Genomic DNA, 72,089 nt, shown 5'->3' with positions numbered 1-72,089 from the left:
GGCTGCGGTTAGGGTTAGGCTGCAGTTACTGTAGGTTTGGCTGCAGTTAGGTTGAGGTTAGGATTAGGCTGTGGTTAGGGTTATGCTGCAGTTAGAGTAAAATTAAGATTAGGATGTGGTTAGGATGAGGTTAGGATTAGGCTGTGGTTAGAGTTAGGCTGCAGTTAGAATGAGGTTAAGATTAGGCTGCAGTTAGGGTTAGGCTGTAGGTAGATTAGGGATAGGCTGTAGTTAGAGTAGGGTATGGATTAGGCTGCAGTTAGGGTAGAGTTAGAATTAGGCTGTGGTTAGGCTGCAGTTAGAGTAGAGTTAGGATTAGGCTGTAGTTAGGATTAGGCTGCAGTAAGGGTAGAGTTAGGATTAGGCTGCAGTCAGGGTTAGGTTACAGTCAGGTTAGGTTGCAGTTAGGGTGAATTTATGATTAGGTTGTGGTTAGGCTGTAGTTAGGTACAAACCAGAAATCCAGAGCCTCTCACAGTCCTGTTGTTTCCATCTTAAAAATATTTCCAAGAGTAGACCCTTTTTCACCCAGGATAACACCAAAACCCTCATGCACTCACTGGTCATATCCAGATTGGGCTACTGTAACCTCCTCCTATCTTGCCTCCCCAACTCCCATCTCTCTCCTCTCCGGTCTGTCCTCAATGCTGCTGCTCAACTCATCTTCCTCTCCAAATGCTCTACATCTGCCTCCCCTCTCCTACAAGCCCTCCACTGGTCCCCCTTCCCTTTTAGAACCCAATTCAAGGTTCTCACACTCGCTTACAAAGCCCTCACCCATTCCTCTCCCATTTAAATCTCTGACCTCATCTCCCTCCACTCTCCTGTCCACCCCCTTTGCTCAACTAATGCATGCCACCACTCATGCCAACTGATTACTTCCTCCCACTCTTGCCTCCAAGATTTTGCCCATGCTGCTCCCGACCTTTGTAACTCTCTCCCTCTCCCTATCAGACTCTCCACCTCTTTACAATCCTTCAAACGGGCTTTCAAGACCCACTGCTTCATCAAAGCCTTCCAGCTTCCATCCTAACTTGCTCCAACATGCTCCTTCCTCCCTGTTCACCCCATCTGTGTCACACCTGTTTGTCTGCCCCTCCCCTTTAGAATGTGAGCTCTTAAAAGCAGGGCCCTCTACCCTCTTGTGCTTCTCCTTACTTATACTTTCATCTACTTCTTACCCCCCACCAGGACACCTAACACTTGGTTGCTTATGCTCTGTTGCATATTTAGGTGTTACGGTCACTAATGTACAGTAGCAATGTATATTATCCATGTCCTTGTCCTATATTGTAATGTAAGTCACTTGTCAAATTATTTGTTTATGTACTTTTTAAGGCGCTGCGGAACACTTGTGGTGCCATATAAATAAAGGATAATAAATAATAATTGGCCCACCTGTCAGGGCTCGTTATACTGTAGTGCCATCTCCATCCACCGCTATTGTATTCAGGGCCTGATTCAGACCCGCTTGCAAGCGTTATGCACTCGCAAGCTGGTCAATGGTGGGGCATTGCGTATGTGCCTGCCATTTGTGGGCGGCCCTACTGACATCGCTCGTGATGTCAGTAGTGAGCTTCCTGCTCTATTAGAGCAGGAAGCTCACTGGGGCTTGCGGGAACGAGACCCTACCGCAAGGGTCTCATCGCAAGCCCGATGGTCGTGATGGTCACGACCATCACCTAGCCGCTCGCAAAAGCTGTGGGTGGTCACCCACAGCTTAGCGAGCGGCCAGGAGGACGGGTCAAATAAAAAAGCGGCCGCCCTGATTCAGGCCCTCAGTTCTGTAGTTTTAATTAATGGCACACTGGCAAACCAGTAGTTAAGCTGTGTATTGCATGCCATAGATCCTCTCATGTTTCACCGCGCCAACCCATGGAATTTTCATGCCGCGACTAAGATGCAGCAGCGATGCTAACAGTATCCATCTCTGAATCAGGCCCTAAGTGCATTAACTACAGTCATCTTGTGTGCATATTATTGTGATGCAAAACAGACGGGTATGTGTACATCTCTGAATGAGGCCCTTAGTAAAACCTCTTTACATAGTTAAGTGTACAGAATCCTTCATCTCTATCCTTTCATAGAGGATATTTTTTTTAGTTCTTGTGGAACATTTCATGTTCCTTAAAACTTAATTTTCTATAACTTCTACTTCCTTATTATTATATTGTGCACATGACAAATCAGTGTAGCCTAAAGTAAAAATGACATTTTAGAAAAGAATCTGATAAAACAACAGTATTTTGGCAGCGGTTTTTCAGTGTTGGAGTCTGACTTCTGTTACATAACTAAAATAAATAATTTTTACATCTTTTAGGGTCTGTTTTCATTAACAATTAAAAAGAAAAACTCTTAATAAAAAAGAATACAACTGTGCCTTGTAGCAGCAGCTATCAACTTAATAAAAAACTCCTAGTTTTTTGTTTATTTTAATACACATTTTCAGTTGAAACATATATCATAGTTTATCTTATACTGAAGGACAACACCCAGAATACTGTATAGAACTAAAATATAGAGGGACTAGTTATTAGCATGCAGAGTAATCTGTAACAACACTCTGGCCTCATAACCTACAGTATTGGCAGAGTATAGAATTAACACGATGCTAAAGATCTGGGCACTGAGCCTATGACCTGTCAGCAGAGTGTGAGGTGCGAGCAGACATGTTGGGTAGAGTCAGGACCGGCGCTACCATTAAGTCACCCACACACTTAACGATTCACTCCATGAGCGATATCGTTAAGTGTTTGCCAAGCTCGATGTCGTTAACGACAATGTGAGAATGGACTGACCCAGGAGACTCACCAGCCGCAAAGCTCTTACTGTACACTGCAAATACACTGTATGATCACCGGTATAGTAGGGGGGCAATAGTGCTACCATCTGCCAGTGTATTTACTACTATCACGCCTGATGCACTACAACACCCAGAAACACCCTGACTCCAGTCTGCTCTTTATGCATTGGGTTCCATTCATTGACTCAGGAAATGTGCAGCCTAAGTGCAGTAGCACACATCAGTCGTTAGACCTGTCTAGCGGAGCTCTGGCGGATCCTAATGACTGCTGGGTCAGCTTACTGTACCGTGCAGGGTACTGGGTAGGAAGCAGTGCAGGAGCGAACGCCTTATATAATTAGTAACTTTACAACAGCTGCAAATCCATTAGTAATGAATCCTTTTTTTAAAGTAATTGTATTTATGAATCTGGTGTTCCGCTGTCTTCGTCTTCAAAGAGCTGATGCCTTAATACCAGAAACTTTATATATTAAACTTTATTAATTACAAATATGATTTTAATAGGCTGTAACAGGGAGTGAAGTGTCAGTAAGGTCCACAAAAAATCAAGTTAATTGTGCATTTAAAAGTGTGCTCTCTAGGGCTTCTTATTTCAGCATATGCACGATCCCTGTGGGGTTACTGTATTTCAGCACAACCTACAACATCATGGAAAACTGGAATATTTAATTTAATTAGAGGACTAAGGGCTCTATTTATTAACATTATTTTTACTAAAATAAAGTGAAAAAAGGTGTTTTCACACCCTTTTCACATTATTTTAGTTTCACCTGTAGTTACTATAGGGCAATTCAAGTAGAATTAGTAAAATTCTACTCCAACCCCTAAGTATCACTTATTTTTAGAAAAGCAGATTGGGTCCCAGTGCAGTATGGGAGATCACCTGATCGGGAAGCCCGGAGGAGATCACCAGAGGCCAGGAGGATGCAGGTAAGTGTAATGAAGGGAGGGGGGGTCACGGGGGTCCGCGATCGCGGGGGGCGGGGCTTAGCATCAGTGGGGGGTAGCAGCGACGGTGGGTCGGCGCATGCGCGGGCTCTTAGTCGCGGTATTTTTTCCGAAAATACCGTGACTAGAGTGCGGATGGGATCCGCAGGGACAGAGCTTTATCGCAAGCTCTATCCCTGCAAGGGATTTATAGTAAATCCCTGTGATATTGCCTGAATTCGCAATGCGAATTCACTCGGTAATATCACACTACAATCCACATTCAATATGCGGATTGTAGTAAATAGAGCCCTTTGTGTGGCCATTGAAGTGGAGATTAGCAGGAAAGAGATGTTCTCTTCCTGCTTCCTTGTACAATTCAGCGCACCCTTGGCTCATGCCCACCAATACCACCACATGTGAGGCAGTACACAAAATCTGAGCATGTGCGAACTGAAACATGTGCAGTACTGAAAGAAATACATTAAAAAATCTTTCACATTTGCAAAATAGATGATAAAACTCTTTACTGGGACAGCTCTTTATCACATGGACTGTCCTGGCATATGTTTTCCTGTAAATATAATGAATATTAAAATTTAGAATAGACATTTGTTGTAACCCCATAGTTATGGGATGTGGTTTGCGTAAATCAGCCACCAGTGGCAGCAGTTCTTGCTAATGTTAAAAAGAAAGCCAGAAAAGCAACGTCTTGGGTGTGGAATTATTTTAATCTAAATTCTAGCAACAGTTGTGAAGGCATCTGTTCCATTTGTAAAGCCAAAGTTAGCAGAGGAAAGGACTTTAACCATCTAGGCACCTCCACCCTGTTACGTCATTTGCAGCGAGTTCATACAATTTGTTTAGCAAAATTATAATTTGTAATCCGTAATCTGTAAATTTGTAATTTGTAATAATTTGGGATCCGCAGGGACAGAGCTTTATCACAAATCCCTGTGATATTGCCTGAATTCGCAATGCGAATTCACTTGGTAATATCACACTACAATCCGCATTCAATATGCGGATTGTAGTAAATAGAGCCCTAAGAGATATTCCAGGAACTCAGAATTTATAATGTTCCTCTAAAAATAAGCAAGCACTTTTTAGGCAAGGTTTACATTTTCCAATTAGGTAGGACCGCCTACATTTCTCAGGGAAATATGTTTACTGTAAACCCCTAAAATAGAATGTTATCTTCCCAAGAGGCAAACACCTGATGACTTTTCATTACTGGGAATAAATACAATGTTTCTTAACTGTATGTTTCTCAGACTTGCGGCCCCTTACGCCCAAATAGGCAGAAAAAACATCACAGAAACTGCAATTTCTGGGTTTGACTGTACATAACTTGTAAAGTAAAGTAATCAAAATAAAACACATTACTGTTATTACTAACAACACAATTCCAATACTTAACATGGGTAGAGGGTAGAAAAAGATTTTAAACCTCTCATATGATGGTCAGGTCTGGATTAAGGTTTGTGGTGGCCCCAGGGCAACTAACTTGTGGGAGTCCTACTAATAAAATTGTCAAAAGTATATATTGGCCATGTTATTAAAATTACTGAAAAGTATAATGTGTAAATACTTTCAGCACTGCAAAGATGTTGAACACACTGTAGTGCACACAGGACCTGATTCACATTTGGGAATAGAGTATAATAAAGCAACTAGCTGTGGGCCTGATTCAGCAAGGAACGCATGGATGCAGATGCACGCACCCATCCGCTGCGAGAATATGCTAATCAATGCACACGCACGGAGACCACCAGAGCCAGCCCTAGGCATAGGCATTATAAGCAAATGCCTAGGGGCGACTCAGAATGCTAGGGGCATTCCAGGGCTGAGCTCTGCCTGTCCGTGTTCCCCCCCCGCCGCTGCTGCCGCTGCCTGCCGCTAGCCGCTGCTCCCACCTACCCCAGAGCCGGCGCAGCTACCCAGTGACTCTCTCCCCCAGAGCGCTGCTGCGATCGGAGCTCTCCAATTGGGCAGCGCAGCGGATGTCCAGGCCGGTCATGTGACCCGGATCCGCATTCGCCCGGCCCTTAGTCAGAATGAGCTTCTGCATAGAAGCTCATTCTGACAGTCTACAGGACTGCAGTGGCGGATCCAGGGGGGGCGATAAGGGTGATCGCCCACTGTAATACACAGAACTAGCCCCGCCCACACACTAATCCTGCAGGCAACGGCGCAGGTCCGGGCAGTGCAGAGGCTGGGGTGACCTGAGCTGTGGAGGAACCTCCCACCCGTCGCCACCACTGACATCCTCTCTTACTACTGCTGCCTGTGCCTGCTTCTCCGATGGACAGCCTGCTGCTGCTGTTCAGAGGCTGAGAGAACTAAGGGGACAGGCACAGGCAGCTGTGGCCCACGCATACACAGTCTGCCTGTCCTGACTCACAAGTCTGAGCCTTAGCATGGCTCTATGTGGAGGAGGGCGGAGGGCGGCTGCGCTGTGGCAGTCAGTGCACATGGCTACAATCAAGGAGCCATTCAGGGGATCCTGGCGGCGACTGCTCTGTGAGAGGAAAGGAGAAGACTGTAACTGCTTCCTCTGAGTCTGCACTACACGCCAAGCAGACACATGGAGGATGCCACAGCAGCCCACCCCAAGCTCACAGTCTGAGGCTGACAGTAAGTAAGATGAATATTGATTGAAATTTTTTATTTGATTTTTTTTTAATGTGGCAGTATGTGTTTTTTTTCTTATATGTTAGCTTATAGATGTTTGTTTTTATCTCATGTGGGAGCCTGTTCTGTGTGTTTTTATCTCATGTGGGGGCTTGTTCTGTGTGTTTTTATCTCATGTGGGGGCCTGTGTGTGTGTTTTTATCTCATGTGGGGGCCTGTGTGTGTTTTTATCTCATGTGGGGGCCTGTTCTGTGTGTTTTTATCTCATGTGGGGGCCTGTGTGTGTGTTTTTATCTCATGTGGGGGCTTGTTCTGTGTGTTTTTAGCTCATGTGGGGACCTGTGTGTGTGTTTTTATCTCATGTGGGGGCCTGTGTGTGTGTTTTTATCTCATGTGGGGGCCTGTGTGTGTGTTTTTATCTCATGTGGGGGCCTTCTTGCACCAGCCATGCACACAGTCAGGGGGAGGGGAGCAGCAGACATGAACACAGTCAGCGAATGGGTGGGTAGGTGTATTGCTTTGGCCACATCCTTTACAGCTATTAAGGGCCCTGGTCATATTTAAAGTGTTTATGTATGCCCCGTATGCAGGTGTGTTATCCAGCGGTAGAGACAAGTGTGCCCTCAGATTGCTGGGGAAAGGGATGCATCGTTATACGTCTGTCATAGTGATCTGTGTCTCCAATGTAGCGCTCCCACCCTGGCTCACTGTGTTTGTGTGCTCAGTAACTTTGGTGAGAGCACAGGCTGATCTCTGATGTGTCCTCACAAAGATAAAGATTGCAGTAATTGTAAAGCTTGCTCCCCAGGGTGATGAGCATAAACTATATTAAGACAAGGCATAATGACAAGGGAAGAAGAGTGTGAAATATGAAATGAAAGGGGAAAAAGGGATAGAAGAAGCAAAAAGATAAATAAAGACAGGAATGGATACACAAAGCTAGGTCGTAAGGTTATTGCCTCAAAAATGGGAGGAGACAGGATTGGAGGTGGGAGGAGGATTAAGTAGAGAGGGGAGGAGTCATGATTCATTCTTAAACCGCCCCCACCCCTAAAAGAAAAGTCTAGATCCGCCACTGTACAGGAGGAGCCAAGATGGCTACGGGAGGGCATGCTGCACATGCCCTGTCGCTGCCACACCTCCCATGGGCCTTTGCGGAGCAGAGCAGTGAGTAGCAGCTCACTATATATGGATATATATAATGTGTTATTTTTGGCGTCCGCCTATAAACGATAAGATTGGTGGTGGGATTATATGCTAGGGGGCACCAGTCAAAATTTTGCCTAGGGCACCAAATTGGCTAGGGCCGGCTCTGGAGACCGCAGCACAAGATGCAGACGCCCAGCCCCATATTAAGCCGCCCATCTCACTTTACTCACAGCCTGATCAGCACGCAAGATAGTGTAAATATCAGTAACACCGAGAACCATCGGACCAATTAGCATAATAGTGGGTGACCTGACCTGCCGCAGGATTTTGGGCGCTTCCTGTTTACAGCTTACGATATGGCTGCGTATGCCGCCACACTGCCTTAATTATGCACGCCCCTATAACGGCGTTATAACACCTGCATTTTCCTGACTACCCCCTGTCATCACCCACAAATGCCACTTCTTGTCAATCAATATCGGAAGGGTCTGCGTACACACTGCATGTAGTGCGATGCATACGCATGCGCAATGCGAAAACATGGGCCAGGTGCGTGCGTTCTCTCCTGTGCGTTCCTTGCTGAATCAGGCCCTGTGTACCTGGACAAACAATGCTGCAATGCGAGGGGTGCAAATACATAAATATTTTTGCATGTGGGGTAAATACTGTCTGCTATTGCATGTAGCCCACAAATGGTGGGCAGATTTATTTTTACAGTGCAATTTAGATTTAAGTTTGGACACACATCTCCCAAATCTAAATCTACCTGCACATTATTCTACCCCACCTATAGTGCAGCATGGTTTTACCAAGATGCACAGCAGGGACGTGCGGTCACTTGAGGCAGAGCCTTCCCTGTCATACTCCTAAGATTTGATATAAAATTATTAGAATAATACAAAAAAGATATTTATAACTTATAAACATTATCTTTGTTTATTGTAATCATATTTATAGTAGGGGTGAGCGGGTTCGGATTTCTGAAATCCGAACCCCCCCGAGCCCCCCCGATCCGAGTCCGATCCGAGTCAGGCTCGACTTTTCCCGCCTGACTCGGATCTGACATCGAGGCAAAACGTCATCATCCCGCCTTCCGAGTCTCGCGGGTTTTGGATCCTATATAAGGTACCCGCGTCGGCGCCATTTTCTCACTCGGCTGTGGACAGTGAAGAGGGAGGGTGGGAGTTAGTGCTGTGTAGTGTAGTGTAGTGTAGTGCTGCTGTTGTCCACTACTTCAAAGTCCATAGGGGCTGGCTGTGTTGTGCTGTGCTGCTGTTGTTAATAGGGGCTGTGTCCACTACTTCAAAGTCCATAGGGGCTGGCTGGACTGTGTTGTGCAGTCAGTTCCAAAGTCCTGTGCAGTGTCCCAGTCCTAAAGGGGTGCTGTAGTGTTGTCCAGGGGGTGCTCTGTCCATCAGGGGTGCTCCCCCCAAGTGCTAAAAAAATAATATATTTTCTGTGTTTGTGAATTGTGTGCGCAGTAGCCGCACGTGCATCAACAAAGTAGTGCCAAGCGTGCGCCTGTGTCATAAGTAAAGGGCCGGCTGGCTTGACCGTTAAGGGTGCTGTAACCCCCGAAAGTACACTCCAGTCCAAACCAAAAAAAAAATTATTTTCTGTGTTTGTGAATTGTGTGCGCAGTAGCCGCACGTGCATCAACAAAGTAGTGCCAAGCGTGCGCCTGTGTCATAAGTAAAGGGCCGGCTGGCTTGACCGTTAAGGGTGCTGTAACCCCCGAAAGTACACTCCAGTCCAAACCTAAAAAAAAATTATTTTCTGTGTTTGTGAATTGTGTGCGCAGTAGCCGCACGTGCATCAACAAAGTAGTGCCAAGCGTGCGCCTGTGTCATAAGTAAAGGGCCGGCTGGCTTGACCGTTAAAGGGTGCTGTAACCCCCGAAAGTACACTCCAGTCCAAACCAATAAAAAATTATTTTCTGTGTTTGTGAATTGTGTGCGCAGTAGCCGCACGTGCATCAACAAAGTAGTGCCAAGCGTGCGCCTGTGTCATAAGTAAAGGGCCGGCTGGCTTGACCGTTAAGGGTGCTGTAACCCCCGAAAGTACACTCCAGTCCAAACCTAAAAAAAAATTATTTTCTGTGTTTGTGAATTGTGTGCGCAGTAGCCGCACGTGCATCAACAAAGTAGTGCCAAGAGTGCCCCTGTGTCATAAGTAAAGGGCCGGCTGGCTTGACCGTTAAAGGGTGCTGTAACCCCCGAAAGTACACTCCAGTCCAAACCAAAAAAAAATTATTTTCTGTGTTTGTGAATTGTGTGCGCAGTAGCCGCACGTGCATCAACAAAGTAGTGCCAAGCGTGCGCCTGTGTCATAAGTAAAGGGCCGGCTGGCTTGACCGTTAAAGGGTGCTGTAACCCCTGAAAGTACACTCCAGTCCAAACCAAAAAAAAAATATTTTCTGTGTTTGTGAATTGTGTGCGCAGTAGCCGCACGTGCATCAACAAAGTAGTGTCAAGCGTTCGCCTGTGTCATAAGTAAAGGGCCGGCTGGCTTGACCGTTAAGGGTGCTGTAACCCCCGAAAGTACACTCCAGTCCAAACCAAAAAAAAAATTATTTTCTGTGTTTGTGAATTGTGTGCGCAGTAGCCGCACGTGCATCAACAAAGTAGTGCCAAGCGTGCGCCTGTGTCATAAGTAAAGGGCCGGCTGGCTTGACCGTTAAGGGTGCTGTAACCCCCGAAAGTACACTCCAGTCCAAACCAAAAAAAAAATTATTTTCTGTGTTTGTGAATTGTGTGCGCAGTAGCCGCACGTGCATCAACAAAGTAGTGCCAAGCGTGCGCCTGTGTCATAAGTAAAGGGCCGGCTGGCTTGACCGTTAAGGGTGCTGTAACCCCCGAAAGTACACTCCAGTCCAAACCTAAAAAAAAATTATTTTCTGTGTTTGTGAATTGTGTGCGCAGTAGCCGCACGTGCATCAACAAAGTAGTGCCAAGCGTGCGCCTGTGTCATAAGTAAAGGGCCGGCTGGCTTGACCGTTAAAGGGTGCTGTAACCCCCGAAAGTACACTCCAGTCCAAACCAAAAAAAAATTATTTTCTGTGTTTGTGAATTGTGTGCGCAGTAGCCGCACGTGCATCAACAAAGTAGTGCCAAGCGTGCGCCTGTGTCATAAGTAAAGGGCCGGCTGGCTTGACCGTTAAAGGGTGCTGTAACCCCCAAAGTACACTCCAGTCCAAACCAAAAAAAAATTATTTTCTGTGTTTGTGAATTGTGTGCGCAGTAGCCGCACGTGCATCAACAAAGTAGTGCCAAGAGTGCGCCTGTGTCATAAGTAAAGGGCCGGCTGGCTTGACCGTTAAAGGGTGCTGTAACCCACAAAGTACACTCCAGTCCGAACCAAAAAAAATTTTATTTTCTGTGTTTAGCCGCACGTATATATCAAATCGATATAACATAAATGGAGGACCAAACTTTCTCCGATAAAAATAAAATAGAGAAAGATCAAGAACCACTTCCTCCTAGTGCTGAAGCTGCTGCCACTAGTCATGACATAGACGATAACATGCCATCAACGTCGTCTGCCAAGGCCGATGCCCAATGTCATAGTAGAGGGCACATACAATCCCAAATGGCAAAGTTCAGGAAAATGACCTTGAAAAAGACATTTAAATCAGCTGAAGAGAAACGTAAACTTGCCAATATGCCATTTACGACACGGAGTGGCAAGGAACGGCTAAGGTCGATCCCTAGTATGTTCATGACTAGTGGTTCAGCTTCACATGACGATGGAAGCACTCCTCCCACTAAAAAAATCAAAAGAGTTAAGCTGGCAAAAGCACAGCGAAGAACTGTGCTTTCTAAGAAGATATCACAAATCCCCAAAGAGAGTCCAAGTGTGGTGGTGGTTGCGATGCCTGACCTTCCCAGCACTGGACGGGAAGAGGTGGCTCTTTCCACCATTTGCACGCCCCCTGCAAGTGCTGAAAGGAGCACCCACAGTCCACTTGCTGATATGCAAATTGAAGATGTCACTGTTGAAGTACAACAGGATGAGGATACTGGTGTAGCTGGCGCTGAGGAGGAAGTTGGCGAGGAGGATTCTGATGGTGATGTGGTTTGTTTAAATCAGGCTCCGGGGGAGACAGTTGTTGTCCGTGGGATGAAAAAGCCCATCACGGTCATGCCTGGGCAGAAGACCAAACATTCCACCTCTTTGGTCTGGCAATATTTCTATCCAAATCCGGACAACAACTGTCTTGCCATATGTACCATATGTAAAGGTGAAATAAGTAGGGGTAGGGACGTCAACCACCTAGGAACATCCTCCCTTATACGGCACCTGCAGCGCGTTCATAAAAAGTTACTGTCAAGTTCAGAAACTTTGGCTCAGACCGTAAGCAGTCCAGGGACACCTAAATCCCGTTGTCCTGTTGTATCCAAGCGCCTGCAAACCACACCGTCAACTCCCTCCTCGTCAATTTCCTCCTTAGTCAGGATCGGAAGTAGTCCTGCAGGCCATATCACTGGCATGACTGACTCTCCTATCCGGGATTCCTCCGGAGGATCCTGCATTGCTACGCCTACTGCTGCCGCTGCTGCTGTTGCTGCTGCTGCTGGGAGTCGTTCATCATCCCAGAGAGGAAGTAGGAACACCACTACTTTTACTAAACAATTGACCCTCCAACAGTCCTTAGCGAGGAGGATGAAGTACGACAGCAGTCATCCTGAAGCAAAACGTATAACTGAGGCCTTGACTGCTATGTTGGTGTTAGACGTGCGTCCGGTATCCGCCATTAGTGCAGTGGGATTTAGACAATTGATGGAGGTAGTGTGTCCCCGGTTCCAAATCCCGTCTAGATTCCACTTCACTAGGCAGGCGATACCGAGACTGTACAGAAACGTCAGAAAAAGTGTCCTCAGTGTCCTGAAAAATGCCGTTGTACACAATGTCCACTTAACCACGGACATGTGGACAAGTGGAACAGGGCAGACTAAGGACTATATGACTGTGACAGCCCACTGGGTAGATGTATCACCTTACGCAGCAACAGCAGCAGCGTCACCAGTAGCAGCATCTCAGAAACGCCAGCTCGTTACAAGGCAGGCTACGCTGTGTATCACCGGTTTCAGTAAGAGGCACACCGCCGACAACCTCTTAGAGAAACTGAGGGAAATCATCGCCCAGTGGCTTACCCCACTTAGACTCTCCTGGGGATTTGTGATATCTGACAACGCCACCAATATTGTGCGGGCATTACATCTGGACAAATTCCAGCACGTCCCATGTTTTGCTCACACAATAAACTTGGTGGTGCAGAATTTTCTGAAAAGCGACAGGGGCGTGCAGGAGACGCTTTGGGTGGCCCGAAAAATTTCTGGCCACTTTCGCCATTCAGCGACTGCGTGCCGAAGACTGGAGCGCCAGCAAACACTCTTGAACCTGCCCCGCCATCACCTGAAGCAAGAGGTTGTGACGCGGTGGAACTCAACCCTCTATATGCTTCAGAGGATGGAGGAGCAGCAAAAGGCCATACAAGCCTATACATCCACCTATGACATAGGCAAAGGAGGGGGTATGCACCTGACTCAAGCGCAGTGGAGAATGATTTCCGTGTTGTGCAAGGTTCTTCAGCCCTTCGAACTTGCCACACGTGAAGTCAGTTCAGACACTGCCAGCTTGAGTCAGGTCATTCCCCTCATCAGGCTTTTGCAGAAGCAGCTGGAGAAAGTGAAGGAGGAGCTAAGACGGAGCGATTCCGCTCGGCATGTGGGACTTGTGGATGAAGCCCTTCATTCGCTTTGCCAGGATTCCAGGGTGGTCAATCTGTTGAAATCAGACCACTACATTTTGGCCACCGTGCTCGATCCTAGGTTTAAAGCCTATGTGGTGTCTCTCTTTCCGGCCGACACAAGCCTGCAGAGGTGCAAAGACCTGCTGGTGAACACACTGTCAGCTGAAGCGGAACGTGACACGTCAACGGCTCCTTCTTCATTTTCTCCCGCAACTGGGGCTGCCAGGAAAAAACTTAGGTATCCTAAGCAACCCGCTGGCGGTGATGCAGGGCAGGCAGGACCAAGTTTGGACATCTGGTCCGGACTGAAGGACCTGGCAACAATTTCTGACATGTCTACTGTCACTGCATATGATACTGTCACCATTGACAGAATGGTGGAGGATTACATCGGTGACAGCATCCAAGTAGGCATGTCAGACAGTCCATACCTGTACTGGCAGGAAAAAGAGGCAATTTGGAGGCCCCTGTACAAACTGGCTCTATTTTACCTGAGTTGCCCCCCCTCCAGTGTGTACTCCGAAAGAGTGTTTAGTGCAGCCGGGAACCTTGTCAGCGAAAGGCGTAGGAGGTTGCTTCCACAGAATGTGGAGAAGATGATGTTCATCAAAATGAATTATCAGCTCTTCCAGGGAGACCAGCCTCCAGAACGTACAGAGGGACCTGTGGTGGTGGATTCAAGTGGGGACGAGTTAATACTTTGTGAGGATGAGGATGTACACACTGAAGAGGGTGAGGAATCGGTGGATGAGGAGGATGAGGATGACATCTTGCCTCCGTAGAGCCAGTTTGTGCAGGGACACATTAATTGCCAGCTTGTTTTGTGGGGGCCCAAACGAACCAATCATTTCAGCCACAGTTGTGTGGCAGACCCTGGCGCTGAAATGATTGATTTGTTAAAGTGTGCATGTCCTGTTTATACAACATAAGGGTGGGTGGGAGGGCCCAAGGACAATTCCATCTTGCACCTCTTTTTTTCTTTGCATTATGTACAGTTTGGGGCCTAGTTTTTCTAACTGCCATCCTGTCTGCCACTGCAGTGTCACTCCTAGATGGGTCACGTGTTTGTGCCGCCCACTCGTGTCGCTTAGCATAGTCATCCAGCTACCTCGGTGCAACCTTTTGGACATAAAAACACTATTGTGAGGTGTGAGGTGTTCAGAATAGACTGGAAATGAGTGGAAATTAAGGTTATTGAGGTTAATAATAGCATAGGAGCAGAAAAACCTACAAATTCTGTGATTTTAGCTGTTTTTATGCTTTTTTTCAAAAAAATACAGATCCAAAACACAAAACCCAGAACCCAAAACACGGAAGGGTGGTTTTGGCAAAACCAATCCAGATCCAAAACACGAAGAAAGATCCAGATCCAAAACCAAAACACAAAACACGAAAAGTGGCCGGTGCACACCCCTAATTTATAGTTAACACTCACCAGCTTTGTGGAGCTCCCTGGGACTGCAGGGAGATGAGAGATGAGGCAGCAACAGCTCAGCCGCGCTTCTGTATATTCAGACACTGCTTGCAGAGCTGGGTGTGGGGCAGTAAGCTGCACAGAAAGATAACTAATAAAGGCATGCCAATGAGTATGAAGGGCGTGCCTGGAGCACTGAGTGCACTGCAGTGTTTAGAGATAGGTGCTCAGTCAGCAGCAGAAAGAGAAGACAAAGTGATGCAAGTAGAAGAATTAATATACACTGAAGCTTAGTGTAGTGAGGGGAGAGTTACAGTGAGTAGGGGATGAGACAGGGTCCCAGCATTCAGACTCATCTCCATGTGTGCCTCCCCAGCCATTGACCTCACTGCACGACACTGATCCACAGTTATTGCTCTTTCATTCTCAAATCTGAATCAAACCCACAGTTCACATTTTGAGACACATAACTCCCTGTTCACATTATGCCACAGGGCCACCACACTGGTCATGTATCTAAAGGTACCCCTTGCCCCCATCCTCCCATGTGTGGGGGTCAAAGTGCAACCTCTCCAGATGGTCTGTTGTTAATCTAACACTGATGATGGTTCTATTGCATACACCTATAAAATGTATCTCAAACAACCTTTTTACTTCTGTTTGAAGCGCACCTGCAGCTCTCATCCAGTTGTAGAGATATCGCATGGTGCCTCAGGTGATACTAGTCACTTAGGGCAGCTTCTAATTTTCTTTTATTAGTATATTGTCCCTAACTGGCCTAGCCTATAGGCCCCGCTAACAACTGTCTAGTAAAAATGGCATAATTGGAGAGTTCCAACTGTGCAGCTGCTTTTATAATACTTGCAATAATTTGATGAATGTCATGGTCTGGTCGTCATGCCTGAGGGATGGTTTGGGCTGGAACAAGCATGGGAGGCTGAAGAGAAGACTTGGGAGCTGTGATTAAAACTGGATGGCTTGAGCCAGGACTTCCTCATGTAATGCTGTGAAGAGGTAGAGGAGCTGCAGAGGATGATGGTCCCAAAGGCAAGAAAAAGAATAGAATGTCTTTATTAAACTGGAGTTAGAACTAAAGAAGATAATATTGAATGAATGAGGAGAATTGGATTGGAACCAATGATGCTGGATTGAGAGCTGGATCGGTTTGAGACCGATGATGATGATGATTTGAAGAACTTGATGTATTTGAATCCGATATTGAACAATTGATTAACTTGATCAGTTTGAAACCAATGTTGATGAATTGAAGAAGTTATCTGATAAGAGTCTGATGTTGATGAATTGAGAAACTTTATTCATATGAGTCTGATGTTGATGAATTGAGGAACTTAATGGACTGGAGTCCACTGTTGGAAGCATTAGATGAGACCGATGGTTTAAGGTATCGGCTGGAACCGATGGTGGCTGTAAGAACAAGTCTCAGTGGTAAAAACCAGACTGGTGTGCAAGATGGTATAGGAGACTTGTTTACCAGATAAAGGAACTGGATATAATAGACTGGAATCATTCAGATACAGAATACCTGGGAGCTCAACACTGAGCTGTAACTTCAGCAAGAAGCGACGTTGTACTGGCAACAGAGGCCAGTTTGGAAATGGAATTTATAGGGTAGGATCCCCAGGGGTTGGATGCAGTGATCAGCTTTTCTGGGAGCAATGCTCTAAATGAAGGAAGAGCGTCTGTCCAACATGGCTGCACCCATACTGTTGTTTAGGAGAGAACTCTGGCATGCAGCCTGAGTGCCATCATGCTGGGAAGACACACTTTGAGCAAGAGGCTGCGGAGAGCCATCTCCATGCTCAGTTAAAGGACACTGAGCGGACGGGGCAGGAGCAGCACAGACAGACCTCAGCACCAGCCGGGAGCGATGTGCAACGTGAGTGGACCTCTGTGCTATCCTGGACAGGAACCGGAGCTGTAAGAAAGTGTTTTTAATAGTCCGAAGCATGACACTGGTTTAGTGAAGTCCACAATGCTTCTTACATGGCTAATAGTCTTGGCTCAGTGTTCAGGGTTATGATAGAATGCAAAGAGGGTGATTTAAAGACAATCGCTTTCTTCTATCTCCTCTGCAAATAGGACACCAGAGATCAGTCATCTGTACAGATCCAACATATCCAGATACAAAAATGTAATGAAGCCTACTGTCATGAGGCTGTATTCTATACATGGCTCAAAACCCATTTCATACATACACTGTTAACCCAGGTTCTACAGGTCTTAGTGGCTGTTCTGGCACAGTTTCTATATAAATGAGAGAAACCATATCTTAATGGTGTTATGTTTCTTTGTGTGGCCATTGAAGTGGAGATTAGCAGGAAAGAGATGTTCTCTTCCTGCTTCCTTGTACAATTCAGCGCACCCTTGGCTCATGCCCACCGGTACCGCCACATGTGAGGCGGTACACAAAATCTGAGCATGTGCGAACTGAAACATGTGCAGTACTGACAGAAATACATTAAAAAATCTTTCACATTTGCAAAATACATGATAAAACTCTTTACTGGGACAGCTCTTTATCACATGGACTGTCCTGGCATATGTTTTCCTGTAAATATAATGAATATTAAAATTTAGAATAGACATTTGTTGTAATAACCCCATAGTTATGGGATGTGGTTTGCGTAAATCAGCCACCAGTGGCAGCAGTTCTTGCTAATGTTAAAAAGAAAGCCAGAAAAGCAACGTCTTGGGTGTGGAATTATTTTAATCGAAATTCTAACAACAGTTGTGAAGGCATCTGTTCCATTTGTAAAGCCAAAGTTAGCAGAGGAAGGGACGTTAACCATCTAGGCACCTCCTCCCTGTTACATCATTTGCAGCGAGTTCATGCAATTTGTTTTACAAAATTATAATTTGTAAATTAATAACAAGCAGTCCAGTATCAGCTACCAGCAGTTTGGACTAGCACATGCAATCTCCACCACCAACACCCTCATCATCAACCTCCTCCTTAATAATTGAAGTGTCAGTCCTAGTGGCTAAAGTGCTTGGTTTGTTAAACTGTGCATGTCCTTTTTAATATCCCACATAAGAGTGGGTGGGAGGGACAATTCCATCTTGCACCTCTTTCCTTTACATTTGGCACAATTTGGGGCATTGCCGACTGACATTATTATAGTTTATTAAACTGCCATCCTGTCTGCCACTGCTGTGTGGCAATGTTTCATAGATGTCCTATATTTTTTTAAACTGCCGTGCGTTTGTGCTGCTGCTCTGTTGCTTACTTTAGCCAGCCAGCTCACTACAGCCTTTGGCCTGTATTGGTGAAAAATAGTGAAATCAATATTATGAGTTAATGCCTAGAAATGCTTGAAAATGATTGTTATTAAGGTTAATAATACTATAGGAACAAAAATAGGCCCAAATAATGTGGTTTTAGCTGTTTATATAATTTTTTGGAAAAAATACAGATCCAAAAACAAAACCTAAAAACAAAACACCAAGGAAAAAAATCCAAAACCAGATTCAGATCCAGATCCAAAACCAAAACCAAAACACGGGGGTCGGCGCACATCTCAGGGACATGTGTAATAAGCGTGGATACATAGAGGGGAATTAAGTAACCTGTTATTTACTTGCCGACCTCTTTGATCTCCTGTCTGAGAGATATCAGAGGTGAGATACAAGTGACACAACACATATTATTAGCTGGTATGACTATGCTGCATACCGGATTCTGTATAACAGACTCACTATAACTGGACTGAATCCAACAAGCAACATTCAACCCAGATCACAGCAGTTTTAGTACATACAACACAGTTATCCCTGATAAAGGAGAAAACAGCTCATATAACGTTTCCCTAGATAAATGTACACACTGCTCGGTATGATGGCTCAGAGGACCTTGGGCTACAACCACTGTACTAGCAGTGGGGGGTTTCTGAGTTCCCCTGTTATCTGTGACGGTCACTCCCAGTCCTAGAACAAACTGGTGAATGTAATGGTCTCTAACTAAATAGTGGCAGTGACTGAGCGGCAGCTCTGTCCGTCCACAGCCCAGCAAAAGTGTTTTATTTTGCAAAACTAGAACTTAAAGAAACACACAAAACTACATGGAGGTGGGACCCATTTGTTCCATTAACTGACCATGGAGAGGTTCTTCACAGATATGTCTGAGGATGGAATGACCTGGGCAGGCAGTGACTCTGTATTCTGTTCTGTGTCAGGACAGGCAGGGCTACAGAACAATCATTGTGCTGAATCACAGCAACCAATCAGACACTTTCTTCCATGGTCTCACTAGTTCACTAATGTTGGAAAATGAGTGTACAATGGGCAGTTGCTTAACTTCATCCCAGGTGCCCGGAGGCAAGATAAATGTCGGTGCCCCCCCAAATTAAAATGTACCACCCCCCAGCACCTATGCCAGCACCTATGCCAGCCCCAGCTGCCGCCCCCCTATGCAGTTCCCCCAGTAGTGGTCCCCCTGTGCAGTGCCCTCTGTAGTGGTCCCCCTATGCAGTGCCGCCTATATAGTGCCCCCCAGTAATGGTCCCCCTTTGCAGTGCCCCAGTAGTAAGGGCCCTTGTAGTGCCCCCAGTAGTAAGCCCCCTGCAGTGCTCCCAGTAGTAAGCCCCCTGTAGTGTGCCCCCAGTAGTAAACTCCCTGTAGTGCCCTCAGTAGTAAGCCCCCAGTAATTCCCCTTGTAGAAAGCCCCCATAATGCCCCCTGTAGTAAGCCCCCTGTAGAAAGCCCCCTGTAGAAAGCCCCCAGTAATGCCCCTGTAGTTAGCCCCCAGTAATGCCCCCTGTAGTAAGCCCCCTGTAGAAAGCCCCCAGTAATGGCCCCTGTAGTAAGCCCCCAGTAACGCCCCCTGTAGTAAGCCCCCTGTAGAAAGCCCCCAGTAATTCCCCCTGAAGTAAGCCCGCCTGTAGAAAGCCCCCAGTAATGCCCCCGTAATGCCCCCTGTAGTAAGCCCCCTGTAATGCCCCCTGTAGTAAGCCTCCTGTAGAAAGCCCCCAGCAATGCCCCCTGTAGTAAGCCCCCGTAATGCCCCCTGTAGTAATGCCCCCTGTAGTGCACCTGTAGTAAGCCCCCAGTAATGCCCCTGTAGTGAGCCCCCAGTAATGCCCCCTGTAGTGAGCCCCCAGTAATGAGCCCCCAATAATGCCCCCTGTAGTGAGCCCCCAATAATGCCCCTTGTAGTGAGCCCCCAATAATGCCCCCTGTAGTGAGCCACCAATAATGCCCCCTGTAGTGAGCCCCCAATAATTCCCCTTGTAGTGAGCCCCCAATAATGCCCCCTGTAGTGAGCCCCCAATAATGCCTCCTGTAGTGAGCCACCAATAATGCTCCCTGTAGTGAGCCCCCCTGCGAGCGCACACACCTACAAAAAAAAAAACTACTTACCTGAAACCCCGCTCCAGTGCTGCTGCCTTCCGTCCTCGGCGCCTGATCCTCGGAACTATGGGAGTGACATCATGACGTCACTCCCATAGTGCATTGCGGGACCCGGAAGCAGAGCTCAGGAGTGAGCTCCGTTCCTCCGGCTACCGCCGGGGGGAAGCAGGTGCCAGGCGCCCGCTGGTAACACACTCAGCGGGCGCCTGGCAAATAGGGGGTGTCGCACCCCCCCATATTGGCGCCGCTTGAGGTGCAGCGCCGATCAGCGGCGCTCCATCTCCATAGCAGTGCCCGGAACAGCCCGGGGGACAATGGAGCCAGGTGCCCCCTTAAGGGCTGGAACCCAGCGGCAAATGACTCCATTGTCTCCGGGAGTTCTGCCACTGACAATGGGCCTGATTCAGAACCGCTCATAAGGGCCGGCCGCTAGCAGGTCACGTGGGCATTTTTATTTTTTATTTTTTATTTTTTTTTGTCTCCTGCTGCTTGCATCGGCCTTGCGACGAGACCCTGTGGTAGGGTCTCGGTTGCCGCAAGGCCGAGTGGACTTCCTGCTCTAATAGAGCAGGAAGTCCCCTACTGACATCAGTTGTGATGTCAGTAGGAGCTCCCTCAAACGCCAGGCGTTCCTAAGGGAACGACTGCGTTTGGCCAATCACACCCCCTACACGCCTACAGAACGGGGAGAGCTGTCACTCACCATCGACAGCCGCCCTGTCTTGTAACGAGCCCAGTAGTGACTGAACTGCCGCGAGTGGCTCTGAATCAGGCCCAATGTGTATAAGTGCGGCTGGTGGATGAGGAGGAGTGTAGCAATAGTGCACCCTCAGGCTCCAGTGATGGAAATCTGGTATATCTGATCTAAGTATAGAATATGTAACACACAGGTAGCCCTGTACTATGTAACACGTCTCTCTAATGTCACAGTATGAGTAACTTGGTAATGGTGACCTCTCCTACACACTGCCTGAGACACGTTCTGTTGTGTACCCTGCAGGTGTCACCATTATCTTTGCTGTCTGTGTAGAGGTTATAGTCACTGATATATACAGGATAATACAGGATATTCTGCACAAATGCTCTGCTCCAATACACAACAATGTTTAACAATACACAACAATGTTTAATTTGATTTATTTCGATATAACTTGTTAAACATATATACAGTATTGTACTTATGGTTTCTTTTTAAGGCCACATACACAGTAGTAACACACAATCAAGATAGCAGATACCACAATACATGATCAACTGTAAAACCAGATATTGGATCATAATGGTAGCCTAATCCTGATACCATTTTTAGGCCTCAAAAATAATGTTCCATGTTACGGTATAGTATGAGGGTCAGTATGCATATACCGAGCTGCCCAAATAAATATGTTATATAAAATGTACATATCTCTCCTTCCAGCTGTTCCCAAAGTACCAGTGCCTCCTGTACAGCCCAGAGTACCAGTGCCTCCTGTACAGCCCAGAGTACCAGTGCTTCCTGTACAGCCCAGAGCACCAGTGCCTCCTATGCATCCCAGAGTACCAGTGCCTCCTGTACAGCCCAGAGTACCAGTGCCTGATGTACTGCCCAGAGTACCAGTGCCTCCTGTACAGCCCAGAGCACCAGTGCCTCCTGTACAGCCCAGAGCACCAGTGCCTCCTGTACAGCCCAGAGTACCAGTGCCTCCTGTACAGCCCAGAGCACCAGTGCCTCCTGTACAGCCCAGAGTACCAGTGCCTGATGTACTGCCCAGAGCACCAGTGCCTCCTGTACAGCCCAAAGTACCAGTGCCTCCTGTACAGCCCAGAGTACCAGTGCCTCCAGTACAGCCCAGAGCACCAGTGCCTCCTGTACTGCCCAGAGCACCAGTGCCTCCAGTACAGCCCAGAGTACCAGTGCCTCCTGTACAGCCCAGAGCACCAGTGCCTCCTGTACAGACCAGAGTACCAGTTCCTCCTGTACAGCCCAGAGTACCAGTGCCTCCTGTACTGCCCAGAGTACCAGTGCCTCCTGTACTGCCCAGAGTACCAGTGCCTCCTGTACAGCCCAGAGCACCAGTGCCTCCTGTACAGACCAGAGTACCAGTGCCTGATGTACTGCCCAGAGTACCAGTGCCTCCTGTACAGCCCAGAGCACCAGTGCCTCCTGTACTGCCCAGAGCACAGGACATAACGTAAGTACTGTACAAAGTATTTATTTTATATATTTTATTCATTATTTATCTCCACACAGACATGGCTACAAAGCTGTATCTGCTGTGTTACACTCCTGCATCATTACACCACATACTCCCAGGATCACATAGACATGGCTACAAAGCTGTATCTGCTGTGTTACATCCCTGCGCCATTACACCACATACTCCCAGGATCACACAGACATGACTACATAGATGTATCTGCTGTGTTACATCCCTGCGTCATTACACCACATACTCCCAGGATCACACAGACATGGCTACATAGATGTACCTGCTGTGTTACATGCATCCCTGCGTCATTATACCACATACTCCCAGGATCACACAGACATGACTACATAGATGTATCTGCTGTGTTACATCCCTGCGTCATTACACCACATACTCCCAGGATCACACAGACATGACAACAAAGCTGTATCTGCTGAATTACATGCATCCCTGCGTCATTATACCACATACTCCTAGGGTCACACAGACATGGCTACACAGCTGTATCTGCTGTGTTACATCCCTGCCTCATTACACCACATACTCCTAGGGTCACACAGACATGGCTACACAGCTGTATCTGCTGTGTTACACCTATACATCAATACACCACATACTCCCAGGATCACACAGACATGGCTACACAGCTGTATCTGCTGTGTTCCATCCCTGCGTCATTACACCATATACTCCCAGGATCACATAGACATGGCTACACAGCTGTATCTGCTACGTTACATCCCTGCGTCATTATACCATATACTACCAGGGTGGGAGGCAATCGGGAAGCCGACTGCCTAAATACCGGCAGCCGGCTTCCCGACTGTCATTTCCCGGCAAGGGTGAAATGCCGGGCGTCTAGATGTAGACGCCTGCATCTCCCCGACGCCGGGAGACCGGCGCTCGGCATCCCGATCGTAGGGATTCCGGGCGCTGTGAGCGGACTGCCGCTGGGGGGGAGGGTTAGGTTTAGGGCTCCCGGGGGGGACTTAGGGTTAGGCACCCCCCGGGGGACATAGGTTTAGGCAGCGGGGAAGGGGGTGGTTAGGGTTAGGCACTTAGAGGGGGGATTAGGGCTAGGCACTTGGGGGGGAAGTTAGGGTTAGGCACCCCTAAGGAGGGTTAGGGTTAGGTGGGTTAGGTTAGATTAGTAAATACTTACCTATCCACGATCGGGATTTCCAACGCTGTCGGGCTTCTGCTGCATCGCACTCTGCTCTTGTCGGGCTGCAGCTGTCGGGAATCGAACTCATATTAATTCATACCAATTCCCCCAGGGTCACACAGACATGGCTACAAAGATGTATCTACTGTATTACATCCCTGCGTTATTACACCACATACTCCCAGGATCACACAGACATGGCTACAAAGATGTATCTGCTGTATTACATCCCTGCATTATTACACCACATACTCCCAGGATCACACAGACATGGCTACAAAACTGTATCTGCTGTAGGGGTAAGCGGGTTCGGATTTCTGACATCCGAACCCCCCCGAGCCCCCCCGATCCGAGGCCGATCCGAGTCAGGCTCGACTTTTCCCGCCTGACTCGGATCTGAAATCGAGGCAAAATGTCATCATCCTGCCTTCCGGGTCTCGCAGGTTTTGGATCCTATATAAGGTACCCGCGTCGGCGCCATTTTCTCACTCGGCTGTGGACAGTGAAGAGGGAGGGTGGGAGTTAGGGCTGGCTGGGCTGTGTAGTGTAGTGTAGTGTAGTGCAGTGTAGTGTTGTGCTGTGTTGTGCTGTGCTGCTGTTGTTAATAGGGGCTGTGTGCCACTCCTTCAAAGTCCATAGGGGCTGGCTGGACTGTGTTGTGCAGTCAGTTGTCCATAGGGGCTGTGTCCACTCCAAAGTCCTGTGCAGGGTCCCAGTCCTAAAGGGGTGCTGTAGTGTTGTCCAGGGGGTGCTCTGTCCATCAGGGGTGCTCCCCCCAAATGCAAAAAAAAATAATATTTTTTCTGTGTTTGTGAATTGTGTGCACTGTGGCTGCACGTGCATCAACAAAGGAGCAGTGCCAAGCGTGCGCCTGTGTCCCATTAGTAAAGGGCTGGCTGGCTTGTCCGTTAAAGGGTGCTGTAACCCCCAAAGTACACTCCAAACAAAAAAAAAAATATTTTCTGTTTGTGAATTGTGTGCACTGTGGCTGCACGTGCATCAACAAAGGAGCAGCGCCAAGCGTGCGCCTGTGTCCCATAAGTAAAGGGCTGGCTGACTTGTCCGTTAAAGGGTGCTGTAACCCCCAAAGTACACTATAAACAAAATAAAAAAAATATTTTCTGTGTTTGTGAATTGTGTGCACTGTGGCTGCATGTGCATCAACAAAGGAGCAGGGCCAAGCGTGCGCCTGTGTCCCATAAGTAAAGGGCCGGCTGGCTTGTCCGTTAAAGGGTGCTGTAACCCCCAAAGTATACTCCAAACAAAATAAAAAAATATTTTCTGTGTTTGTGAACTGTGTGCGCAGTAGCCGCACGTGCATCAACAAAGCAGTGCCAAGCGTGCGCCTGTGTCCCTTAAATAAAGGGCCAGCTGGCTTGTCCGTTAAAGGGTGCTGTAACCCCCAAAGGGCACTCCAAGCAAAATAAAAAATGTTTTTCTGTGTTTGTGAATTGTGTGCACTGCGGCTGCACTTGCATCAACAAAGGAGCAGCGCCAAGCGTGCGCCTGTGTCCCATAAATAAAGGGACAGCTAGCTTGTCCGTTAAAGGGTGCTGTAACCCCCAAAATACAAGCCAAACCAAAAAAATATATATTTTCTGTGTTTGTGAATTGTGTGCACTGTGGCTGCACGTGCATCAACAAAGGAGCAGCGCCAAGTGTGAGCCTGTGTCCCATAAGTAAATGCCCGGCTGGCTTGTCCAGTAAAAGGTGCTGTAACCCCCAAAGTACACTCCAAACAAAATAAAAAAATATTTTCTGTGTTTGTGAATTGTGTGCGCAGTAGTCGCACGTGCATCAACAAAGTAGTGCCAAGCGTGCGCCTGTGTCCCATAAATAAAGGGCCAGCTGGCTTGTCCGTTAAAGGGTGCTGTAACCCCCAATGGGCACTCCAAACAAAATAAAAAAAATCTTTCTGTGTTTGTGAATTGTGTACACTGTGGCTGCAAGTGCATCAACAAAGGAGCAGCGCCAAGCGTGCGCCTGTGTCCCTTAAGTAAAAGGCCGGCTGGCTTGTCCATTAAAGGGTGCTGTAACCCCCAAAGGGCACTCCAAACAAAATAAAAAAATATTTTCTGTGTTTGTGAATTGTGTGCGCTGTAGCTGCATGTGCATCTACAAAGGAGCAGCGCCAAGCGTGCACCTGTGTCCCATAAGTAAAGGGCCGGCTGGCTCATTTCTTAAAGGGTGGTGTAACCCACAAAGTGCACTAGTCTCCAACAAACATAAAAAATATTTTCTGTGTTTGTGTGCGCCTTAGCCGCACGTATATATCAATATAACATAAATGGAGGACCAAACTTTCTCCGATAAAAATAAAATAGGGAAAGATCAAGAACCACTTCCTCCTAGTGCTGAAGCTTCTGCCACTAGTCATGACATAGACGATAACATGCCATCAACGTCATCTGCCAAGGCCGATGCCCAATGTAATAGTAGAGGGTACATACAATCCCAAATGACAAAGTTCAGGAAAATGACCTTAAAAAAAAACATTTAAATCATCTGAAGAGAAACGTAAACTTGCCAATATGCCATTTACGATACGGAGTGGCAAGGAACGGCTAAGGTCTTTCCCTATGTTCATGACTAGTGGTTCAGCTTCACATGACGATGGAAGCCCTCCTCCTCCTAAAAAAATCAAACGAGTTAAGCTGGCAAAAGCACAGCGAAGAACTGTGCGTTCTAAGAAGATATCACAAATCCCCAAGGAGAGTCCAAGTGTGGTGGCGGTTGCGATGCCTGACCTTCCCAGCACTGGACGGGAAGAGGTGGCTCTTTCCACCATTTGCACACCCCCTGCAAGTGCTGAAAGGAGCACCCACAGTCCACTTGCTGATATGCAAATTGAAGATGTCACTGTTGAAGTACAACAGGATGAGGATACTGGTGTAGCTGCCGCTGAGGAGGAAGTAGGCGAGGAGGATTCTGATGATGATGTGGTTTGTTTAAATCAGGCTCCGGGGGAGACAGTTGTTGTCCATGGGATGAAAAAGTCCATCACGGTCATGCCTGGGCAGAATACCAAACATTCCACCTCTTTGGTCTGGCAATATTTCTATCCAAATCCGGACAACAACTGTCTTGCCATATGTACCATATGTAAAGGTGAAATAAGTAGGGGTAGGGACGTTAACCACCTAGGAACATCCTCTCTTATACGTCACCTGCAGCGTATTCATAAAAAGTTACTGTCAAGTTCAGAAACTTTGGGTAAGACCGTAAGCAGTCCAGGGACACCTAAATCCCTTTTTCCTGTGTTATCCATGGAATCGGTGGATGAGGAGGATGAGGACGACATCTTGCCTCCGTAGAGCCAGTTTGTGCAAGGACACATTAATTGCCCGCTTGTTTTGTGGGGGCCCAAACGAACCAATCATTTCAGCCACAGTCATGTGGCAGACCCTGGCACTTAAATGATTGGTTTGTTAAAGTGTGCATGTCCTATTTATACAACATAAGGGTGGGTGGGAGGGCCCAAGGACAATTCCATCTTACACCTCTTTTTTTTCTTTGCAGTATGTACTGTTTGGGGCCTAGTTTTTCAAACTGCCATCCTGTCTGCCACTGCAGTGTCACTCCTAGATGGGCCACTTGTTTGTGCCACCCACTCGTGTCGCTTAGCATAGTCATCCAGCTACCTCGGTGCAACCTTTTGGCCATAAAAACAATATTGTGAGGTGTGAGGTGTTCAGAATAGACTGGAAATGAGTGGAAATTAAGGTTATTGAGGTTAATAATAGCATAGGAGCAGAAAAACCCTCAAATTCTGTGATTTTAGCTGTTTTTATTCTTTTTTAAAAAAAAATACGGATCCAAAACACAAAACCCAGAACCCAAAACACGGAAGGGTGGTTTTGGCAAAATCAATCCAGATCCAAAACACGAAGAAAGATCCAGATCCAAAACTAAAACACGAAAAGTGGCCGGTGCACACCCCTAATCTGCTGTGTTACATCCCTGCGTCATTACACCACATACTACCAGGATCACACAGACATGGCTACAAAGCTGTATCTGCTGTGTTCCATCCCTGCGTCATTACACCACATACTCCCAGGATCACATAGACATGGCTACACAGCTGTATCTGCTGCGTTAGACCACTGCGTCATTATACCACATACTCCCAGGATCACACAGACATGGCTACAAAGCTGTATCTGCTGTGTTCCAACCCTGCATCATTACACCACATACTCCCAGGGACACACAGACATGGCTACAAAGCTGTATCTGCTGTGTTCCATCCCTGCGTCATTACACCACATACTCCCAGGGTCACACAGACATGGCTACAAAGATGTATCTGCTGTGTTACATCCCTGCGTCATTACACCACATACTCCCAGGATCACACAGACATGGCTACAAAGCTGTATCTGCTGTGTTCCATCCCTGCGTCATTACACCACATACTCCCAGGGTCACACAGACATGGCTACAAAGATGTATCTGCTGCGTTAGACCACTGCGTCATTATACCACATACTCCCAGGATCACACAGACATGGCTAATAAGTAGGGGTGAGCGGGTTCGGATTTCTGAAATCCGAGCCCCCCCGATCCGAGGCCAATCCGAGTCAGGCTCGACTTTTCTCGCCTGACTTGGATCTGAAATCGAGGCAAAACGTCATCATCCCGCCTTCCGGGTCTCGCGGGTTTTGGATCCTATATAAGGTACCCGTGTCTGCGTCATTTTGTCACTCGGCTGTGGACAGTGAGGAGGGAGGGTGGGAGTTAGGGCTGGCTGGGCTGTGTAGTGTAGTGTAGTGTAGTGCAGAGTAGTGTTGTGCTGTGCTGTGCTGCGCTGTGCTGCTGTTGTCCATAGGGGCTGTGTCCACTACTTCAAAGTCCATAGGGGCTGGCTGTGTTGTGCTGTGCTGCTGTTGTCCATAGGGGCTGTGTCCACTACTTCAAAGTCCATAGGGGCTGGCTGGACTGTGTTGTGCAGTCAGTTGTCCATAGGGGCTGTGTCCACTCCAAAGTCCTGTGCAGTGTCCCAGACCTAAAGGGGTGCTGTAGTGTTGTCCAGGGGGTACTCTGTCTGTCAGGGGTGCTCCACCCAAGTGTTTGTGAATTGTGAGCACTGTGGCTGCACGTGCATCAACAAAGGAGCAGCGCCAAGCGTGCGCCTGTGTCCCATTAGTAAAGGGCCGGTTGGCTTGTCCGTTAAAGGGTGCTGTAACCCCCAAAGTACACTCCAAACAAAAAGAATATATATTTTCTGTGTTTGTGAATTGTGTGCGCAGTAGCCGCATGTGCATCAACAAGTTAGTGCCAAGCGTGCGCCTGTGTCATAAGTAAAGGGCCGGCTGGCTTGACCGTTAAAGGGTGCTGTAACCCCCAAAGTACACTCCAAACCAAATAAAAAAATATTTTCTGTGTTTGTGAATTGTGTGCGCAGTAGCCGCACGTGCATCAACAAAGTAGTGCCAAGCGTGCACCTGTGTCATCAGTAAAGGGCCGGCTGGCTTGAACGTTAAAGGGTGCTGTAACCCCCAAAGTACACTCCAAACTAAATAAAAAAATATTTTCTGTGTTTTTGAATTGTGTGCGCAGTAGCCGCACGTGCATCAACAAAGTAGTGCCAAGCGTGCGCCTGTGTCATAAGTAAAGGGCCGGCTGGCTTGACCGTTAAAGGGTGCTATAACCCCCAAAGTACACTCCAAACCAAATAAAAAAATATTTTCTGTGTTTGTGAATTGTGTGCACAGTAGCCGCACGTGCATCAACAAAGTAGTGCCAAGCGTGCACCTGTGTCATAAGTAAAGGGCCAGCTGGCTTGACCGTTAAAGGGTGCTGTAACCCCCAAAGTACTCTACAAACAAAATAAAAAAATATTTTCTGTGTTTGTGAATTGTGTGCGCAGTAGCCGCATGCGCATCAACAAAGTAGTGCCAAGCGTGCGCCTGTGTCATAAGTAAAGGGCCGGCTGGCTTGTCGATTAAAGGGTGCTGTAACCCCCAAAGTACACTCCAAACAAAATAAAAAAATATTTTCTGTGTTTGTGAATTGTGTGCACAGTAGACGCACGTGCATCAACAAAGTAGTGCCAAGCGTGCACCTGTGTCATAAGTAAAGGGCCGGCAGGCTTGACCATTAAAGGGTGCTGTAACCCCCAAAGTACTCTCCAAACAAAATAAAAAAATATTTTATGTGTTTGTGAATTGTGGGCGCAGTAGCCACAAGTACATCAACAAAGTAGTGCCAAGCGTGCGCCTGTGTCCCATAAATAAAGGGCCGGCTGGATTGACCGCTAAAGGGTGCTGTAACCCCCAAAGGGCACTCCAAACAAAATAAATATTTTTTTTCTGTGTTTGTGAATTGTGTGCACTGTGGATGCACGTGCATTAACGAAGGAGCAGCGCCAAGCGTGCGCCTGTGTCCCATAAGTAAAAGGCCGGCTGGCTTGTCCGTTAAAGGGTGCTGTAACCCCCAAAGTACACTCCAAACAAAATAAAAAAATATTTTCTGTGTTTGTGAATTGTGTGCGCAGTAGCCGCACGTGCATCAACAAAGTAGCAGCGCCAAACGTGCGTCTGTGTCCCATAAGTAAAGAGCCGGCTGGCTCATTTCTTAAAGGGTGGTGTAACCCACAAAGTGCACTACTCTCCAGCAAAAATAAAAAAATATTTTCTGTGTTTGTGAACTGTGTGCGCAGTAGCCGCACGTGCATCAACAAAGCAGTGCCAAGCGTGCGCCTGTGTCATAAGTAAAGGGCCAGCTGGCTTGACCATTAAAGGGTGCTGTAACCCCCAAAGTATACTCCAAACAAAATAAAAAAATATTTTCTGTGTTTGTGAATTGTGTGCGCAGTAGCCGCACGTGCATCAACAAAGTAGTGCCAAGCGTGCGCCTGTGTCCCATAAATAAAGGGCCAGCTGGCTTGTCCGTTAAAGGGTGCTGTAACCCCCAAAGGGCACTCCAAACAAAATAAAAAAAATCTTTCTGTGTTTGTGAATTGTGTACACTGTGGCTGCAAGTGCATCAACAAAGGAGCAGCGCCAAGCGTGCGCCTGTGTCCCTTAAGTAAAAGGCCGGCTGGCTTGTCCATTAAAGGGTGCTGTAACCCCCAAAGGGCACTCCAAACAAAATAAAAAAATATTTTCTGTGTTTGTGAATTGTGTGCGCTGTAGCTGCATGTGCATCTACAAAGGAGCAGCGCCAAGTGTGCGCCTGTGTCCCATAAGTAAAGGGCCGGCTGGCTCATTTCTTAAAGGGTGGTGTAACCCACAAAGTGCACTAGTCTCCAACAAACATAAAAAATATTTTCTGTGTTTGTGTGCGCCTTAGCCGCACGTATATATCAATATAACATAAATGGAGGACCAAACTTTCTCCGATAAAAATAAAATAGGGAAAGATCAAGAACCACTTCCTCCTAGTGCTGAAGCTTCTGCCACTAGTCATGACATAGACGATAACATGCCATCAACGTCATCTGCCAAGGCCGATGCCCAATGTAATAGTAGAGGGTACATACAATCCCAAATGACAAAGTTCAGGAAAATGACCTTAAAAAAAAACATTTAAATCATCTGAAGAGAAACGTAAACTTGCCAATATGCCATTTACGATACGGAGTGGCAAGGAACGGCTAAGGTCTTTCCCTATGTTCATGACTAGTGGTTCAGCTTCACATGACGATGGAAGCCCTCCTCCTCCTAAAAAAATCAAACGAGTTAAGCTGGCAAAAGCACAGCGAAGAACTGTGCGTTCTAAGAAGATATCACAAATCCCCAAGGAGAGTCCAAGTGTGGTGGCGGTTGCGATGCCTGACCTTCCCAGCACTGGACGGGAAGAGGTGGCTCTTTCCACCATTTGCACACCCCCTGCAAGTGCTGAAAGGAGCACCCACAGTCCACTTGCTGATATGCAAATTGAAGATGTCACTGTTGAAGTACAACAGGATGAGGATACTGGTGTAGCTGCCGCTGAGGAGGAAGTAGGCGAGGAGGATTCTGATGATGATGTGGTTTGTTTAAATCAGGCTCCGGGGGAGACAGTTGTTGTCCATGGGATGAAAAAGTCCATCACGGTCATGCCTGGGCAGAATACCAAACATTCCACCTCTTTGGTCTGGCAATATTTCTATCCAAATCCGGACAACAACTGTCTTGCCATATGTACCATATGTAAAGGTGAAATAAGTAGGGGTAGGGACGTTAACCACCTAGGAACATCCTCTCTTATACGTCACCTGCAGCGTATTCATAAAAAGTTACTGTCAAGTTCAGAAACTTTGGGTAAGACCGTAAGCAGTCCAGGGACACCTAAATCCCTTTTTCCTGTGTTATCCATGGAATCGGTGGATGAGGAGGATGAGGACGACATCTTGCCTCCGTAGAGCCAGTTTGTGCAAGGACACATTAATTGCCCGCTTGTTTTGTGGGGGCCCAAACGAACCAATCATTTCAGCCACAGTCATGTGGCAGACCCTGGCACTTAAATGATTGGTTTGTTAAAGTGTGCATGTCCTATTTATACAACATAAGGGTGGGTGGGAGGGCCCAAGGACAATTCCATCTTACACCTCTTTTTTTTCTTTGCAGTATGTACTGTTTGGGGCCTAGTTTTTCAAACTGCCATCCTGTCTGCCACTGCAGTGTCACTCCTAGATGGGCCACTTGTTTGTGCCACCCACTCGTGTCGCTTAGCATAGTCATCCAGCTACCTCGGTGCAACCTTTTGGCCATAAAAACAATATTGTGAGGTGTGAGGTGTTCAGAATAGACTGGAAATGAGTGGAAATTAAGGTTATTGAGGTTAATAATAGCATAGGAGCAGAAAAACCCTCAAATTCTGTGATTTTAGCTGTTTTTATTCTTTTTTAAAAAAAAATACGGATCCAAAACACAAAACCCAGAACCCAAAACACGGAAGGGTGGTTTTGGCAAAACCAATCCAGATCCAAAACACGAAGAAAGATCCAGATCCAAAACTAAAACACGAAAAGTGGCCGGTGCACACCCCTAATCTGCTGTGTTACATCCCTGCGTCATTACACCACATACTACCAGGATCACACAGACATGGCTACAAAGCTGTATCTGCTGTGTTCCATCCCTGCGTCATTACACCACATACTCCCAGGATCACATAGACATGGCTACACAGCTGTATCTGCTGCGTTAGACCACTGCGTCATTATACCACATACTCCCAGGATCACACAGACATGGCTACAAAGCTGTATCTGCTGTGTTCCAACCCTGCATCATTACACCACATACTCCCAGGGACACACAGACATGGCTACAAAGCTGTATCTGCTGTGTTCCATCCCTGCGTCATTACACCACATACTCCCAGGGTCACACAGACATGGCTACAAAGATGTATCTGCTGTGTTACATCCCTGCGTCATTACACCACATACTCCCAGGATCACACAGACATGGCTACAAAGCTGTATCTGCTGTGTTCCATCCCTGAGTCATTACACCACATACTCCCAGGGTCACACAGACATGGCTACAAAGATGTATCTGCTGCGTTAGACCACTGCGTCATTATACCACATACTCCCAGGATCACACAGACATGGCTAATAAGTAGGGGTGAGCGGGTTCGGATTTCTGAAATCCGAGCCCCCCCGATCCGAGGCCAATCCGAGTCAGGCTCGACTTTTCTCGCCTGACTTGGATCTGAAATCGAGGCAAAACGTCATCATCCCGCCTTCCGGGTCTCGCGGGTTTTGGATCCTATATAAGGTACCCGTGTCTGCGTCATTTTGTCACTCGGCTGTGGACAGTGAGGAGGGAGGGTGGGAGTTAGGGCTGGCTGGGCTGTGTAGTGTAGTGTAGTGTAGTGCAGAGTAGTGTTGTGCTGTGCTATGCTGCGCTGTGCTGCTGTTGTCCATAGGGGCTGTGTCCACTACTTCAAAGTCCATAGGGGCTGGCTGTGTTGTGCTGTGCTGCTGTTGTCCATAGGGGCTGTGTCCACTACTTCAAAGTCCATAGGGGCTGGCTGGACTGTGTTGTGCAGTCAGTTGTCCATAGGGGCTGTGTCCACTCCAAAGTCCTGTGCAGTGTCCCAGACCTAAAGGGGTGCTGTAGTGTTGTCCAGGGGGTACTCTGTCTGTCAGGGGTGCTCCACCCAAGTGTTTGTGAATTGTGAGCACTGTGGCTGCACGTGCATCAACAAAGGAGCAGCGCCAAGCGTGCGCCTGTGTCCCATTAGTAAAGGGCCGGTTGGCTTGTCCGTTAAAGGGTGCTGTAACCCCCAAAGTACACTCCAAACAAAAAGAATATATATTTTCTGTGTTTGTGAATTGTGTGCGCAGTAGCCGCATGTGCATCAACAAGTTAGTGCCAAGCGTGCGCCTGTGTCATAAGTAAAGGGCCGGCTGGCTTGACCGTTAAAGGGTGCTGTAACCCCCAAAGTACACTCCAAACCAAATAAAAAAATATTTTCTGTGTTTGTGAATTGTGTGCGCAGTAGCCGCACGTGCATCAACAAAGTAGTGCCAAGCGTGCACCTGTGTCATCAGTAAAGGGCCGGCTGGCTTGAACGTTAAAGGGTGCTGTAACCCCCAAAGTACACTCCAAACTAAATAAAAAAATATTTTCTGTGTTTTTGAATTGTGTGCGCAGTAGCCGCACGTGCATCAACAAAGTAGTGCCAAGCGTGCGCCTGTGTCATAAGTAAAGGGCCGGCTGGCTTGACCGTTAAAGGGTGCTATAACCCCCAAAGTACACTCCAAACCAAATAAAAAAATATTTTCTGTGTTTGTGAATTGTGTGCACAGTAGCCGCACGTGCATCAACAAAGTAGTGCCAAGCGTGCACCTGTGTCATAAGTAAAGGGCCAGCTGGCTTGACCGTTAAAGGGTGCTGTAACCCCCAAAGTACTCTCCAAACAAAATAAAAAAATATTTTCTGTGTTTGTGAATTGTGTGCGCAGTAGCCGCACGCGCATCAACAAAGTAGTGCCAAGCGTGCGCCTGTGTCATAAGTAAAGGGCCGGCTGGCTTGTCGATTAAAGGGTGCTGTAACCCCCAAAGTACACTCCAAACAAAATAAAAAAATATTTTCTGTGTTTGTGAATTGTGTGCACAGTAGACGCACGTGCATCAACAAAGTAGTGCCAAGCGTGCACCTGTGTCATAAGTAAAGGGCCGGCAGGCTTGACCATTAAAGGGTGCTGTAACCCCCAAAGTACTCTCCAAACAAAATAAAAAAATATTTTCTGTGTTTGTGAATTGTGGGCGCAGTAGCCACAAGTACATCAACAAAGTAGTGCCAAGCGTGCGCCTGTGTCCCATAAATAAAGGGCCGGCTGGATTGACCGCTAAAGGGTGCTGTAACCCCCAAAGGGCACTCCAAACAAAATAAATATTTTTTTTCTGTGTTTGTGAATTGTGTGCACTGTGGATGCACGTGCATTAACGAAGGAGCAGCGCCAAGCGTGCGCCTGTGTCCCATAAGTAAAAGGCCGGCTGGCTTGTCCGTTAAAGGGTGCTGTAACCCCCAAAGTACACTCCAAACAAAATAAAAAAATATTTTCTGTGTTTGTGAATTGTGTGCGCAGTAGCCGCACGTGCATCAACAAAGTAGCAGCGCCAAACGTGCGTCTGTGTCCCATAAGTAAAGAGCCGGCTGGCTCATTTCTTAAAGGGTGGTGTAACCCACAAAGTGCACTACTCTCCAGCAAAAATAAAAAAATATTTTCTGTGTTTGTGTGCGCCTTAGCCGCACGTATATATCAAATCGATATAACATAAATGGAGGACCAAACTTTCTCCGATAAAAATAAAATAGAGAAAGATCAAGAACCACTTCCTCCTAGTGCTGAAGCTGCTGCCACTAGTCATGACATAGACGATAACATGCCATCAACGTCGTCTGCCAAGGCCGATGCCCAATGTCATAGTAGAGGCCACATACAATCCCAAATGACAAAGTTCTGGAAAATGACCTTAAAAAAAACATTTAAATCATCTGAAGAGAAATGTAAACTTGCCAATATGCCATTTATGACATGGAGTGGCAAGTAACGACTAAGGTCTTTCCCTATGACTAGTGTGTGTCATACTAGTATGACTAGTATGTTCATGACTAGTGGTTCAGCTTCACATGACGATGGAAGCCCTCCTCCCGCTAAAAAAATCAAACGACTTAAGCTGGCAAAAGCACAGCAAAGAACTGTGCGTTCTAAGAAGATATCACAAATCCCCAAGGAGAGTCCAAGTGTGGTGGCGGTTGCGATGCCTGACCTTCCCAGCACTGGATGGGAAGAGGTGGCTCTTTCCACCATTTGCACGCCCCCTGCAAGTGCTGAACGGAGCACCCACAGTCCACTTGCTGATATGCAAATTGAAGATGTCACTGTTGAAGTACAACAGGATGAGGATACTGGTGCAGCTGGCGCTGAGGAGGAAGTTGGCGAGGAGGATTCTGATGGTGATGTGGCCTGGGCAGAAGACCAAACATTCCACCTCTTTGGTCTGGCAATATTTCTATCCAAATCCGGACAACAACTGTCTTGCCATATGTACCATATGTAAAGGTGAAATAAGTAGGGGTAGGGACGTTAACCACCTAGGAACATCCTCCCTTATACGGCACCTGCAGCACGTTCATAAAAAGTTACTGTCAAGTTCAGAAACTTTGGCTAAGACCGTAAGCAGTCCAGGGACACCTAAATCCCGTTGTCCTGTTGTATCCAAGCGCCTGCAAACCACACCAACAACTCCCTTCCCGTCAATTTCCTCCTTAGTCAGGATCGGAAGTAGTCCTGCAGGCCATGTCACTGGCATGACTGACTCTCCTATCCGGGATTCCTCCGGAGGATCCTGCATTGCTACGCCTCCTGCTGCCGCTGCTGCTGTTGCTGCTGCTGGGAGTCATTCTTCATCCCAGAGAGGAAGTAGGAACACCACTACTTTTACTAAACAACTGACCCTCCAACAGTCCTTACCGAGGAGGATGAAGTACGACAGCAGTCATCCTGAAGCAAAACGTATAACTGAGGCCTTGACTGCTATGTTGGCGTTAGACATACATCCGGTATCCGCAATTAGTGTAGTGGGATTTAGACAATTGATGGAGGTAGTGTGTCCCCGGTTCCAAATCCCATCTAGGTTCCACTTCACTAGGCAGGCGATACCGAGACTGTACAGAAACGTCAGAAAAAGTGTCCTCAGTATCCTGAAAAATGCCTTTGTACCCAATGTCCACTTAACCACGGACATGTGGACAAGTGGAACAGGGCAGACTAAGGACTATATGACTGTGACAGCCCACTGGGTAGATGTATCACCTTACGCAGCAACAGCAGCAGCGTTACCAGTAGCAGCATCTCAGAAACGCCAGCTCGTTCCAAGGCAGGCTACGCTGTGTATCACCGGTTTCAGTAAAAGGAACACAGCCGACAACCTCTTAGAGAAACTGAGGGAAATCTTCGCCCAGTGGCTTACCCCACTTAGACTCTCCTGGGGATTTGTGATATCTGACAACGCCACCAATATTGTGCGGGCATTACATCTGGGCAAATTCCAGCACGTCCCATGTTTTGCTCACACAATAAACTTGGTGGTACAGAATTTTCTGAAAAGCGACAGGGGCATGCAGGAGACGCTTTGGGTGGCCCGAAAAATTTCTGGCCACTTTCGCCATTCAGCGACTGCGTGCAGAAGACTGGAGCGCCAGCAAATACTCTTGAACCTGCCCCACCATCACCTGAAGCAAGAGGTTGTGACGCGGTGGAACTCAACCCTCTATATGCTTCAGAGGATGGAGGAGCAGCAAAAGGCCATTCAAGCCTATACATCCACCTATGACATAGGCAAAGGAGGGGGTATGCACCTGACTCAAGCGCAGTGGAGAATGATTTCCGTGTTGTGCAAGGTTTTCCAGCCCTTCGAACTTGCCACACGTGAAGTCAGTTCAGACACTGCCAGCTTGACTCAGGTCATTCCCCTCATCAGGCTTTTGCAGAAGCAGCTGGAGAAAGTGAAGGAGGATCTAAGATGGAGCGATTCCGCTCGGCATGTGGGACTTGTGGATGAAGCCCTTCAATTCGCTTTGCCGGGATTCCAGGGTGGTCAATCTGTTGAAATCAGACCACTACATTTTGGCCACCGTGCTCGATCCTAGGTTTAAAGCCAATGTGGTCTCTCTCTTTCCGGCCTGCAGAGGTGCAAAGACCTGCTGGTGAACACACTGTCAGCTGAAGCGGAACATGACACGTCAACAGCTCCTTCTTCATTTTCTCCCGCAACTGGGGCTACCAGGAAAAAGTTAGGTATCCTAAGCAACCCACTGGCGGTGATGCAGGGCAGGCAGGACCAAGTTTGGACATCTGGTCCGGACTGAAGGACCTGGCAACAATTTCTGACATGTCTACTGTCACTACATATGATACTGTCACCATTGACAGAATGGTGGAGGATTACATCGGTGACAGCATCCAAGTAGGCATGTCAGACAGTCCGTATACTCCCAGGATCACATAGACATGGCTACAAAGATGTATCTGCTGTGTTATATCCCTGCGTCATTACACCACATACATGCAGCAGTATGAAAGCTTCCAGTGTGTGTGAGCTGGAGCTATGAAAAGAATGACTCTATGACGTGGGGGCAGCACTTTCATCTTCTTTGTCTTTTAATTTGTTAGTGACCATGTTTCTGAGCCAACCACCAACATGATCTCCTTCAGGCATCGGCATTACATCCAGCCACAGGAAAGTGTGGTGAAGGTAAGAGAAATGAGACATTAGTGACATGGGGCTCTATTTACTACAATCCGCATATTGAATGCAGATTGTAGTGTCATATTACCAAGTGAATTCGCATTGCGAATTCAGGCAATATCACAGGGATTTACTACAAATCCCTTACAGGGACAGAGCTTGCGATAAAGCTCTGTCCCTGCAAATCCCCTTCGGAGCCCTATCATGGTATTTTCGCCAGTGCTACCCCCCCGGCGCAAAGCCCTGCCCCCAGTGCTAAGCCCCGCCCCTGTGATCACGGACCCCCCCGCGACCCCTCTCTCCCTTAATTATACTTACCTTCATGTTCCGGGCCTCCGGTGATGTTCTCCATTCCTCCGTTCAAGTGATCTCCCATACTGAACTGGGGCCCGATCACCTGATGACCGGGCAGCAGTGCAGTATGGGAGACCAGCAGACCAGAGAGGGGGGCATCACCGGAGGCCCGATCACCGGTCCCTGGAGTCAGGTAAGTAAATTTTTTTTTTACTGTTTTTTTTTCTTCTATTTTTTACAGTAATCAGCTTGCGGTCTGTTTAGACCACACAGCTGATTATTGGGACCGACTCCCGGCTCTGCTCTCCCCGTTAGAGCAGGGCAGGAGGCCGGTAACCGGGGGAGACCCTGGATAACGCCACCTCCAGGTGGCGTTATTATCACAGGGCTTTCTCCGATATTTTTTCAAATTTTATTTTTAGTAACTCTGGTCGGATCACATTTCCCATTACAATTATGGGAAATGCGATCTGCTTTACTTTAAATAAGTGATACTTAGGGGTTGGAGATTAATTTTACGAATTCTACTCCTATTGCCCTGTAATAACTATAGGTGATACTAAAATAATGTGAAAAGTGTGTGAAAACACCCTTTTTCACTTTATTTTAGTCAAAATAATGTTAATAAATAAAGCCCAAGGGGAGAATACAGACTGCAATGCAACATATGTAACACCCTGGTCACTATACTGTGTTATTCCTGTCCCTTTACCATATACCTCTAGCTTACCGTATGTCCTTTCTTACCCTGCATGGGTACTAAAGCTGCTGCTAGTCACTGCCCATAACCTGTGTTATCCTGCTCACTTCTCTCTACTGACCACATTTTCCCAACTCTCTCATTGTCTTAAGGTGCCCACACATATAGCGACATTTTACACGATCTGGCTGATTTCGACGAATCGTGACGACGAATCGGGTAAAAAAAGTACAAATCATGAGTTTATACTCACGAGCACGATGCCGATGCGCGTCCTCGTTCGTCGTATATATCGCATCTTCTGATCTGCCGTGCTGTAGGGCAGATTAGCCAACCATGAACACGATGGAAGCAGATCATGAGGGTTTTTCCCCTCATGATGAATCGTACGATTCATCACACAATGCGGAATTTGACTGACAGAAGCCTGGACACGCCCCATCGCCATCTTGTGCAGCATCGTGTATGGAGCAACACAGTCGCACATTGAGGAGCCTGCACACTGGATTCTTGTTTTGGACAAGTTTTGCTGAGTATTGGTACAGTTTAAATACAACCACACTGACCACCAATATGTGCTCCCCACTGCCCACCAATGTGTGCCCTCAGGTAATAAATGCATGACCCAGCCACCGCCCACCGTATTGAGGTGGGGGGTGGCTGGGTCATGCATTAAGCTCCCACTGCCCACCAATGTGTGCCCCCAGGTAATAAATGCATGACCCAGCCACCGCCCGCCGTATTGAGGCGGGCAGTGGCTGAGTCATGCATTAAGCTCCCACTGCCCACCAATGTGTGCCCCCAGGTAATAAATGCATGACCCAGCCACCGCTCGCCGTATTTAGGCGGGCGGTGGCTGGGTTATGCAATAAGCTCCCCCACTGCCCACCAATGTGTGTAATATAACAAAAAAATAAATAAATAAACGCATATTTTACAAAAAAATCACCATACATTACATATAAAAACACACATTTTTAAAGCTGGAGGTCTTCTACCTTACGGTCTCCAGCTGTTGTGGAACTACAGATCCCAGGATGACCTGCCACCCACCTTTGAGACTGTTTTTAGGGCATCCTGGGATCTGTAGTTCTACCACAACGACAGGCCCAAAGGTGGAAAACCCATACTGTCAAACAAAGAAAAACATTATATTACCAAGCAATAAACACATGACATTCCTGTAAAAGAAAACACGATTAGAATACCATAACAAACCTTTAAAAACCTGTAAAAAAGATAATATTAAAACATTAAAATTGTGAACTATAACAACATTACATTTAATGGAGCATACACACGGTCAGATTTGTCAGATGAACGATTGAACGATTTGAACGTTTTTACCAGTTTTGACTGCATTAAAATGAATGGAATCGTCCAAGTCTGACTGCAAACACATCAGATGTCAGATATCGTTATCTGACAAACGGGAACGCACATCATTCATCGTCCATCGTTCAGGCATGTCAGATATGTCAGATTTTCCTTCAGATATGAACGACTGAACGATTTTTAAATCGTTATCGTTCAGATCTGAAGGAAAAATCTGACCGTGTGAATGCACCATAACAAAACTATATACACAAATATTTAAATGTCCTTTTTTTTCTTATTCATAGATAATGTCCATGGATTCTGAACGTGAATTTGTTACAGGATTCATTGAGATCCTGCACTCGAAAGAGTGTCTGTGGAAGGTCAGTTCTCGGAAGTACCACAATAAGTCGCACAAGTTGGCCGCACTAGAGGAACTTTTGGTGTATACGAAAAAATACATATCTGGTGCAGACCTGAAAACTGTACGGCAAAAGATTCAAAATCTCAGGACAGTGTACATCAAAGAAAAAAAGAAGGTGGATGACTCCAAAAAATCAGGAGCTGGCACAGATGAAATATATACTCCTGCACTGTGGTACTACCATATGATGTCATTCATCAGTGAACAAGAGCCTCAAAGGGAATCAATCATCTTGATGTCTGAGCGTGAGGGAGATGAGGAGGTTGCAGAAGTCTTGGTAAGTAGTGACACAGTTTAAACCAAAATCCTTAATGTTTTTGTTGTTAAATCCCAAATGTCCAATTTAGTCAGTAGTTCACAGACAGTCCTCCTGCCATGGTACAACACCTGGTCCATTGAAATAGGTCATGTACTCCTCCCACACTTCTTTGGCACGTGCGGTGGATGTTGTTGTAATTGGTGGTGCAGACATAGATGTCAAATGTTCAATGTCCTCCAGGGGTCCTACATCTTCTGCTCTAGCTGGGACAGGTCCTCGTTGAGTAGATTTTCTTCGCAGAAAGTTGTGCAGCACACAGCATGCCATCACGACCCAGTCTATCTTCTCCACATGTAGATTGATGGTGGTGTGGAAAATGCGGAAGCGGTTGCTCATTATTCCAAACGCATTTTCCACAATGCGCTGTGCCCGGGATAGACGGTAGTTGTAGATCCTTTTCTCTCTGGTCAGGCCCCTGTGTGCAAATGGCTTCATCACATGTTCATGTAATGCAAAAGCCTCGTCTGCAACGAAAACGTAATTTAGGCCGTGCTTTGTCTGGTCCAGTGAGGGCAAGTTGAGGGTTTTGTTGGCGAGTCTCTGGTAGAAAGCCGTCTTTTTGAAGGACCCACCATCCGAAGCACGGCCATTCTTGCCGACATCCACAAACAGAAATTCGTAGTTGGCATTCACCACTGCCATGAGAACGATGCTGAAGAATCCTTTGTAGTTGTAGTAGTATGATCCGGTGTTGGAAGGTGGGTTGATGCGGATGTGTTTCCCATCGATGGCTCCTCCGCAGTTAGGGAAATTCCAACGTTGTTCAAAATCTTCCGCGGTGCTGGTCCGCTCCTCCACGGTGTTAGCAAACTGTAAAAATAGTAAAAAAAGGGGTTAAAACATGACTATAATTTTTTTTAATATCTTTTTTTCCTATATAGACTCCCACCCAACACCCTGATTTAGCATCCACACCGGACCTCAGTCTGCTCGGTGGTGACAGTGATCCGGAGAACAGCACACAAGTGGAAACTCCACTTCCACCTGGACCCTCATCTTCTCAACAACCCCAAAAAAGAAAAAAAAAACAAGGGAGAAAGGAGAATCTTACTGAACGTGAGGACCATTTTTTACAAAACGCAGAACGGCTGCTGCAGAAACCCCCAGATGCAATAGATGATTTCACAGCTCAAGTGAACAGCACATTGAGAAATATGGATACAGATATCCAAAGAAATTTTCTAAGGTTAACCCACGACCTATTGAGTCGCTGTATAAGCAAAAATCTCACAAATTCTACATACATTGCAGATCCAATGCTATTTTCCCCTGCCCCAAATAGGTATGTCCGTCCCCCCCCTGCCTAGTTAGATATTACTCCCCCTCCAAGCACCCCAAGCACCAGCACAACCTTGTATGATGCTGTGCTGGATGCAGCAGATGACTCACCCTAATATACAGAGATGTGCATTTATTTGATATTTAATTTGGTTGTTTTTTCTGTCTTGCTTTTAATGTGACCACATTTTATGAATTCTAATAGGTGCTTGCTGCATGGGATAGGGTGGTGATCACGCCATTTGGACAAGGTCACTACGCACATGGCACAAGTACACATTGCTGGAAGCCGGGGCCACAATGTATACTTGCGCCATATGTGTATTGGCCTGTTCAAACTGGCGTCTGACCCACCCTATCACATACAGCCGGCTACCTATTGGGATTCATAAAATTTGGTGATAATGTTCTTTTGTAAAATTGTTATAAAAAAAAGGATATTGCACACAGTTTAGTGCACACTTTCAGTTGCCTGCAGGTCAGTGCACATTGTACTAAATGAAGGCTATTTTTTGCTTTATGTTGAGTAAAAAAAAATAAAAATGTTTTTCTTTACACAAGAAAACAATGTGTGGTGTTTTTTTTTAACTTACCTTGCAATAATGGTACTGTAGCACTTTTACGATGGCTTTGCAGGTCTCCGGAATGATGACGCCCAAGGACTGAGGTGAGATGAGTGTCCCAAACTTTAGGTCTTCAAGTCACCTTCCTGTAGCCAGGTACCTTAGGGTAGCCACCAGTCTGTCTTCAGCAGGGATTGCCCTCCGCCACCTTGTGTCCTGTCTCTGGATGTGGGGGGTCAACAGATGCAGCAATTCTTGGAAGCTGGCGTCATCCATGCGCAGGTAGTTCCGATTGTCCTCCAGGTTGTTCTCCTTGATCTCCATCAGCAGGGACATGTGAGAGCGGGTATCCCTTTGTAGCAGCCACTCCTTGGTCCAGCATGCTCTCGTCCTTTTTCGCTGGGCCCTCTTCCTAATCTCCCGGACCCCAGCTTCAGCGACCAACACTCTATACTAGGGGTGTGCACCGGCCACTTTTCGTGTTTTGTGTTTTGGTTTTGGATCTGGATCTTTCTTCGTGTTTTGGATCTGGATTGGTTTTGCCAAAACCACCCTTCCGTGTTTTGGGTTCTGGGTTTTGTGTTTTGGATCTGTATTTTTTTTTTTAAAAAGCATAAAAACAGCTAAAATCACAGAATTTGTGGGTTTTTCTGCTCCTATGCTATTATTAACCTCAATAACCTTAATTTCCACTCATTTCCAGTCTATTCTGAACACCTCACACCTCACAATAGTGTTTTTATATCCAAAAGGTTGCACCGAGGTAGCTGGATGACTATGCTAAGAGATACGAGTGGGCGGCACAAACACGTGGTCCATCTAGGAGTGACACTGCAGTGGCAGACAGGATGGCAGTTTGAAAAACTAGGCCCCAAACTGTACATAATTCAAAGAAAAAAAAGAGGTGCAAGATGGAATTGTCCTTGGGCCCTCCCACCCACCCTTATGTTGTATAAACAAGACATGCACACTTTAACAAACCAAACATTTCAGAGCCAGGGTCTGCCACACGACTGTGGCTGAAATGATTGGTTCGTTTGGGCCCCCACAAAACAAGCTGGCAATTAATCTGTCCCTGCACAAACTGGCTCTACGGAGGCAAGATGTCGTCCTCATCCTCCTCATCCACCGATTCCTCACCCTCTTCAGTGTTGTGTACATCCTCATCCTCACAGAGTATTAATTCGTCCCCACTGGAATCCACAACCACAGGTCCCTCTGTACGTTCTGGAAGCTGGTCTCCATGGAAGAGTTGATAATTCATTTTATGAACATCATCTTCTCCACATTTTGTGGAAGCAACCTCCTACGCCTTTCGCTGACAAGGTTCCCGGCTGCACTAAACACTCTTTCGGAGTACACAATGGAGGGGGGGCAACTCAGGTAAAATAGAGCCAGTTTGTACAGGGACCTCCAAATTGTTTCTTTTTCCTGCCAGTACAGGTACGGACTGTCTGACATGCCTACTTGGAATGCTGTCACCGATGTAATCCTTTAACAGACAGACGCACGCTTGTCGCTGCTGCTTTAAGGATGCAGGTGCGGCGACAGCCCACACATTTCACAAAGACAGAAAATAAAAGAAGAATATTTTTATTGTTTGTGGAGCGCACTTTGAGGGTTACACCACCCTTTAACAGACAGACGCACGCTTGTCGCTGCTGCTTTGAGGATGCAAGTGCGGCTACAGCCCACACAATTCACAAAGACAGAAAAAAAAGAAGAATTTTTTATTGTTTGTGGAGCGCACTTTGAGGGTTACACCACCCTTTAACAGACAGACGCACGCTTGTCGCTGCTGCTTTGAGGATGCAAGTGCGGCTACAGCCCACACAATTCACAAAGACAGAAAAAAAAGAATAATTTTTTATTGTTTGTGGAGCGCACTTTGAGGGTTACACCACCCTTTAACAGATAGACGCACGCTTGTCGCTGCTGCTTTGAGGATGCAGGTGGAATCTAGATGGGATTTGGAACCGGGGACACACTACCTCCATCAATTGTCTAAATCCCACTGCACTAATGGCGGATACCGGACGCACGTCTAACACCAACATAGCAGTCAAGGCCTCAGTTATACGTTTTGCTTCAGGATGACTGCTGTCGTACTTCATCCTCATCGCTAGGGACTGTTGGAGGGTCAATTGTTTAGTAAAAGTAGTGGTGTTCCTACTTCCTCTCTGGGATGATGAACAACTCCCAGCAGCAGCAACAGCACTAGGAGGAGGAAGTGGTTCTTGATCTTTCCCTATTTTATTTTTATCTGAGAAAGTTTGGTCCTCCATTTATGTTATATTGATATATACATGCGGCTAAGGCGCACACAAACACAGAAAATATTTTTTTTATTTTTGCTGGAGAGTAGTGCACTTTGTGGGTTACACCACCCATTAAGAAATGAGCCAGCTGGCTATTTACTTATGGGATACAGGCGCACGCTTGGCGCTGCTCCTTTGTTGATGCACGTGCAGCCACAGTGCACACAATTCACAAACACCGAAAATATTTTTTTATTTGGTTTGGAGTGTACTTTGGGGGTTACAGCACCCTTTAACGGTCAAGCCAGCTGGCCCTTTAATTATGACACAGGCGCACGCTTGGCACTACTTTGTTGATGCACGTGCGGCTACTGCGCACACAATTCACAAACACAGAAAATATTTTTTATTTGGTTTGGACTGGAGTGTACTTTGGGGGTTACAGCACCCTTTAACGGTCAAGCCAGCTGGCCCTTTAATTATGACACAGGCGCACGCTTGGCACTACTTTGTTGATGCACGTGCGGCTACTGCGTACACAATTCACAAACACAGAAAAAATATGAGATATGGTAAGAACTTACCCTTGTTATCTCTATTTCTACGAAGTCCATAGGGTTCCACAGGATACCTTGGGGTATAGGTGTGACGTCAGTCGCAGGGCACCAAAGAGTTAAGCTTTCAGCCTCCCAGGATGCACTAGGTCCCCCTCCTATACCCCGCCCCCGGGCCAAGGCACCTCAGTTAGTTACCAAGCCATAGGCCAGAGGAGGAGAAGGAAGAGAGAGAACAAAGATCTGGACACATACAAGAATCACATTCTCACCAGAGGGAGACGGAAAACCGGTGACCAGAGCAAAGCCCATCTGCAGCACAGGTGCGACAGGGCGGGAGTCCTGTGGAACCCTATGGACTTCGTAGAAATAGAGATAACAAGGGTAAGTTCTTACCATATCTCATATTTTCTACTTCAGGGTCCATAGGGTATCCACAGGATACCTTGGGGATGTCCCAAAGCAGTATCCTTTAAGGGTGGGGACGCTCCTGTGCAGAAAGGAGAATCCGCCACCCGAAGGAAGCATCCTGAGAGGCGAAGGTGTCAAACCTGTAATACCTCACGAAGGTATGGACAGAAGACCACGTAGCAGCCTTGCAGATCTGAACTGCCGAGGCACCACGTCGAGCTGCCCACGAAGGACTCACAGACCTAGTGGAATGAGCCTTCAGAGAAGGAGGGACCGGTAGGCCTTCATGAAGATAAGCTTCAGAAATAGCCATACGGATCCAGGCTGCCAAAGTTTGCTTTGAAGCAGGCCAACCCTTTTTACGGAAGCCAAAGAGGACAAACAAAGCGTCCGACTTCCTAAACGAAGAAGTGCGGTCAACATAAGTCCTTAAGGCCCGCACAACATCCAAAGAGGCCTCACCCACGGAAAGACCCGGTGAGTTAAAGGCCGGAACAACTATTTCCTCGTTAATATGAAACTGGGAAACAACTTTGGGAAGAAACTCGGGCCGAGTGCGGAGCACTGCCCTGTTCCCATAAAAAACCAAGAAAGGGGGTCTACAAGAAAGAGCCCCTAACTCAGAAACACGTCTGGCCGAAGCAATGGCCAGAAGGAAAACAGTCTTAGCTGTTAGCCATTTAAGATCCACTGAGCCCAGTGGTTCAAACGGCGGTCCTTGGAGAGCCCTCAGGACCACAGCCAAATCCCAAGGCGCCACAGGTGGAACAAAGGGCGGCTGAATGCGGAGAACACCCTGCATAAAGGTGCGCACATCCGGGATTGTAGCAATCCTACGGTGAAACCAGACAGATAGGGCCGAAACCTGTACCTTCAAAGAAGCAAGGCGAAGCCCATGATCTAGTCCCGCTTGCAGGAAGGCGAGAATCCGAGACAGACGAAACTCCCGCGGTGCATAACCTCTCGGTCGACACCACTGGAAGAACGTATGCCACACGCGATGGTATATCCTCGCGGAAGACGGTTTCCGAGCTCGCAACATGGTACGCACCACAGAGCTGGAAAACCCCCGGGACCTCAGCATGGCCGTCTCAACAGCCACGCCGTCAAAGACAGCCGAGTCAGGTCCGGGTGAAGGCAAGGACCCTGAGACAGAAGGTCCGGTCGTAGCGGCAACCGCAGAGGAATGTCCACGGACAGACCCTGAAGGTCTGAGAACCAGTGCCGTCTGGGCCACGCGGGAGCTATCAACAGGAGCGTCCCTCCTTCCTGTTTGAATTTCCGGATTACCCGTGGAAGAAGGGAGACCGGAGGGAACAGGTATGCGAACCGGAATGTCCACCGGACGGACAGAGCATCCACCAGAGACGCCCCTTCGTCTCTTGTGCGAGACCCGTACACCGGCAACTTGTTGTTGTGCCGAGACGCCATGAGGTCGATTTCTGGAAGACCCCACCTGTCCACCAGTAGTTGAAAAACGTCCGGGTGCAGGGACCATTCCCCCGGATGAACGTCCTGGCGACTTAGAAAGTCCGCCTCCCAATTGAGCACTCCCGGGATGAAGACCGCTGATATGGCCGGAAGATTGCGCTCCGCCCAAACCAGGATCCGAGAGACCTCTACGAGAGCCGCCCGACTGCGAGTTCCTCCTTGCCTGTTTATGTAGGCCACGGTGGTAGCGTTGTCCGACTGGACCTGCACCGGGCGACCCTGGAGAAACCGCTGTGCCTGCTGGAGAGCATTGAAGACCGCACGGAGTTCCAAGATATTTATTGGAAGCTCCGCTTCTGTCGGCGTCCACCTGCCCTGGAACAAGTGTGGACCCGAAACTGCTCCCCAGCCCCGAAGACTGGCGTCCGTTGTCAACAGGACCCAATTTGGAACCCAGAACGGACGTCCCTTGTTGAGGTGGGTCGTCTGTAACCACCACGTAAGGGACAGGCGAACCTCCTGGGTGAGCACAATCGTCTGGGACTTCAGAGACTGAGTCAGCCCGTTCCACTTGGACAGGATCAGGTGCTGCAGAGGTCTGGAGTGAAACTGGGCGTATTCCACCATGTCGAACACCGACACCATGGAGCCCAGTAACCTCATCGCCGAGTGTAAGGACACCCGGCGGCTGTGCAGACAACTGCGCACCCTTGACTGTAAAGCAGAGATCTTGTCCTCCGTCACGAAGATCCTTTGCTGTCCCGAGTCCAATAAGGCTCCAAGATGCAGAATCCTCCGAGACGGGATTAGAGTGGACTTCTGCCAGTTGATTAGCCAGCCGTGCCGTTGCAGCAGTGCAATGGTCAGGTCCAAGTGGCGTAACAGGAGCTCTCGAGATCCTGCCACCAATAACAGGTCATCCAAATACGGCAACATGCGGACTCCCTGCAGCCGCAGAGAAGCCGCCATGACCGCCATCACCTTGGTGAAAACACGTGGTGCTGTTGCCAGGCCAAAAGGTAACGCCCGAAACTGGAAGTGGTCGCTGCTGATTGCGAACCTGAGGAACTGTTGATGGCGCCAAAGAATAGGGACATGCAGGTAAGCGTCCTGTATGTCCAATGACACCAAGTAGTCCCCAGGTTCCAGCGCCAGAATGATGGACCGTAGGGTCTCCATCCGAAACTTCGGGACCCGCAAAGACTTGTTGAGTGCTTTGAGGTTGAGAATCGGACGATATGACCCATTGGGTTTCTGTACCAAAAATAGATTTGAATAGAAACCCTGGCCCCTCTGGGAGAATGGAACCGCCACTATAACTCCAGCCTGGAGCATAGTGTGCAATACCTTCCGCAGCTCCGTAGCCTTGTTCCGATCTGATGGGAGACCCGTGGTGAAGAAGCGAGCCGGGGGTCTGTGCCGGAAGGAGAGGGCGTATCCGTGGGAAACCACCTCCAGAACCCAAGTGTCTGTCGTAGTGGTCGACCAACACTGGGCGAACTGTAGCAGGCGGCCTCCCACCCTGGGATCCCCCAAAGGGAGGCCCGGACCGTCAGGCCGCAGGCTTGTCATCTGGCTTGGGGGCCGGACGTCTGGTACTCCATGCCTGCTTCCGGGGCTTGACCGATTTCTTAGGGCCAGCCTGTCGAGGAAACGACTGTGGTTTGGGCCTGCCCTGGGCCCTAGATGACCGAAAGGACGATGGTCCCGAACCAGAAGGAGCAGCGGCCGACGGGAGACAGGCAGATTTGGCTGCCGCCAGCGTGGCCACAATCTTATCCAGATCCGGACCGAAGAGAACTTCTCCGGTAAACGGCAACGCTTCCAGACCTTTCTTGGAATCTGCGTCCGCCTTCCAGGATCGCAGCCACAAGGTGCGACGAGCAGCTACCGCTGCTGAAGAAATTCTAGACACCAGAGTACTAATGTCTAGAGCCGCCTCGTTGATGTAGGTGGCCGAATCACGGAGATTGCCAATCAACTCCGCCTGATCGGCCGGACAGTCGGATTCAAAAGAAGCCTCTAATGAATCCGCCCAGCGCTCCATCGCTCTGGCAACCCAGCAAATGGCCATAGCCGGCCGTGCTGCCCCCCCTGCAAGGGAATAAGCGGACTTCAGGCAGATTTCTACCTTGCGGTCCGTAGCATCCTTAAGGGAGGACATGGATGGCATCGGCAATGTGGCACTACGGACAAGACGGGTCACGTGAGAATCCACCTGTGGAGGGGATTCCCACTTCGCAAAATAATTATCCGCGAACGGATAAGCCACCGCCAGGCGTCTCTGCGGCTGGTATTTTTTGCCAGGTTGTTTCCACGCCTCCTCTAAATGGTCCACCAACTGACCCGAAAGAGGAAAGACTGTGGCATCGCCCTTCACATCTTTGAAAAAGGCATACTTCGTCCTCAATCACCAAGGCTGTGCGGACCGCCCGAATAAGTCCAGGAATATATACTTTGGACTTAGCATCAGCGTCCTTAGTATGGAGAGGTTCCTGATCGTAAGGATCTAGAATCTCCCCATCATCAGACGTCCCTTCGTCATCCTCATAAGGAGCGGACAGAGACGCCACCGGCCGTTTATGAGGCCGCATCACAGACTCCCCTTGCAACACATCCGACAAGTGCTGTACAGAACTCGTCAGGGAGTTAACCCACGCTGGCTCCTGAGAACCCGGGAGCGGGGAAATAGGGAGACTGTGGGGTACCACCAATTGTCGTGGGAACCCCTGCATGGGTGACGACACCACAGACTGCTGGGACAAACCCATCGGAGTAAACGCGGGCTGCGGAGCTAACTGGCCCACTAAAGCTGTTAACGCCTGAGCGAAACAAGCCCAGGGCGGCTCCTGTACCGGTGCTGTAACCGTAATAGGCCGCGCCATGGACAAACACTGCCGGCAAAGGCCCTCCGCGCTACCCTCCCCCTCCGCTAACGGTACTTTGCACGTGGTACACTGTAGCCGGAGGGGAAAATCACTTTCAGACATGATGGCACCACGTATGTGACCTCTCTCACCAATTAAGTATTAAATAGGCGAGAGACCACCCTGCAGCACCGCACCGCAAGGGCTTTAGCAGAAAGAACAGGGACAGTAATAAAGCTGACAGTTTAGATGAAGAAAAGATTACAGGCAGCAGCGCTAGCACAGTCACATACAATGCAGAGAAATAACAATTCCTGCACTAACAGCGCTGATCACTCAACTACACAGACACAGGGCCTGGTAGGACACAGCGCTGCATACACAGACCTGACCACAGCGGAGGAGAGGTATGCGGGGGGACCCAGACCACGATGCTTCCGTCCAGCGCTTCCAGCAGCGTTCACCATGCGTTCTGGAGAAGATGGCCGCCGAGGAGCAGAGAGGAGGCTGGCCTGGGGGAGGAGCGCTGCCACAGGACCAGTCGGCAGCATGCAGAGAGGGCTGTGTGCAGCGGGGGAGGCGCCGGCTGTGAGACAGGGAAGGCGCGCTCCCCTGGCATGCATTTAACCCCTGGGACGCCGCAGCGCTACCGCTCTGCTGCGGTCCGCTGTCCCAGGGGGTAGTGGAAGCGCAGGTTGGTCGCCTGGCTCCACGCTGCAGCCAGTCCCCAGGGAGCCCCATGCCTGGGGACTTAGGACCATGTGATCAGCGGGGACCCACCGCGGGACCCCGCTGCTTACCTCTGTCCCCCTTGAATCCGGCCATGGTCCGGAGCATCTGGGGTCACCGCTAGCTGTGACCCCAGACGCCCACCAGCATCCCCGGATCAGTACCGGCGTTCTGGTACCGGCGGGGTGTAGGGAAGACAGCATGGACGTCAGGACTGACTGTCCATGCTGTACATCCAGTTGTGCAGCCACAGCTGCATGAAGAATAAGCTTCAGGGGCTCTTCTAGCCCCCACTCCAACAGGTGCACCCGACTCCGGCCGGGCACCAAACTAAACTGAGGTGCCTTGGCCCGGGGGCGGGGTATAGGAGGGGGACCTAGTGCATCCTGGGAGGCTGAAAGCTTAACTCTTTGGTGCCCTGCGACTGACGTCACACCTATACCCCAAGGTATCCTGTGGATACCCTATGGACCCTGAAGTAGAAAATATGTGTTTTTTTTTAGCACTTGGGGGGAGCACCCTTGATGGACAGAGCACCCCCTGGACAACACTACAGCACCCCTTTAGGACTGGGACACTGCACAGGACTTTGGAGTGGACACAGCCCCTATGGAGAACTGACTGCAAAACACAGTTCAGCCAGCCCCTATGGACTTTGAAGTAGTGGACACAGCCCCTATTAACAACAGCAGCACAGCACAACACAGCCAGCCCCTATGGACTTTGAAGTAGTGGACACAGCCCCTATGGACAACAGCAGCACAGCACAGCACAACACTACTCTGCACTACACTACACTACACTACACAGCCCAGCCAGCCCTAACTCACACCCTCCCTCTTCACTGTCCACAGCCGAGTGAGAAAATGGCGCCGACGCGGGTACCTTATATAGGATCCAAAACCCGCGAGACCCGGAAGGCGGGATGATGACGTTTTGCCTCGATTTCAGATCCGAGTCAGGCGGGAGAAGTCGAGCCTGACTCGGATCGGCCTCGGATCGGGGGGGCTCAGGGGGGTTCGGATTTCAGAAATCCGAACCCGCTCACTCCTACTCTATACTGATAGGGACGCATCAGTACAGAATTCAGGAACAGGATAGAATGCAGGTAGGTAGCACACACTTGCAGGTAGAATAAACTTTGTATAGGCAAGCCAAATACAAAGAGCACAGTAGCAATGTACAGGATTCAGCAGGAATACACCTAGCCTCATCTAGTAGCAGAGCAGAATGTACACAGAGTTTAAAGGGTGCCTGCTTTTTATACTCCCTAGAAAGCCCCTCCCATTGTTATGGCTATTTAAATTTCCCACCAATAGTCAAGAGCCTGTTTTATTTTTTTATTAAACTCACGATTTGCTATGGCCAATAGATCGCGAGATCGTAAGACAGATTGAGTGTCTTTTTTCCAAAATCATGATCACGACGGCAAGGGAGCTCCCGTGAAAGTTCATGAGGAAATTGGCCATAAAATCGTATCGTGAGGACATCGGTATGTGTGTGGGCACCTTTAGTATTTTCTAATTCCATCTCTTCCTACCAGCAGGGGGATGCAGAAACACACAGGTCTCCATCTATCCATGCTAATGATGGTAAGTAACTATCTATTATTTACATATCATACAGGGGGAGGTACTGTAAGAAGGAGGGGAGGGTGCAGGGGGGGGATATGGGGGAGGAGCATATCGAAGCACACGAAATACAGTTTATGTTGCCTTATCTACATGGACACCGCTGTAGCTCCCCAGCTCTTCTTCCACTTGAAATGCATTTTCCGATCTCCCGCTGATGAGCTGAAGTCAGCGAATAAGTCCTCACATCAGCCAAGCAGCGCAACATGTGACACCAGCAGCTCAAGTGGAAGTAGCTTATCTCTTTGTCTGTCTGCTATTGTCCAGTCTTGTTTTATTTCTGTACTGTTCATAATTGTAGGGTCTAACCAAATATACTAGCTCTATACAGTATAAGTAAATGTCAATAAATAAGTAGCAGTGCAGCGAGCTACAGCCGGGTCTGAATAACAAAGGCCAAAAGAAAAAAAAATGACTTTATACATTCATATAAGTTAAATCTAAATTTTATATTTTAGAAGTTATATATTATTTAGAGTTTTAATATTTTGGATCTAAAAGACTATTCTTGTAATACTAAAGAATAACAACAATAATACATTTATAATAATCATACTATGTAATAATACTGTACATACACTTACCTATATCACAGAGAATGTAATCTCTCTTTCTCCCGTCTCTCTTTTCTGTGTGTCTCTCTCTCTTACTTCTCTCTACCTTTCTTCTCTCACTCTCTCCTCTCCTAACTCTCTCTCCTCTCACTCTCGCTCCTCTTACACTCACACACTCTTTCCTCTCGCCCTCTCTCCTCTTACACTCACACTCTCTCTCCTCTTACACTTACACACTCTCTCCTCTCACTCTCTGCTCTTATATTCACACTCTCTCTCCTCTCATTCCTCTTACACTCACACACTCTTTCCTCTCACCCTCTCTCCTCTTACACTCACACTCTCTCTCCTCTTACACTTACACTCTCTCTCCTCTCACTCTCTCCTCTTATGCTCACACTCTCTCTCCTCTTGCTCTCTCTCCTCTTATACTCACTCGCTCTCTTCTCTCTCACTCTCTCTTCTACCTCTGTCCTCTCTCTCTCTCTCCTTTCACTCTCTCTCCTCTTACGCTTACACTCTCTCTCCTCTCCTCTCTCCTCTTACACTCACACTCACTCTCTTCTCTCACACTCTCTCTTCTACCTCTGTCCTCTCTCTCTCCTTTCACTCTCTCTCCTCTTACACTTACACTCTCTCTCCTCTCGCTCTCTCTCCTCTTACACTCACACTTGCTCTCTCCTCTTACTCTCTATCTCTCCTCTCACACTCTGTCTCTTCTACCTCTGTCCTCTCTCTCTCCTCTTATACTCACACACTCTCTCTCCTCTTATACTCACACTCTCTCTCCACTCACGCTCTCTCCTCTTACACTCACACTCTCTACTCTTGCTCTCGCTCCTCTTACACTCAATCTCTCTCCTCTTACACTCCCGCTATCTCTTCTCTTACACTCACACTCTAGAATTTGACCTCAGAGACACAATATTTTGTATAAAATCTCACACACCCCATTTGTATGTTTAAGGTTTATTGTTCTTTAAAAAAAGTTCTCACTTATTGTTACTGAGTGTGATTCCTGTGTAATTACAGCTAAGGTGTGCTCCTCAGGGCCCAGCCATCCTTTCACTCCTGCTGTCACCCGCCTTCTTAATGCTGCTGCTTCTAGATGCCCTAAAAACACCCAGGGAATGATGAAAGCAGGGGCGGATTGGGAAATGAAAGTGGCCCTGGAAAAAAACAAGAAAGAGGCCCTATGCGTGCGCGCCGAAAAAGTGGGTGTGGCTTTTTGGCAAGGGGTGTGGCTTTGTGGCAAGGGGTGTGGCCTTGTGTGAAATGCTATGCCCGCAAGCTGGTCTCCTTGTTTTCATCATACTGTGGACATGCCCACTGCTCCGGGAGCTGATGGATATGCCCCCAGTCCCTCTCACCAGAGAATAAACACAGCATGTGAATAAGTATTTTCTTACCTATATGATTTCTTTGCAACTCTGAAGAAATTGATCCTCCCTGGACAGGCAGTATCCTCAGTCAGTTTTCACTATTCATGCAGGAGATAACATGGTCCGGAAGCCGCCTGTTAGCGTAGGAATAAAGCCAATGTCATCAACATGCAACAGAGGTTCTCGCCAGTACCATCCCCCTGTATCTCACCAGCATCATTCCCCTGTCATTCTCCAATACCATCCTCCTGGGTCTCTCCAATACATCCCACTGTCCAGCTGCAGCTACTCTTTGCCCCCAGGGCCATCTCCTTTTCCCCCAGAACCATCTCCTCTGTGCTCCCAGTGTCAACCCCCTCCCCACATCACAGCATCCTCCCGCAGCACAGCAAAACCCTCTCCCCTCACAGCACTGCTCATAGCCCCCTTCATAGCCCCTCACAGCACAGCCCTCCTCATCACAGCCCCCTCATAGCACAGTCCTCCACACCACAGCCCCCCTCAGCACAATCTCCCTCATATGACAGCCCTCACAACATAGCCTTCCTCACATCACAGCCCCCCTCAACACAGCCCCCCTCAACACAACCCCCCTCAACACAGCCCCTCACAGCACAATCGCCCGCATAGCACAGACCCTCTAACATCACAGCCCGCTCACAGCAGAGTCTCCCTCATATGACATCCCCCCTCAGAGCAAAACCCGTGATTACAGCCTGTCACAGCACAGCCCCCCTCATCTCAGTACCTCATAGCACAGGCCCCCATATCACAGCTCCTCACAGCATAGTCCCACACTCTCCCCACTTACTCAGACCCCCCACATACAGATCTTTACTCCCCTCCCTCAGCTCCCCCCTCACACACACAGCGCTTAACCATACATAGATTCCCCCCACTAACACAGTTCAACTACCCTCTGTACACAGATGTCCCCTCCAGACCTCACCATAGATGTCACCTAGACGTGGGGGGGGGGAGGCAGGAATCATCTGCTGAACTGGCTGCAACACATTGAAGAGATCAGTGCTTCCATACAGCATCAAGTGCCAAGCCCCCTGTCTGAAAGCACTGGTCTCTTCAATGTGTCTCAGAAGGTAATCTCCCCTGAGCCCCCGCAACTAACACCGACCAGGCTGCCTATACGGTAATGAGCCCGAAGGTATGTGCTCAGTGCTTACTGCTGGACACACATTTGCCAGCCCTGCACATTACCGTATAGGCAGCCTGGGCTTCGGCAGTTGTCTGTCACTCACCTGCGGACCCGCACCACTGCCTCACTCCTCATCCCTCGATGACGCCATCGCTGACGGCGGGCAAGCTTGGTGGGTGGAGCTTTAACAGGCTGGCCTCTCTTCTCGCGAGAGAAGCTCAGCCGCGCAAGGCACACTGTAAAACACACATTGTACAGGGGCCGGATGACGCGAGTCGGGGGGCGGGGCCACAATTGAAAAGCGGCCCCACAACCAATCGGCCCACCGGGATTCTTCCCGCAAAAAGTAATGGCCAATCCGCCCCTGGATGAAAGTGATGCCCACAAATACCGGAGCTACCAAATACAATCGCATGGGAGCCAGCCCTGTACTCACACCCCAGCCACCTTCCACCAAACCATCCTTGCTCCGATACCCTCTCAGATCCGCCAGCACTGCAATAAAATAAAGACCTTGATGCAGAAGCTGGACCGAGGGTTTGGGGGGCTCAGGGCACTTAAGGCAGGGGAATTACACCTGAGACAATGCAGGGACAATTGCACAGATACCTCAGGTGAGCGTCTTCTCTGCAGAACATATCAGTGTCACAATCAAGCTGGAGAGTGACCACTAAAACTGTGCTTAAAGGACATCATCATTTACAGGCAAGACCCCCTCGGCTGAGGGGCTTCACAAAGTTTTTTTAAGTCACAATCCGGCTGGAGAGTGACCACTAAGGGCTCTATTTACTACAATCCGCATATTGAATGCGGATTGTAGTGTGATATTACCGAGTGAATTCGCATTGCGAATTCAGGTAATATCACAGGGATTTACTATAAATCCCTTGCAGGGACAGAGCTTGCGATAAAGCTCTGTCCCTGCGGATCCCATCCGCACTCTAGTCGCGGTATTTTCGGAAAAAATACCGCGACTAAGAGCCCGCGCATGCGCCGACCGACCACCGCTACTACCCCCCCACCGACGATAAGCCCCGCCCCCCGGTGCTAAGCCCCGCCCCCGCGATCGCGGACCCCCGCGACCCCCCCCCCCCGACCCCCCCTTCCTTCATTACACTTACCTGCATCCTCCTGGCCTCCGGTGGTCTTCTCCGGGCTTCCCGATCAGGTGATCTCCCATACTGCACTGGGGCCCGATCACCTGATGACCGGGCCCCAGTGCACTGTGGGAGACCAGCTGACCGGAGAGGAGCCATCACCGGAGGCCCGATCACCGGTCCCTGGATTCAGGTAAGTGAAAAAAAAAATGTTTAATTTTTTTTTTCTTTTTTTTACAGCAATCAGCTTGCGGTCTATTTAGACCACACAGCTGATTACTGGTACCGGCTCCCGCCTCTGCTCTCCCCGTTAGAGCAGAGTGGGAGCCCGGTAACCGGAGGAGACCCTGGATAACGCCACCTCCAGGTGGCGTTATTATCACAGGGCTTCCCCCGGTATTTTTTTACAATTTATTTTTAGTAACTTGCACACAGATCACATTTCCCATTACAATTATGGGAAATGCGATCTGCTTTACTAAAAATAAGTGATACTGGGGGTTGGAGTAGAATTTTACTAATTCTACTCCAATTGCCCTGTAATAAATACAGGTGAAACTAAAATAATGTGAAAAGGGTGTGAAAACACCCTTTTTCACTTTATTTTAGTAAAAATAATGTTAATAAATAGAGCCCTAAGACTCTGTGCCTAAGGGACATCATAATTTACAGGCAAGACTCCCTCAGCTAAGGGACTTTGTAAACTTCTTTAAAGTCACAATCCAGCTGGAGAGTGACCACTAAGACTCTGTGCCTAAAGGACATCATCATTTACAGGCAAAACCCAATCGGCTGAGGGGCTTCACAAAGTTTTTTAAAGTCACAATCCGTCTGGAGAGTGACCACTTAGACTCTGGCCCTCATTCAGAGGCGGTTGCTAGGGCGCGATCGATCGTATCATAAAAGAGCTAGAAAATGCAAATCAAGTGCAAAATCGCAGCGCACATCATAGGTGAGGAAACTCCCATCACAATGAAAACACACCTCCTGAGTCTCGTAAAGGGGTGAGCGAGGACTACAGTCGCAGAAATTTGTCGTCGCTGACGCCAAGCTATGTGACCATCGTGGTTTTTTGGCAGAGTCAAGTTTCAACATCTGCACTTTCGATGGTTCTTCTGCCTATTTCAATGCGGATGCAAGCAGCATGCAATTGCTTTTTTTTTTTTTTTGTCTATTCTTCTAATGTAAATTTTGCATGCATTTTTTGATGTTTGGTTTAAGAAAATCTGGCTATGGGCTTTATTATTTACAAAAAAAACAAAACAAAGCATGCTGGGATGTGCAGTACCACAAACCTAAAAAAATATAAAAAAACATCTACAAAAACATGTATTTAGCATTTGAACCAAAAAAAGGGAATTATGATTATTAAATGTATTTTAAATGGTTTTGCAAACAAATGTAAAATAAATATCACATACCGAGACCAACCTAATGTAATGTCCTTTTAAAAAGAAAAAAAAGTCAATTAACGCAAAAACTTTGCTAATATACATTGCAATGACAAACACCTGTTACTTTGTTAATTGACTCCAGACATCGGCAGAGGCAGAAACCATCGCCTGCAGTCGCAGTGCTTGTGGTAGACCCTGGGCTCACTCAAGCACTACGAGAAGTAGCATCTTAAAGGCTGCGGTATGACGTGTGCGATGACCCGCTCAGTAATGTATGCACGCCTTGAAATCTCTCTTTTTACGACAAACACGCCTGCGTACGCTGCGCCACCCCCCGTTCACATGCACCTTCCCCTGTTACCACCCACGAATGGAACTATCTGTCAATCAGAGCTACGACCAAGTAGTGACTGACGACAGACTCCATTTAGCTCGCAAGAACTGGCTTGCGCACACGCAATGCCGACTACACGCATGCACACATGACAAAAAGCACTCGTTGCGATCGATCGTGCCCTAGCGACCGCCTCTGAATGAGGTCCTCTGTACCTAAGGGACATCATCATTTACAGGCAACACCCCCTCGGCTGAGGGGCTTCGCAGACTTCTTCAAAGTCACAATCCGGCTGGAGAGTGACAACTAGGACTTTGGGCCTGATTGAGACCCGGTCGCAAGCATTGAGCGCTCGCAACCGGGTCGATGTTTGCCCACGGGCATGCGCATGACGGAGACCCGGCTAGCGACGGGTGCTCCGTCGCTCCGGGTCTCGCACCAAAGGGGGCGAGCTGTCGATGGTGATTGACAGCTCACCCCATTTGGTAGGCGTGGCCGGGGGGTGGCTTCACAAACGGAGGCGTTCCCAAGCGAACGCCTGCCGTTTGTGGGCGGACCCACTGACATCACAAGTGATGGGCAACATTCTCTGCCTGTTACCGGGCTGTCTGTCACTCACATCTATGCAGCTTGTGGCTGCACACTGAGCAGGAGTCCTTCCGAGGCTGCTCCGCTGCTCTGTGTCCTCTCTCCCTTCCTCTCGCCGGCTATGGCCCCACCCCCTCATCGGGAGGCCCGCCCCCTCTCCTACCCTGTCTGACTATATTAATCTATTTCCTTCTGTCCCTGCTGAAGACCCCGCCTCCTCACCCCGAGTCTCCGCCCTTTCTCCACCTGTCTCTGTCATCTCTTCCTGTACCCTGGACCTGGAGCTCTGTAGGGACCAGAGACAGAAGAGCCTTCCAGACAGGTAAGTGCAAGTGGAGGTGTACATGTATAAATGATATTTGAGGTTGAGGGGGTGTTGGAATACTTATGCAATGGGGGCTGTAGTTATTTTTATCTTGGGGGGAGGGGGTGTTTTAATACTGTCGGCAGGGCCGGCCCAAGCCTAATTTTTTTGGTAAGCGGATATAGATTTTGGCGCCCCTTGTTGAAATAAAGCCTCATATTTTGGTGTGTGAAATATCGAGTGTGCATGTAATAATGTAACAATGACAAAATGGAAGCTATAGATTAAAAGACCAGCTTTATATACACATGGCTATAATTTAATACTATACTCAGTGGCGTCACTAAGATTGGTGTAACCGAGTGTAGTAACTAATGGTGTCACCCCACGCCCACAGGTGGAGCTAGACACGCCCTTTTGGCGGAGTTGGTCACGCCCCCTCTGCGGTGCGCCGAACATCACAAATCTCCCTGAATCTAATTTTCAAAAGTAGGCAAGTATGTGTCACCCCACATGGACCTTCTCCTGCATCAGACAATACAGAATCCTTAGTAATAATATACAATGGACCCACAAGAGGGAAAAAAGCACACACATTAACCTCCACTGTGTGGGGCCTCACGTGATAAATAAAAAACACATACATAGGCTTTGCATGAAAAAAACACATACATAGGCCCCCACATGAAAATAATAAAGCACATAGGCTCCACATTAAAAAAAATCAAAACACATTCTGCCCCCACGTAAAAATAAAGCAGATATCGCTTTGCAGAAAAAAAACGCACATAGATCCCCATATGGGAAAACACCACACACATTAGCAACCACATAAAAGTAATAAAACCTAGGATTTGCATGAAAAACCCCCCACACAAATAGGCCCCTATATGAAAATAATTAAACACACACATAGACACACACATAGACACCGCCACATAAAAGTGTATGAAGTGTTATATGGCACCTATACAGCAGGACCACCCTGGGTCTTAAGCTACAAATACACCCTAAGAAACATATTCAGGGAGACAGCCAGTGGGTGACAGGGAGAGGGTGGCAGCACTAGGTGACAGGGAGTGGGTGACAGAGAGAGGGTGACAGGAAGAAGGTGACAGGTAGAGGATTATGACAGGGTGAGGGTGACGGACAGAATGACGACAGGGTGAGGGCGACAGCACTAGGTGACAGATAGAGGGTGACAGGGAAAGAGTGATGACAGCGAGAGGGTGAAAGCACTAGGTGACAGGTAGAGGGTGAAAGCACTAGGTGACAGGTAGAGGGTGACGACAGGGAAAGAGTGACGACAGGGAAAGAGTGACAGCACTGGGTGACAGAGAGAGGGTGGCAAAGGTTGACAGGGAGAGGGTGACAGCAGTGGGTGATGCCAAGAGACAGTGAAAGCAGTGGGTGACAGGAAGAAAATGAACAATGGGTGAAAGGAACAGGGTGACGACAGGCTGTGGGAGACAACCAGTGGATGACAGGGAGAGGGAGACAGCCAGTAGGTGACAGGGAGAGGGTGACGACAGAGTGAGGGCAACCGCACTAGGTGACAGGGAGAGAATGACGACAGGGAGAGGGTGACAGCACTAGGTGACAGAGGGTGATGACAGAGTGACCAATGGGTGAAAGGGACAGGGTGACAACAGGCAGAGGGAGACAACCAGTGGGTGACAGGGAGACGGATACAGCCAGTGGGTTACAGCTAGTGGGTGACAGGGAGAGGGTGATGACAGAGGTTAGGGCAACCGCACTAGGTGACAGGGGGAGGGAGATGACAGGGAGAGGGTGAAAGCACTAGGTGACAGGGAGAGGGTGACATGGAGAGTGAGGGCAACCGCACTAGGTGACAGGGAGAGAATGACGACAGGGAGAGGGTGACAGCACTAGGTGACAGAGGGTGATGACAGAGTGACCAATGGGTGAAAGGGACAGGGTGACAACAGGCAGAGGGAGACAACCAGTGGGTGACAGGGAGACGGATACAGCCAGTGGGTTACAGCTAGTGGGTGACAGGGAGAGGGTGATGACAGAGGTTAGGGCAACCGCACTAGGTGACGGGGAGGGAGATGACAGAGAGAGGGTGAAAGCACTAGGTGACAGGGAGAGGGTGACATGGAGAGTGAGGGCAACAGCACTAGGTGACAGGGGAGGGTGACGACAGGGGGAGGGTGACAGTACTAGGTGACAGGGGAGGGTGACGACAGGGAGAGGGTGACAGCACTAGGTGACAGGGAGAGGATGACAGCACTAGGTGACAGGGAGAGTGAGGGCAACAGCACTAGGTGACAGGGGAGGGTGACGACAGGGGGAGGGTGACAGTACTAGGTGACAGGGGAGGGTGACGACAGTGAGAGGGTGACGGCCACTGCATGATAAATACAAAAGAAATAAAATTTTCTTACCTGGGACTGCAGCCCGTGGATGGCTCCTCCTAACCTTGGACTTCACGCTGGGGATGGTCACGAGTTCATGAAGTCAGATCCCCGGCGTCCAAGCAGCAGCACAGCCAGAGGAAGCTGGGGTTGGAGGGGAGGAGCAGGGAGAGCGTGGCCCCTCCTGCTCTTCCAGCCAGGCACAGACTCTTAAGCTGTGTCACTCTGAGGGGGAGGAGCTCAGGAGAGGGGAGGAGAAGAGAGTGGCCACTCCTCCCCCTCCAGCCGTGCCCGGCCTGCTGTCAATCAACAAAGTATGGTCCCGGGCCATTGTTCCGGCAGCGGCTGTGGCTGGCTGCCGCCGCGCAGCGGCATATGAGTCAGTGTGACTCATTGTAACTCCGGTGGCTCTGGGGGATAGCAGCACAGCGGCGGGACAGATGACGCCCTTACAACTTGGCGCCATACGCGGCTGCGTACCGGGCGTAATGGGCAGGCCGGCCCTGTCTGTCGGTACCGGGGGTGATGTAATAATGTGTGTGAATGTGGGGGGGTGTATTATTATTGTGTGTGAGGGCTACTGTATATTCGTAATACCTGTGTTATATGTGGGTCACTGATGATTTCTGTATAATCAGTGATTACTCTGTTATCTGGCAGCCTTTGCAACGCTCCCTGATCAGGTGGTCACTGTGAACCTCTCTGCATTATATGGCAGCCACTGCGACTCTCCCTGATCTGATGGTTACTGCAAACCTCTCTGCATTATATGGCAGCCACTGCGACTCTCTCTGATCTGACGCTCACTGCGACCTCTCTGCATTATGTCACTGCGACACTCCCTGATCTGATGGTCCCTGCGAACCTCTCTGCATTATATGGCAGTCACTGCGATGCTCCATAATCTGGCTGTCACTGCAAACCGCTCTACATTATTTAAATCACATCCACATTAGGCACACCTTACTTACATAGGCTATTATCATGTGTCTTTTCTCCATTGCAATGCACTGGTGGAGAAATCGGGCCACTTACTTGTGTCTGCCCCCCAGGCCAAAAGTTGCCAGCCAGCCCCTGGTCTTGACCATCGCGACCATCATCATGGCCGCTTGCTATAGCTGTGGGTGGTAACCCACAGCTATGCGAGCGGCCAGGAGGCCGCTCCTAAAAAAACCAGCGCCTGCCCTGATTCAGAGCGCCTCTGAATCAGGCCCTCTGTACCTAAAGGACAGTCTCAGGAGCCATCAGCTACATCCAAAACCCGAGACTAGTTCCCTTGATATAAACAGTTTTTCTTATATGTTGGCTGAATATAAGACATTCTAAAGCCTTTATGTGTGCTGGGTGATGCAGGGTGACATTATACCACATAAACATACTTTCTTCCTCATTCTTTCTATCAGTGATAATCCTCCCTGGCCTCTTTTGTCACTAACACCAATACTGACCACACACATCACACACATAGGTGTAGCATCATATCGCCTTTTTCTATTTCTCAAATTCTTAGTAAAGGCTGTACACCTGTAAGGCATGGCAGCTCCCGGCACTTAATACTGGATCAGAGATAACTGGATAGATGGGGCCACACTAGACAGTGACACACAAGGACTGAGCAGAGGCCGCCTTTTCTACCAATCATTCCTGCTACTAGGAAAATGCCTCATATAGAGACCAAATTATTATGGGACACATTCCCCTTACAATGATATATAGACAATAAAACAGTATCCAAAGGGTTAAATATAAAAAAAAAAGTCAGACAATAAAACCAACACAACATTCATCAAAAGCTGGAATGACATACTTAACAAATGCTCTTTCTTCCTAATGGTACTAAAGGATACAATGGCACAAGGAAGAATTAGTGGAATTAGATAGATAATTAAAATAATTGTAAGAAAACGCTAGATCCCTATAAAACAGAAGAAGGTTTTAAAAAAGTTGAAATTAATATATATCGCCAAACAAAGGGAAAATGGAAATGATCCGGACCGTAAGAGATAAGAGGGGGCTTAAGACACACAAGATAGTGTTCAATCTAGCACCCTGCACCTATCACAAGTTCACAACCCATGCAGTTCCTCTTTCCTGCCTGGGGTGTCACTGTCTGCTCTGGTGCTATTAGCACATTCTGGTCTGTAGCTCAGCAGTTTGTTGCATCATCAGCTGAGTGTGCCAAAGCACCAGAGAGCAAAAGGCCCAAAAAGGGGGCGTGGTCATGGGAAAATGGGTGTGTCTTTAAGACACGCACCCTTTTTAATCACTCTTGGGGGTGTGGCCATGTGTCTCTTTGAACGCCATTACTTGGGCGTGCATAAATTAGCCACTGCAACGCCATTAGCAGCTAGAGTACTTATTGCATGCGACAAGGTTAGCAATTCCGGGGTAAGATCTAACCTGCTGTAATTGTGTTGTTTGGCCGATGTTCCTTGATGGTATTGATTTATACGCAGGACTGCAAAGTAGGATGTGAGATAGGGGAAGTGGGTGTCTCTATGCTCGCCTGCGACGGCTTTGCGTTTGCAAAAATTTGCATATTTTTGCAAAACAGATCTGCGTGCAATTATGAAGCCGCGATTGGAATGGCGATCCATAGTGAATCAGGCCCTAAATTTGTATATTCATCATAGGCAGAGTTGTACGCATTTATGTGACTGCAGCGCCCCCATCCACACACTTGTACAGATAGCCGTCACCATTATCAGCGTGCACTTGTACCATCCCGATACCTGGTACAATAAATCCATCTGACATCAGTCGGATCTCTGCGTACGCACAACTCTGCATGGTCTGCAAATGTGCTGACATGCCAATGACAAGCCCTCTCTCACACTGGCCTATGTGCAACCGCCCTGTTATCACCAAGTTACCCCCATTCAGCTGCAAGTGGAGATGCAGCCGGGATGTGTACAACTGAGCCAGTTCAGACTTGGGCAAGGTGGGCCCACCAAGGGAATGCAATTATACAGGCCCAGAAAGGGGCATGGTCAGTCACCAGAGAGGAGTGGCCAGCCATAATAGGAGCATCAAAGTGTGTGTGTATGTGTCTAATACTGTATATCATATATACATACAAATACATATGTATATATATGTATGTATATATATATATATATATATAATATATATATATATATATATACTGTGTATATATATATATATATATATTTATATACACACTAGTATAACAGGCCCAGCATATGCCAGGTCACCTCAGTGTTTGCCCCGCTTTGGCCCTGCCCATTCTGCTGTTCTCCGGGGCGGGGAGCACCCCCTTCCCACCCTCACTGTCCCAATCTTCTCTCCTCCACTACATTTTGACTTTGTGTCCCCCACCATTACCACCACTCCACTGCGGCTCTGTCTTCCCCCCTCATGCAATGCAGTTGCAGCCCCATCCTAATCCCCCCCTCTATGAAAATGAGATGGATGTGAGAGGTCTAGCCATTGTCTGTGATGTTGTTCCCAGAGAATCCGGGTATAACACACATCTACAGTCTCCATATAATTCTGCTATTTACTATACTTACACATGGGTCGGGTACGGGATGCCGGTGCTCTGGATCCCAGAGGTCAAAATCCCGACTAGGGTACAATCCCAATGCCTAGAGTTAAGTAAGCCTACTCTAATCCCTAATCCTTCCCCCTCTGTCCTCTAACCCTAACCCATAACACTAACCCTCCCCCAATCCTAATACCATTGGGATGCCAGCTGCTGCGATGTGGGCGCCGGGAATCTAAATGCCGGCATCCCGCTTGTCGGTATAAGACTACATCCCTTACACATCACACAGCACCTCATACTGAAGACATAGACCCTCCTATATCCTATTCCAAATGAGGCAGAGCATTCCTGTGAATTGGCCTAGTAAAGGTGATAACTCTGACCTTAGAACTCCAGATTGTAAACCTTCAATCTACTGATCAACTGTTCTGTCCACTTTTCCCCTGCTGTATTTGTCCAGGCGGCAGCCAGCACTGATAGAGGGCTAGCCCCTGATGTTACATTAACATAGATATGACCACACTACATCACCTCTTATCTGCCTCATTTTGTGAAATAGTTTTGCTGCAAATGGGGAGATACTGATGGAATTAGATAAACGCACTATGCAAGGGTCCACACACGGTGGAGTTTCCCATTTTGGCAAATCCTCTTTAGGAAAAGGATAAGAGGGAAAAACAGATGGGAATTGTACTGTTTTTGTTTTGTTATACAAGCAAAACCCCTGGTACCTCAGGATCGGCAGAGTCTTGAAAAGGATGGTGCAGTCAGCTAGCTATTACCAGGTCATCTCACTCCCTGTATAGCGAAAGAATAAGCCTCCCAGCCTGTTATATCCTAACTCACTTCACTTCTGCTGCCTCCTCACTCACTTCTGACTCACTTTGAGAATTAATCTGCACAGAACCTGGGCATGTGCATGATGTAGGGAACAAGGCCTTACATAAGGGATATAGCGAAGATGCTATTAAGGCAAAAACCCTTCTGCATGGATGCAACTGACAGAACTCAGTAGCCTGCTTCTGAGAGACCGGAGGTTGGGGTGAAGTATAGGGCTGACGGCAGACAAATCTGTAACTTGAGGTACATGTTATTCCTGAGAAAGGAGGAGGATGACTATTAGAAGCAGACATCTCACTCATCTCAGCATGACAGACAGGTTCCTTAAGCTATTTCTGCAATGGAACGCACCTGTACCTTAAGCCAGGCTGGTTCCACCACATCAGATGAATCATGTGCAGCCAGATGTGGCTCTGGGGACCCCAGAATTACAAGTCCCGCAGAGGACATCTGGTTTCCAACAAACTTTTGCCTGATCTTTAGAGCAGGTGTAATACATAACCGTTTTGGCTGATTTGGTCCTGGAGATGACCCCTTTTTCTGCCATAGGGCTCAATCCAATTAGCCAGTACCTCTGGCGGTGCAGATTTTTGTTACGCAGCCTACAAAAACTCTGTAGTCTGGGGTGAAATCAGGCCATGAGGGGGTCTAGTCGCGGTGCCGTTGCCAGCATTTATACTTCTTTGTAACTGCAACTTGCCCCCTAAGTAGCTAATAGGATTAAGGGCCTGATTCAGAGGCACACGCTATTTGTGTGTGCTCGCTCTGAATCAGGGCGTCCCTATTTTTTTAATTCCGGCCTCCAGGCCGCTCGCACAGCTGTGGGTGACCACCCACAGCTTGTGCGAGCGGCCTGGCGATGGTCGCGATTATCGCGACCATCGGCATTGTGAGGTGACCCTTGTGGCAGGGTCTCAGCACTCGCAATGCCAAGTGGACTTCCAGCTCTAATAGAGCCGGAAGTCCACTACTGACATCACGAGTGATGTCAGTAGGGCCGCGCACAGAAGGGCAGGCGTTCCTTCGGGAACGCCTCCGTTTGTCCAGCCACCCCCCAAACCTGCCTACAAAATGGGACGAGCTGTCGATCAACATTGACAGCCACCCCGTCTAGTAGCGAGCCCCAGAACGAGTGAAGTTCTCACTCGCTCCGGGCTCGTGCGCGCATGTGCGCAATGGCCCACCATTGACCCGCTTGTGAGCGCTATACGCTCGCGAGCGTGTCTGAAACAGGCCCTAAGCCCATAGTGTGAGGTAGAAAACAGATGTATTAGTTGCAGGCACAATCACAGTGTGAACAGGACTGTCTTAACAGCAGTGTGGGCCCTGGGCAAAAGCAATGCACTGGGGCCCCTACCCACCCATTGTGTCCCCAGTAGTACACCCCTTAGATAGTGCCCCCAGGAGTAGTCCCCCCAATGCAGTTTCCCCAGTAGGGGTACCCACTATGCAATGCCCCTTATATAGTGCCCCCAGCAGTAGACCCCCATGCAGTGTCCCCAATAGTGGTACCCCTTATGCAGTGTCCTTTAAATAGTGGTCCCAGTTGTAGTCCCCCCTATGCAGTACCCCCAGTATTGCCCTTTATATAGAGCCCCCAGTAGTGGTCCCCCGATGCAGAGCCCCCAGTGGTAGTCCCCTCCCCTTGTAGTGCCCCTACTAGTTTTCATCCCCTTGTAGTGCCCCTAGTAGTTCTCCCCCCCTTGTAGTGCTCCCAGTAGTAGTCTCCCCCTTGTATTGCCCCCCAGCAGTAGTCCCCCCCTTTTAGTGCCCCCAGTATTAGCCCCCCCCTTGTAGTGCCCCAATAGTAGTTCCCCCTTGTATTGGCCCCAGTAGTAGTCTCCCCCTTGTAGTTCACCCAGTAGTAGTCCCCCCCTTGTATTGCCCCCAGTAGTAGTCCCCCCCTTGTAGTGCCCCCAGTAGTAGTCCCCCACTTGTAGTGCCCCCAGTAGTAGTCTCCCCCTTGTATTTCCCCCCAGTAGTAGCCCCCCCTTGTAGAGCCCCCAGTAGTAGTCCCCCCTTGTATTGCCCCAAGTAGTGGAATCCCCCTTGTAGTGCCCCCAGTAGTAGTCCCCCCCTTGTAGTGCCCCCAGTAGTAGTCCTCCCCTTGTAGTGCCCCCAGTAGTAGTCCCCCCTTGTATTGCCCCCAGTAGTAGTCCCCCCCTTGTATTGACCATTGTAGTGGAACCCCCCTTGTCGTGCCCCCAGTAGTAGTCCCCCCCTTGTATTGCCCCCAGTAGTGGAACTCCTCTTGTAGTGCCCCTAGTAGTGGTCCACCCCCCCCAGTAGCAAATAAGAAATAAACAGTCACCTGAATCCCCGCCGACGTCATCCGCTCCTCCATACACCCTCCCATCATGACGTCTCTCCCATTACCCACTGCGGGACCCAGAAGATGCCCGGCTCCGGCAGTGGGAGCAGCAGCAGATAAGAGTCTGTCTGACTCTTATCGGCTGCTAAAACAAACACACAGCTGCCGGTGCCTGTGTATTTGTCACTGTGTAGTGCTAACTGAACTACGTCCGGTCAGCGCTACACACGCGGTGCAGCTGTGTCACAGAGACACAGACTGCCCATGGCTGTGTACCAGGGGAAGGGGGGGGGACAACTACTAGCACAGACTGGGGCTTTAAAAAAAAAATATTTAGTAACAGGCAGCGGCTGCAGGGGGCTGGAGGGCCCCTTGAAGCTTTGGGCCCTTGGGCAACTGCCCTAAAAGCCCAATGGAAGAGACAGCCCTGATGTGAATAGGACTCAAAGCCAAATGCTAATATAATACATATCATTATTACTTAACCATCCACACTCTCTGATCATTACTATTATTCAGCTAAACAGTAGTTAAAATAATAACAGAATAATAATAACAGAGTAATAATTTACATAGTACATTATGGATACCTGCTTAAAACCTCTATGCAATCCTGTCTATACCTTCTAAAATCCTGCCTATACCTTCTAAAATTGTCGCTATCTAGCGTAATGAGTCGCACAGTAAATAAATGCTTTCAGACTTTGAATGTGGTTCCAAAGCACAAAAAGTTATTATTCAATAAAAAAACAGATGGTTACACGCTGTGATCTAAAGACAATTAGCACAAATAAATCATACAGACCCAAGGTACAATTGTTATATACGCACGCGCTCTGGGCCCAGAACCGGCATCAGCATTAGAAACCTCCGTCAACAGCACAGCAAGAAGACTCAAGACTGGGGTCAGAGAGCGCACATATATACTCTTACAGGGATAGGCAATACAATAGACAAGTTTGACATGATTCCATTGGTTCTTCTTAAAGGTGCTTCTGTTACAGGATAGTTCATAAGTCAATTCGAATGAACACAAACGGCCTCTAACAACCCTTTGTGTCCTTTTTCCCGCTGCATGCTAATCTAAGCTGCAAACATTACAGAGTACATTATAATGTTTTAACACTCTATAGTCCATAGTTTGCAAACGCATGTTGCGATCTTCTCACCGATGATACCGGAAATCTGTGGAGACACAGTGGATCAGTACAACACCAAACACGGTCTGCTTACCATGTACTAAACCTTAGATATCAAATAACCTTTATTACACAACATTAATAATTACTGCATAAACCTTGGATATTACACTTTAATGCTAGGGAACCTTTTATGTAAGTGTGCAGTGTGTAAGTATTGGGGAATTGGGAAAAGACGCTAGTTAGCGTTGTGCGACTATGTGTTTTGTGGAGTACACCATGGTACGTGTTTTGCAGGGTTAATCATTTTATATGTTTTAGTGGCTGTCTGTATTTGCATGGTGAGGACTTTTAACTTCTTTCTGTTGCGTGGGATCGCGCAACGCTAAAGAATAGCATCGCCGTATGTACTTATAATGGCGTGATTCTCTAAAATGGCGTTGGGCGGCCAGTCGCAAAATGGCATCTCGTTTCCATTTGCAAAATGGCGTCACCCTGATCTAATTTTAAACCGATCCTCTCTCAAGCAATTATCCGGGTTCGACAACATATACACACATGTCGAAGCTGGATTATTGACTGAGACAAGATCAGTTTAAAATTGGATCACAGCGACGCCATCTTGCGACTGGCTGCAAGATGCCATCTTGGAAATGAGATCGCAAGATGCCATTTTGCGAATGGCCGCCTAAGCGCCATTTTAGATAAACACACACTTTAGGACATGTGGCAATATTACTATTAGAATCATGCGATTGCATCTGTAACCATCGCCATAAGTTACGGCGATTCATCAAAAGCCCATTTCATGACTTTACGTAGTTTGGGTGCTCTGGATAAAGTGTGTGTATTATTATAATTCCCCTAAAGGATATATTTCAGAAATGGCTGTACAGTATGTCAAAATTGGATTGCATTAGCTAAACAGAGCAAATGGCCACGTGACAACTAGCCTATGAAGACAAGCTTCATGGACATAACGTCTGCTCTCACTCCAGGTGGCCCTGCTCGAATACAGCAAGAGGGTCGTTTGTAGCACCTTACATTAGCAGGCTTCCTACAATGAAATACCTTCAAAGCCAGGAGTATTATCTGAGGTTTGGGTCTTGTAGCTGTGCTAATTTGAATCCACACAGGCCCTGGGAGAACAAAGACCAGTATTTTGGAGCCTGAAAAGGGTGGGGGCTGCTGGACCAAGTCATGGAACAGTAATGCTCAGCATTCCACACTGCTAGGTGTTCTCATACACACATTAATACGCACAATTGCGCTGTTAACTAGTCGCATATTAGCGAATGCATAAGACCCTGTATGAAAACGCTGAATATTACCTTCACGCACACGCATCTTTACATCAAACCCCACATACTCACACATTACATATTCACATACAAGGTCCCATAAGCTTTAAGGTATAAGATTCAAGTATGCACATTTACTATAATTGCTATGAAATAAAGATTATTTCGTAACTAAGGTTTTATACGTGATAAGTAAGCCATGTTTGGTATTGTACTGATGCGGACTCATTTTACAGTATTCCGGTAATATCGATGGAGAGATCGCAACATGCATTCTCAACTTATGGACCGCAGAGACTTCAAGCAACAAAATGTACATTATATGAACAACTGTTAGGATTTGCATGAGGTGGGAAACCAGAGACCACCAGTCGTTACAGGCTGGATCGTGTCTATTTGAACCAACCTGTTAAATGCCTTGTAACATATGCCCTCTCCTTTAGGACCAATGGTATTAGCAACAAACTTCTCTATTGTGTTGTTTATTTCTGGGGGGTATAAATATGTGTGCTCTGACCCTGGGTTCCTAGTCTTTGTGCTGAATGCTGATTGACGAGGGGTTTCTTGCTGATGCCTAACATCTGGACCAGAGAGCGCTGCGTATGTATAATTGCACTTGGGTCTGTATAATCTCTTTGCGCTAAGATTATATGAGGATCATAGCGTGTAACTGCTGTACTTTTACTTGAATAATACTTTGTGCTTTGGAACCACAGGTTCTAGGTCTGGAGTCTTTATTTACTGTATGACTGCGTACGCAAATTAGCGTCATCATTAGAGGTTTATAGGCAGGTATAGGCAGGGGTATATAGAGGTTCAAAGGCAGTATCCTTACACAGGGCCTGATTCAGCAAGAATCGCAACTGCTATTATGCACACAGACGTCCGATTGTTGCATTCTGCACATGCATATGCATCGCAGTACGTAT

The sequence above is a fragment of the Taudactylus pleione genome, unplaced genomic scaffold (assembly GCF_031769625.1).
Source record: "Taudactylus pleione unplaced genomic scaffold, aTauple2 ptg000366l, whole genome shotgun sequence".
NCBI classification, from domain to species: Eukaryota; Metazoa; Chordata; class Amphibia; order Anura; family Myobatrachidae; genus Taudactylus; species Taudactylus pleione.
Note: the sequence above shows the minus strand (reverse complement) of the source record.